Source organism: Rutidosis leptorrhynchoides, chromosome 8 (assembly GCF_046630445.1).
Source record: "Rutidosis leptorrhynchoides isolate AG116_Rl617_1_P2 chromosome 8, CSIRO_AGI_Rlap_v1, whole genome shotgun sequence".
In the NCBI taxonomy this organism is placed as follows: domain Eukaryota; kingdom Viridiplantae; phylum Streptophyta; class Magnoliopsida; order Asterales; family Asteraceae; genus Rutidosis; species Rutidosis leptorrhynchoides.
The window spans coordinates 362,422,895-362,494,983 of NC_092340.1; the positions used below are offsets into that span (position 1 = coordinate 362,422,895).

Genomic DNA, 72,089 nt, shown 5'->3' on the forward strand with positions numbered 1-72,089 from the left:
GTAAACTTTATATATTATTTAATAAATATTATATTTAATCTTTAGAATTAATTAAATATTATATTATATTTACGCTCATGGTAAAAATATAATTTTTACAAAAATGACACGGTCGTGGTCTCACGACTCATGTACCACTTTCGGTTTTTCGAGCACACTTTCGTACGTTTAGAAAACTAGCCTTTTACGTTTAATGACTCGTACCATTATAAAAATTTAGTTTTAGTTATTGAAAAATTACTTTATGACAAATGTATCTTATATAATTGAGTGTTGTGGTTATTTGCTTCTATAAATCAGTGGCTCGTTGTTTGTCCAAATATATTATTTTAAGTCAGGACATTTTATGACTAAGTTAAAATATATATATATTTTCATTTTAAAATATAATCTTGTACATATCATAAGTAATGGAAAAAATATTTATGTAATGATATAATATTTAATTTCTCAAAACTTAATTACATTTCAAAGTTCGTTTTACATTTTGTTTAGAAAATAATATAACACGTATTGTTTATACTTTAAAACTTAATCTAACGTAATCCATTTATACGTCTATGTTTATCAAACGTCCTAAATGATATATCTAACTATCAATTGAACCAAGTGTTTACTTAATTTGAAACTATATATATATATATATATATATATATATATATATATATATATATATATATATATATATATATATATATATATATATATATATATATCTTCAATATTCGTAAACACGTTTTAAATTGCAAGTTAATCATACATCTAACAACTAACATTCCAACATACGTTGTTTAAACATATACATTAATAATCTAGTTCTATTATGTTGAAAGAGTTTTTACTTAAGAAAGTAAAATAACATATAAATCATAACAGGTTTCAAGTTATAAACTTACAGTTTATTCATGAGTTGTAAGGTTAGGTCAAATGGATAAATGTTGTATGAAATCATTTTCACATGATAACTGATTTTATCTTGCCGACGAACATTAACTTAATTATTTACTTTTCATGATAAGATATCATTAAAGCCTAGTAGTTAACCTATCAATAGTCACGAGAAAATTATTGTAAGGCATGTATTGAAAATCAAACAGGAGTCTCCACTAAACCGACTAGCTCTCGCTATTTGACACTTTATCCTCACTTTATCATTTATTCCGAATATCATTAAAAAGAAACGATTTCTTAAATCAACGTGGGCCTCTAACAGAGACTCATAATCATAATTCAATGTATCTGATAATTCAATCATATGATATTATCTTTTTAATTCCATCAAAAACTATATTGAACAAATATCGAAACAAACACGTTTATGTAAAGTATTATGCATCTAATACTTTGTTTGGGTTTTCACTTAATAAGTATATATTATACACACATATCTATATACACATAAATGTTCGTGAATCGTCAGGCATGGTCAAAGGATAATTGATTACATGAATATAGATTTCAAAACTTTCGAGACTCAACATTATAGATTTTGCTTATCGTGTCGGAAACATATAAAGATTAAAGTTTAAATTTGATCGGAAATTTCCGGGTCATCACAGTACCTACCCGTTAAAGAAATTTCGTCCCGAAATTTGAGTGAGGTCGTCATGGCTTACAATAAATATGTTTTCTTGACGAATATGAGCTGATAAATAGAGTTTTATCATTATTGAATAATACAGATAAAATAATTAAATTATTCGAAGAGCACGAATGAAGCTATCACAAAAGAGTGAAATGAATAAATGAGGTTTCATTTTAACTTTTGACATTGTCTTGATTGAATTCCGAAATTCAAGGGATTTAAAGAAAATCTTCGAAATCTAAAGGATTTGATTCTTCAGCGAATAAGGGAATTAAGATCTCTGTAATTAAATACGGTGATCTGCCTCGATTACTCTGTATGATATTTTCATTATAAATTAGACTTTTTCCGTTCCATAATTTTCACCATTCCTATACTTTCTTTCATGGTTCTTACATCCACAAGATTGTGACAATGCTTCATCCAGTTCTGATCCTTGTCCTTATCCTGACTATTGTAACAATCATTCTCCTTTTCCAACTTCCACCAGAGGAATCTATTTTCTTTTACTTCGCCCTTGGGGTTATAGTGTTTTTAATTCTCCCGTGTCTTTATGTTGTGATAAACATTGATATACATGGTCTGTAATTTCTGTGTTGTTATTGGGCTTTATATCTCCCCTTATATTTTAATGTCCCTATTTCTGTTTTCCTATAATCATTGTTATCCACAGTTAATACTCCCTCCTATTTGCTGCGACTTATACTCCACTTTCTATTTTGGAGCTTTGTCCCTTCGTTTCTTATTCTTGCGATTGGGCATCTCTTGTAATGGTCCGGAATTCGCGGATATAAGTTTCAGAATGAACATTGTTAATGTTCTAAGAAGGGAATGGTAATGGCACGATCTTGATTTGTTAAATTACCAGAATACTCTGGAAAAGACCGAACCATCAAGGAATATTTTCTTGATATTTTAGAGGTTTAAATAGAATACAAGAGTCGTGTAACATGACACATGATGACGTTAGAGTCTGTGAATCATCACGTTTCATTAGAAACTCAGCATGACTTACTGTAATATAATCACGTTGATCAAGTGTCATTATATTATACTAACTCATGCATCAGTTACAAACATTATTTCAATAACATTCATATTTTAAGTTCGAAAGTTTACAGAATATAGAAACTAACAGTTTCTATATGATATAACACTGATATCATGAAGAGATTAATGATTTCAGATAAGAATAGTTTTGAAAATATCTTCAGAAATATGGAGGATATTTATAATGAAAGATACGATGATATCTTGGAATTTCTAATATCGATGGATGATGAAGATGATTTATCCGTAAGGGTTTAGATTCGGAAGCAAGGTATTCGTTAAAGATTTCATCAGATGCAGGATCATTTGGATTCTTTGAAGTCAAACTTATTCTTTGTGATTTGTCCACGGCTTCCTTCATAGTTTCGCATAGTTCGCTTTTCGGTACTAAATTTTCTATTGAGTGTTTCCAATACTTCATTCTTTATCATCAAACTTTCGACAGTTAAGGTCGTGTACAGTTTGTGCTGCTGTATTCAGCTTTTTCAGAATTTGTGGTATTGATTTGTAGACTGGGTGTTGTTCAAACTTTCAGAATTGAAGATCATAATTCTAAGAGATGAATGTTATACATATAACTGTTGGTGTAGATATGCTGTGAGTTTTCAAAGTACTGATTGCTGATTCCCGGTAGTTGGTATGTCAGTTCTTGTTACAAGATGCGGATGAGTACATGATGAGACTTCAATAGATAAATATAGTGATTTATCGGAGGGATTTAAGCCAAGGAGCAACGAGGTTGCTGGTACATTTGCTGGTAATATGGTGGAATATAATAAAAGGTTCCTCGGTAACAATAAAAGAGCATACATATAAATCAAGGTGATAATAAGGTTGTTTCGAACGAAAAGTTGAAGTTGATTTGCTGAAGCTGTGACAAAATTTGCTACTTTGAAAAGGGATCGCAAAGTTATTTTTTTTTTTTGCTAATAAATACCAAAGGATCTGACGCGGCTACGTGTTAAACTTTTACTCAGTTGCCGAGAGTTTCTCAGGTGCATAACTATATGCATAAATCTTTCCTTCCGTAGATGAAGTGCGGTTGGTTCATCCTATCGATTGAGGTGTTTTCAAGGATCATGAAAGGTTTGAACGCAGGTTGTAATCGTCAAGATACAAATGAGGTTTAAGATGAAATCAAGTGGCAAACTTGAAGATTTGTTTAGTTTCATATGTTATAATCAATATTTTAATTCATTTTAATTGTCCAATGTTGGTAGTCCTCGATTGATAGTCCACAGTTAACAATTCAACAATTCATATATAATTTAATATATAATATTCGAATTAATTAATATGTATTGTGACCCGTGTACATGTTTCAGACTCGATCACAACTCAAAGTATATATATTATTGTAGAATCATCCTCAACCCTGTATAGAGAACTCGATCATTACTGCATATAGAGTGTCTATGGTTATTCCAAATAATATATATATATATGTGTCGATATGATATGTCAAAACCTTGTATACGTGTCCCGATATTTAAAGTGTGTAAAATAAATACAGAAATTAAATGACGATAAATAAAATTGCGAGAATGTAAATTGCGATAATTAAATTACGATAAATAAAGTGTAATCAGTTAGATGGGAACAATTAGCTAGGAACAGTTAGCGTAGATTCTTAACAAAATTTCTCATAGTTAATTAGTCTGTTTCTAATCAATATTTATTGTGTCCATTATTTCTTCATTATGCCACTTGTTGGATTCTGATAGGTCAAAATCCAAATATGAAAATGAATTTGAATGAAAAATAGTTATTCTTTGGTGAACGAATACGTATATCGGTGGTTGTAAATAGAATAGTAAATGATCGTTGAATCAAATTCGAAGAATGTACAGTGTAACTTATTAATGTAAAATCTAAATATTCCTCGGGTATTACCTACCCGTTAAAATATTTTCATCATTAACAGTTTGTACAAAAATAATTTTAATTACAATCTCTATGAAAACATATATACATATATATTTTCTTCAGACGTACTCATAGATTTAATGAGTCAATGTGATATTAAACTCATCAGATTTATGGCTAGAACTAGAGTACATAATCTCTAAAATATTAAAGATTACATAATCGTCATGAAGGACGAAGATAGTTTATGTAGAACGATTCGTAGAACGATTCGTAGAACGATGATTATGCTTGAGGTATAGATTGCGAGGTTGAGACGTGTGATGATGTTGTTGTTGTTGGTACTGGTTATGCTGCTGGTGCTGCTGATGGTGGTACTATTTCTGTCGGTGTTACAAGTGTTCTTGGTGCTGAGGTTGATGATGATGTTGGTGTAGTAAGTATAGCTTGTAAATCACGCACCATTCTTGTCAGGGTTTCTATCCTACCCTCTATCATTTCTATCCACCCACTCATCTGATTTGATAGATCTTGATTATCAATTCGAAGTTCCCTAACTTCTTCTAATATTCTCCTTCGATTGGTATTCGAAAGTAGAGGTTGAATATTTTCTGAGATTGCAGTAACGCGACCTTCGAGGTGGAAAACTTTAGCAAGAAGGGTGAATACAGTGATGCGCATAGGTTCACCGGTGAGTACATCATTTTCTCCGATGTTAGGAGGTAAGTTTGGTTCGCGGTAGGGCTCGCCTTCTTCATTTCTCCATCGAGTGAGTAAGTCTCGGACCCACCCCCATCTCCTCCAGAAAGAAAAATAACTAAATGGTTGGGGCACTTCTAGTTCATTGACTTCGGAGTCTGCTTCAATATATATCTCGAAATCGCTTCCGGAACTAATGGAATCCAAGCTAGGTGTAGGATCTATCTCTCACGATCAGTTAAAGGGTTTTGATATGAAATGATTTTCGAATATCGAATGATATTCTAATTATATATAGAATATCTCTACATACTTCCAAAGATCCCGTGAATTATGGAGAAAATTAAGGAAATGTGTCAGATAAAGTCTACAGTGACAGATACGCTAAGATATGGATTAGTAGATATGCTAAGATATGAATTTTGTCTATACACTATTTATGCAATCATTACAGTAAGATGTGTCTAGACTAAGAATGATAAACAGGTAATATCTTAAGGATGATAAACTGATGATTTCCGACAAAAACGATAAGCAAAATTTTTGACATGCAGACACGGTCGAAGTCCAGACTCACTAATGCATCCTAACGACTTATCAGCTAGACACACTAATGCAGACCCGGTTCGCTAAGACCACCGCTTTGATACCAACTGAAAGGACCCGTCCTAATCCATCCGGACGAATACATTACATTTGGTTACATCACGAGGTACTTGACCTCTATATGATACATTTTACAAACATTGCATTCGTTTTTAAAAGACAAACTTTCATTTCATCAAAAGTTGACGGCATGCATACCATACCCTAACATATCCAACTATAATTGACTTAGTAATAATCTTGATGAACTCAACTACTCGAATGCAACGTCTTTTGAAATATGTCATGAATGACTCCAAGTAATATCTCTAAAATGAGCAAATGCACAGCGGAAGATTTCTTTCATACCTGAGAATAAACATGCTTTAAAGTGTCAACCAAAAGGTTGGTGAATTCATTAGTTTAACATAAATAATCATTTTCATCGTTTTAATAGACCACAAGATTTGCATTTCTCATAAATATACGTCCCATGCATAGAGACAAAAATAATCATTCATATGGATTGAACACCTGGTAACCGACATTCACAATATGCACTTAAGAATATCCCCATCATTCCGGGATCCTCCTTCGGACATGATATAAATTTCGAAGTACTAAAGCATCCGGTACTTTGGATGGGGCTTGTTGGGCCCGATAGATCTATCTTTAGAGTTCGCGTCAATTAGGGTGTCTGTTCCCTAATTCTTATATTACCAGACTTAATAAAAAAGGGCATATTCGATTTCGATAATTCAACCATATAACGTAATTTCGATTACTTGTGTCTATTTCGTAAAACAGTTATAAAAGTTGCGCATGTATTCTCAGCCCAAAAATATAAAGGGTAAAAAGGTAAATGAAACTCACCATACTGTATTTCGTAGTAAAAATACATATAACGTCATTGAACAAGTGCAAGGTTGGCCTCGGATTCACGAACCTAAATTAATTATATATATTTATGTGTTGGTCAATATTTGTCTAACAAATTAGGTCAAGTCATAGTGTACCACAATCCTAATGCTCGAGACTAATATGCAAAAGTCAACAAAAGTAAATTTGACTCAAAATAATTTTCAAAAATCTATACATGATTAATATATAGTTTAAATATCGTCGTTTTATATTTTTAAATATTTTTAAAAGATTTATTAGAGTAAATAATATAATTTATTTAATAATAAATAAAATTTTATATTAAAATTTATATAATAAATTATACTTGTATATATATAGGTAATAAAATTTATAAAGTTTATTTTAGTATAATAAAGATAATACGATAGGTATTATCAACGTAATTATATTACACGTAGTAAAATATCTTTGTATTACATATTTATTTGATAAAATAACATTGATAATAATAATAAGTAAAAGTCGTATTATTTTGTAATAATAATTATTATTATTTTTATTAATAACAATCAATATTTATATTTACTAAAAATGATAATTCTAATTATGATATCTTTAATATTTACGATACTTTTTAATATTCACTTTAAAATAACCATTTTTATTTAAAATGATAGTAATAATGATATTTTATAATAACAATGACATTTCTATTAAAATGATAATTTTGATAAAGTGATAGTTTTAATACTAACGATACTTTTAATAATACTAGTAATGATAAAAATAACAAGAACGATAATTTTATCTAAATCATTATCTTACAATATTTAAATTTCATCATGATACTCAAACTCATTATTTCCTAATTAATTTGTTAATAGTTTTTAAATTCGACTTTTATATCGCGTTCATTTTAATGATAATAATAGTAATTATAATAATTAAATGTTACTGTTACTAATTTTAATTATAATAATACTAATAATAATTATTATTATGATAATGATAATACTAATAATCTATTTTAATGATAATAATGATAATAATACTAATTATAACTTTTAACGATAATAATGATAGTAATAATAAAAATAATAATTTTTAAGGATAATACTTTTTATAGATAATAATGATAATAATAATAATAATAATAATAATAATAATAATAATAATAATAATAATAATAATAATAATAATAATAATAATAATAATAATAAAAATAAAAATTAGAACGACGATAATGATCACGATAATAATAATCATTTTTTCACAACTTCAAATGACTATAATTTCTAATCCGTTCATTGGAACGATCCGACATCTAAAGGAAAAGTTCTTAATTTTTTTCTAGCTTTCCAACGACATGCATATCTTATACCTTATCTCAGCTGCAGGTGTAACTAATTCAATATTTAACATAACCTATCTAAGGGCAATATCAAAAGTACAGGCATACATAATCCTATTTTCTCGAGCACTAGTCAGGGATACACTATAAATAAATAAAAATTAATTTACGAGTACTCACGTATCAATATTGAGGTTCAATATTGCAGGAAAGGTACGTAAATGCAACAGAGATGATAAACACTGGATTGACCTCACGAGCATACCCCCGAACATTACCCATAACCTCCATAGCTATAACCCATAATTTCCTTAGCCCTATCCTACTTGAAAACCAGTTTTTGAAATAACCCGCTCATGACCTCGTCGTAATATTTTTATGTATAATAATAATATTACGAATATTAATATAGTAATATTAATAATAATAATAATAATAATAATCTTTATTAACAATAATAATAATAAAATAAATAAATATATACGGAGCATATTAGTAATATAGAGAGATAAAGAAATTTTTAAGTGTGTGCACAAATGAAAACGTCGACCATTTATAGATCTTTAGCCACCAACCCACCTCACTATCGTCCCACAAATGTGGTTGTTGACACTTTATTTTTCAATTACACAACATGATAACGTAAACTTTATATATTATTTAATAAATATTATATTTAATCTTTAGAATTAATTAAATATTATATTATATTTACGCTCATGGTAAAAATATAATTTTTACAAAAATGACACGGTCGTGGTCTCACGACTCATGTACCACTTTCGGTTTTTCGAGCACACTTTCGTACGTTTAGAAAACTAGCCTTTTACGTTTAATGACTCGTACCATTATAAAAATGTAGTTTTAGTTATTGAAAAATTACTTTATGACAAATGTATCTTATATAATTGAGTGTTGTGGTTATTTGCTTCTATAAATCAGTGGCTCGTTGTTTGTCCAAATATATTATTTTAAGTCAGGATATTTTATGACTAAGTTAAAATATATATATATTTTCATTTTAAAATATAATCTTGTACATATCATAAGTAATGGAAAAAATATTTATGTAATGATATAATATTTAATTTTTCAAAACTTAATTACATTTCAAAGTTCGTTTTACATTTTGTTTAGAAAATAATATAACACGTATTGTTTATACTTTAAAACTTAATCTAACGTAATCCATTTATACGTCTATGTTTATCAAACGTCCTAAATGATATATCTAACTATCAATTGAACCAAGTGTTTACTTAATTTGAAACTATATATATATATATATATATATATATATATATATATATATATATATATATATATATATATATATATATATATATATATATATCTTCAATATTCGTAAACACGTTTTAAATTGCAAGTTAATCATACATCTAACAACTAACATTCCAACATACGTTGTTTAAACATATACATTAATAATCTAGTTCTATTATGTTGAAAGAGTTTTTACTTAAGAAAGTAAAATAACATATAAATCATAACAGGTTTCAAGTTATAAACTTACAGTTTATTCATGAGTTGTAAGGTTAGGTCAAATGGATAAATGTTGTATGAAATCATTTTCACATGATAACTGATTTTATCTTGCCGACGAACATTAACTTAATTATTTACTTTTCATGATAAGATATCATTAAAGCCTAGTAGTTAACCTATCAATAGTCACGAGAAAATTATTGTAAGGCATGTATTGAAAATCAAACAGGAGTCTCCACTAAACCGACTAGCTCTCGCTATTTGACACTTTATCCTCACTTTATCATTTATTCCGAGTATCATTAAAAAGAAACGATTTCTTAAATCAACGTGGGCCTCTAACAGAGACTCATAATCATAATTCAATGTATCTGATAATTCAATCATATGATATTATCTTTTTAATTCCATCAAAAACTATATTGAACAAATATCGAAACAAACACGTTTATGTAAAGTATTATGCATATAATACTTTGTTTGGGTTTTCACTTAATAAGTATATATTATACACACATATCTATATACACATAAATGTTCGTGAATCGTCAGGCATGGTCAAAGGATAATTGATTACATGAATATAGATTTCAAAACTTTCGAGACTCAACATTATAGATTTTGCTTATCGTGTCGGAAACATATAAAGATTAAAGTTTAAATTTGATCGGAAATTTCTGGGTCATCACATAGCGTACCTTTACCAAGGACAACGCTAAAAGCGACCAAGTCTCAACCTAAAGTCAACAATCCGAACGTTGAAGATCGAACCACATGAATCCTTACGGATTACACTTACCACCAAACATCCCTTGTAGTGTGTAACACGACCAATACGCAACTACCGTAACGTCATAACAATGACTAAAACCGATAGCGCCCGAAACGACTATGGCAACGTTAAACCCAAGGTGTGCAAAATCGACTATCGTCACACCTGTAGCAACATGTGAGCGAAACACGGCTATCACATCACTGATCCCATAACATGGTCCTCACGACCCCACCATTGGCGTATAAAACAATCGATAGATCACACCACACGGTCCTTACGACCCCACCATCGGTGTATAAAACAACCGATAGATCACACAACACAACATGGCCGAAACAACCCGAGCCTAAACACATATGGAGGATGGTCGAAACAACCCGAACCTTAGTGAATTCACACAACCCGAAATTCACCAACCCAATCCATATATCCCACAACGAAATGACCGCACAACCCGAGTCATCGTGAATACGCGCAAACCGATATTCACTACCTCCGCCACATAGTATAACTGAGGATGGCCGTACAACCCGAGCCTTAGTGAATCCGAACTACCCGACATTCACTACCTCAAACTATGAGTCCAACCAACAGGGACAATCGTACTACCCGAAATATTGTGAATACGAACAACCCGATATTCACATCCCACAACACAACTCATGAATGGTACTCCCATTCCGATAACGTTATACCATACCGATATAACACTGAACCCATGATGAAGTCAGCGGACCCCGAAGGTCATGCTCCACCAATCAACAATACCATGATATAGTCAGCGGACCCCGAAGGTCATACACCACCAATCAACAATACCATGATGAAGTCATCGGACCCCGAAGGTCATGCTCCACCAATCAACAATACCATGATGAAGTCAGCAGACCCCGAAGGTCATGCTTCACCAATCAACGCCCTTTTGGCCTCGAACAACGAGTAGCGTAACATTGCGCTCTGCTACGCCATAGTGAATCCTAACGGATACCACTAACCATTCACACAATCGAGCAAGAACCACCTATATCAAACATAGCTACGAAATAATAATTCTCTAAAAGAGAATCCACCACGCACATCCCCTAACTGAGGGATTTCACCTTGCTCGCCAAACACGTCCTTTATCTCTCAACGAGATTTACCGCATTACCACCTCGGTGATAATTTAAATCCAAGCCAATAGTACAATTTAACTGAAATTGTACTCCACCACAAATCGACCAAAACTAGGTCCCAACACAAGTTTCAGATCTACCATAAGCATTATCCGAATTCTCACCCTAAGGTCTCCTCGTGCGGGAGTGTAACTCCCCCACTTGGAACTACGTTCCATATCCACAACTCGTACTATGCTACCAGAGGTAGACTTTACCAACAATTGGGTTCACACGGTCCATCACCATATCTTGCTCTAACCTTGAGAACACGAAGGATTTCAATCAATCCTTAAACACTTCGAACGAAAAGTGTACCATGATTACACAAACCATACCCCCGCAATCATCCAATTGCTTTAGTTTGTCAAATTCCACCTAGTCACTCATGTACTTAAGGGTTTCTCTTCGGTACCCTAAGTACAATGTAACCGCAACACAATCGGAGTCGAACACCACACTAGTAGGTATGAAAGAGGCACCTAATGTCGCGTCATGTAGACTCCATTACCCACATACATCGAGATCCAAAACACTCGATCTTAAGGGTTCCAATCCATCCGACGAACCTCATGGTTCATCAACTTCAACACGAAAGCGAACACGCGCTTAGCAACCGAACACCAAAACTCATTCCCAGTAGAAACATTTCCAAATACTAAGGAATGCTCGGTTGCACCAAGTCTTACGCCCTTCGCCCGACAATCAAATGTGACCATAGGGTACTTCCATTAGGAACGTCACCCATAACAACAATATGCACAACACAAGGCATTTAACAACTCAAACTCATCGGCACAAAATAAATAATCAAAGGACGTATCTATTAAAACGAAACGTACCTTAACATCTCCTTGCGGCATTCGCCGCCGCCAACTCGGGACAATACGGCTTGCGATGTCCCTCTTTATGACAATAGTAGCACATTCCGTCATTACTTCTCAGCATTGTGCATTCCCATAACTTGTGGCCCCTAACACCACAATTGAAACATCTAGGCGCGTGAGAACTCGTCGAACCTTTCTCCACGTTACCCATACTCGCACTCGCGCCCTTAGTTTTCTTACTTGGAGCACCATAAGAAACAACCCTTCTCTCACTTGAAGGTTCACCAACCTTCGATCGCGAATAAGACTCGAAACCTCTAGCCAAGGCGAATAACTCCGCAAACGATTTCGCTTGATCCCGGCTAATCTTATTCTTCAAGTCATCATTCAAGGTCTGATAGAAATCCCCCATCAACAAACGATCATTCCCCAAATACTCCGGGCAAAAACGAGCCTTCGCCATAAAGGTCGTCTTGAGAGTATTCAAATACATAGATCCTTGTCGTAAATTTCGCAACTCATTACGCAACTCCCACAAATCGGCTGAAGTCCGAAACTCCTCGAAGAATTCCTCCTTAAATTCATCCCACGATAAGGTCATAAACGTTTCGCCACCGACAAGATCAATCTTACCATCCAACCAATCCCTTGCCCTACCCCACAACAAACTAGTAGCGAGTCTTGTCCTCTTCTCGGGAGGGCATTCAATAGTATGAAAACACCCTTCGACATCCAAAATCCAAGTTGTGCTTATCAAAGGATCCGGTTTCCCGTCATACATTGGGGGTTTAGTCCTCATGAAGCTCTTAAGACAACACTCCATTCCACTACTACCTTGAAGTTCGGAATACTTCCTATCCATTTCTTCTCGAAACGCACTCATTTGCTTCGAAACGACGGCCGCAACTCTAGCGTTAAACTCCACGTCGTTCGTCTCGATCCCGTTTCCCGTCGCCATTCTAAGGAATGCAAAAGCGATTAGATCATGAACGTATAAAGTTATACACACAACACCGCCCCATCTTGCTAAACACTCGTTGTACATCACTTGTTAGACACACCCGTAATAAGGTTTGCAAGTCCTTATTACGCACACACGCCGTATCGACTCGTTAGTACAACGACCGCCTCACTCGATGATATAAACAATCACAAACAAAATCCTACGCGATATAAGCACACGCAAGAATTATCATCACAACACAATAACATATTAATAATATCCGCATTACTAATATAAACGTTAGTCCACCTATAAACAAGGCACTAACTATAAGCACACACAAAAGTCTAAGTCTAGGCACCTATCTCAAGTCACCTAAATCCCTTAGACCATGCTCTGATACCACTTGTAACAACCCAAACCGATATACAAATGATCACGCGGAAATATCAAATAAAAAAAAAAAATTCTTTGTGAAGCATAGTGGTGCGGCGCGCCATTTGACCTGGAGCGGCGCTCCATTTCGGTCTGTCCAAAATCCTACTTAACGAAAACATTGACCACTTTCCGACGTATTTAGACAAAACGCTTTTCACAACATATTCATATATGAAAAACTAACACGTTCCATTAATAAAATAAGTTTTACGAGGCGGGGCCCACATCGACCCAAATTACCCTTTAAGTACAAAATACAAGTTTCGACCCCACAATTTTAAACACAAAATAAGAGCCGAGCATGGCGATTGGGGATACGCTACCCAATCCTAATTCAATCCAAAAGCAAGATCCTCTAAAGCGAACTACGCAAGTCCACTAGTCCCCATGCTTACCCGATCAATCGTCTCCATGCAATCTATAAAAAAGTAAACAACGAGAGGGTAAGCTAACGCTTAGTGAATGTAAAGATACTATACACATACATATGCATAAAATGGCTACGCATCACCAAGAATCAAAATAGCACATACCGTCTCCGCATGGTAAACAAACTATAAAGAGCACATTACACAAAGTAGCTACACGCTATGTAATCGCCAAGCTAACATCACACAATTAGCTACAACACAACAATAAGTATATACGCGTATATAATAAATATAATTAAACAATAACGATAAGGTTAACCCCTTAACCCAAACCACATGAAGGTCGGTCGAACTACCCGAGCCTTAGTGAACTCGCACTACCCGAGGTTCACTTCCTTCACCACTTCTACAACTGAGGTTGGCCGAACTACCCGAGCCTTAGTGAATTCGCACAACCCGAAATTCACCACCTCATCACCAAGATGACCGAAACAACCCGAGCCATCATGAATCCGCACTAACCGAGATTCATTTCCTCAACAACAAATGCTAGTAACCCATCGCCAAAAGGGTTATCCAAAACGCTAGCCAATTCACAATACCAAGGGTAAAAACCCACAACGCATAAGCGTATCACATGGACCTGAAGCACAAGGTCCATTCTCCCACACGAACATAGAGTAAACCAGAACAAGGATCACCCTACACACACGCACCCATCTTACACATACACATGTGCATAATAAATTTACACTCACCTTAAACGCCTCGATGAATGCAACCGAATAATATGCAACACGCCAATGGAACGTACCTATTCCATTAATAACAATTTCAACAACACAATTAGGGTGGATTTACAAATCAACCCAAATTGACAACTAGTGCAATTTTGACCCAAATGCACTTCCAAGTACAAACCGCGCCTAAAATTAACCAATAATCACTAACACAAGTGAGAATGGTTCTAATACGCCAATTAAACCCAATCATAGGTGTTAAACACCTATCTTGCCCAAAATGACACTTAAACCCTAATTTTGACCCAAAAGGAGTCAACATCGCGCCATTAGCAAGTTTTGACACCAAAACATATTTAACTCGGTTTTATACTTCAACTTAATCCATTTTAAGTTTATAAACCTTATTACCTCGACAATTGAGTCATAATCATCAACAAACCCTAATTTTGACTCTAGTCAAAGTTAGTCAACCACAAGAACCCTAATGGTCTCCAAAACATCAATAATCACTCATACTAGTGATTATACACCATTTACAAGTCTTAAACATGGTTAAATCATTAACCAACCCAAAACCCGCCAAATATCAAAATAGCAAGTTTCCATAAACCCTCTTCATCAACTAAATGGGTTTTACAACAAATCAAACTCAAACCCTAACTTGAATATCAAATCTAAGAGATGAAATTCGGAGTTTGAACTTACCAATACCGCCAAAATGATGCCGTTGACGAGATGAACAACTTTAATACTTGAGGTTTGACCCGAAACACTCTTCTTCTTCTCCAATTGGAGCGCTCTCTCTCTCTCTCTAAATCTCTCCTCTCTCTCTAGGGTTTGAAGATGAGAGTGTTGATGAGTGAAAAGAGGTGAAATATGATCCACAATGATCAATAGATCAGTTTTGATGACCTCAAACCGACCCCAAGTGAAAAGACCAAAGTACCCCTCATTTAAACCTTTTAAAAATGCTTAAAATTGCATCAGACGCGATCGGAGCGCCGCTCCATAAGGTGGAGCTCCGCTCCAACCTTCAGGTCAGTTTTCAGTAACTAGTTTTGGCAATAACTTTTTGACCGTAGCTCCGTTTTCAATGAATCAAATATCGTTAGAAACGTAATAAGATTTTATTTCCAATGGTAAGGCTTTGAAACATCAACACAAACTTTATTTAGGGTTGAAAAGATACGTACACACCTTGTCACTTCAGACAACGTCCAGTTTCCTTCGACGTTCGAGCAAGCAACACGTACACTTCATACACGCATCGTACACCATAAATACATTATGTACAATAAATATTTGGGTCTTACATATGATCTCTGGAAATAAGCCTTTTAAATATGCAAGAGGGTCAGCTTCAAATGCTCTTTAATGTTTGCCTTTTATAGTGGGATTCAAAAAGTAGCCGTTGACACACGGTTGCCATCACGGTTAACCGTGGTTCGACCGTGCGTGCTCCAGTCTAAATTTAGTATCCGTTGTATAGCCATTTGACTCAAATTTGAACACCACAGTTTGGCACCTTTACTCCTTCTAGCACCTGCAAAAGAAACCAAACATCCTATACAAGTACTATATGCATTAAGTGTGTGAAATTTAGTCTTATTGCATGAAAGTAACTTAACATTCCAAAAGTGGCAAACCCAACATTCTTGGAGAAGTGTCTTGATTGATATTTCGGGAAATCTCAGTTTGATCAAGACTTAGTTAGTCACATTAATGCTTTTGGTTCAATTCTAAAGACTAGTCACTATGTCATTAACTTCCTATTTTCAATTAATCACAAGTCATGTTCCATTTGGGTTTAGGTAGAGATTAATTGAGTGATGTCTATATAAGATAATCATGAAGTATGTAGAGACATTAAAGTTAAGTCATTCTTGAATAAGCAATCACACTTACTTACTTAGACTAGACCAAATAGACAATTGACTATAATTTCATTGTGAACCATTTTACACTTAATCTATTAGAGTAGGTTAGTTACTTGAATCGTAACTAGTGAGCACATAGCAAACATATTAATCAAGTTGACAAGTTTATGAGTATTAAGCATATTGTCAAGTAACAAGTAATACTCACATAGTAAGAGATAGTTATTCTAGGATCAATCATATAGATACTTGCACAACTTATAATTCAAGCTTTTAACAAGTTCAATTGCAATATAACATATTGCTTGATTAATGTGTAAGCAAACATTAATGTCCAACACATGCACAAGGAAAGAACAATCTCTAGTTGGGACTTGGTAACCATCCTAAATGTATCTAAGTGTATTTTAGGATTGCAAGTCATTACTAGTTAACCTTGAGAGCATTGTTCCTCATTTAGCCTTAATTAATCACTAAGTCATTTCTAATAGCAATTATTGTTCTAGTGATATTGGCTTAAGTGTGTTGGTACTTGATGATCATACTAAGGATGTCTAGATAAGATTTAAGATCACAAGTTATTATTTAACACTTATGTGTTAAGCCTAATCTTGGTTAATTTGTCATTAAGATGTAATTAGGCGTAATTAATCACAATTAGTGTTTTTATGACCAAAACTCAATTGAGTATGGAGAGGGCATCTATTCTAAGCATGTTGAGAAAGGTTTCATGAATTATAGATGTCGGGAACTAGTCAAACTTTATTTGGTCAAAATCGGTAACAGAGAAAACTGCGGTCGCACTGCGGTTGACCATGGTGGAAACCGTGCAACTTGTTTTCATAAAACTGCGTTGCAATTCAGTTTGAGATTTCACGGTTGGCTATGCGGTCGATCGTACCTCGACCGTGGTTTAGCTGAACTTTTAATTTCATTCTTTAACCTATGTTTGACTTGGTCGTTTGCAAGATAAAGTATGGATTAGTGACCTTGCGTGTTTTATGTTAAGATGTCAGTCATCACTTATGCATATGTATGTGTCATCATCAAAACATATTCTTTGGTTAATTATCATACTTAAGTTTGTCGTTTAGTTTATTAACCAACATTCAACCAACAAAAACGACTAATCAAACTTACATCATACATAATATCAGGTTGAGATGTTGACTAATACATGAGACTTTCAACAATTTGTTTGTAATTAGTCTCATCTACCACCAGACCACTTTCATCCTTGCCAATTTTCTGTCCAGCTGCAATTGGATTACTCACCCCATTGCTCTCATGCGTATCAGTATGCTCTCATGCGTATCAGTACGTTCCAAAATCTCCCTTGCATACTTCTTTTGGCAAATGAAAATACCATCATCTCTTTGCAACACCTCAATTCCAAAAAAGAAAAGAAAAATCTCATATCTCCTAAGTCAGTCATATTGTATTCTCGTTTCATAGCACTTTCAAAATCAGCTATCATCGAATCATTATTGCTAATGATTAACAAATCATCTACGTACACACTAACGACAATAATATTACCTCCATATTCTTTGATGAACAAAGTATGTTCACTTAGACTTGACTTGAACCCTTCCTTCATGAAATATGATTCGATTCTACTAAACTAAGCTCACGGAGCTTGTTTCAAACCGTAATTCAATTTGTATACTTTATCTTCACTGCCTTCCTTCATGTATCCCTTCGGTTGTTCTACAAAAACATCTTCTTTCAATCCTCTGTATAGGAAGGCAGATTTCACATGCAATTGATTTACTCTACATCCATTTAAAGCAGCATATGCAATGATCATGCGAACAAGATCTAACCTACAACTAGTGCAAAAACCTTGGTATAATCAACACCTTGCTGTTGCGAGTAACCATTAACCACCAATCAGACCTTGTACTTATTGATATTTCCCGAGTCATCCAACTTAGTTTTGAATATCCATTTCACTCCGATACATTTAGCACCACTAGGTAGATCATCAAGCATCCATGTTTGATTCTTTTCAATCGAACGTATTTCTTGATCCATTGCGGACCGCCATTTCTTTCTCTTGGCTGGTTCTTCATAACTTACAGGATCTGAGGAAACCATAAACATCAAACTTGACTCATCTTCTTCATCAAACAGGCCTTCTCGAAACACAGTCTTTTGACTAGACTAAAGCTCTCCTTTCCCTTTGATTTACACCCTCCCTCGCTCGTAAATTATCTAAGATGTGACTTTCTTCATTTTCATCATTCTAACTACTGTTTTGTGGTTGAACCTGACCTTGATTTACTTCTTCCTACTCAGTATCCTTGTCATCTTGATTACCCCGTTATAATTCATGGATCAGGTGATTTCATAACTAGAGTTTCAATCCCACGATTTATCTTCTTCGAACAACAGGTCCCTGCTAGTGATAATTTACTTAGTTATAGGCATAGGCGAACTATTGGGGAGGCTTGGGAGGGTGCATGTCCCCCCAAACTTTTGACTAATTACTATAAATTTAATATTATATGGGTTTAAATCATATAAATTGTACAAGTTTGCCCTTCCAGAAAATTAAAAGTAGCCCTTCCAAGTTCCAAATATTTAAGGAAAAAAAAACAATCACTCAAATAAAAAAACCCAACTTGCGTATCTCACAAGCCGCTCTTCATCGTCATCGATTTCCGATCAATTTCCTTCCGTAAGTTCTTTTTTTTTTCTTTTTCAAAACTCTTCTTTTATTGTTTGTTATAATAAGATTTGTTAACTATTTTACTTTTAATCTTAATCTTGATTGTCTGATTGATGATTCTTAGTTGTATTACAGTATATTAGATTATTTACTCGTATAGATTATCAATGACTAGTTACTCAATAGTCATCTACTGATGTATATTCTTTAGGTAATTACTAATTAGATTTATACAATAATTAATTTCAATATTTTTGTTAAACAATTAGGCTATGATTCACAGTAGGTATATATAGAACTTAAACTTTAGGTGAAGAGAGTTATTTTTATTGTATGTAGTTAAATTATATTATAAAAGTTCTTACTTTTATTTACACTTTTTGGTTTTGCTGTAAACAGGAGTGTCAAGTGTTATTGGCTTTTTGTAATGCAACAAAAAATTCTTTCGTTTTACAAGAGGAAACCTGACATAACAAACAACACAAATGAAGATAGTAAACGTGCTAAAGCTTCAACAAGTGATATCTAACAAAATCGAAACGAACCAGAGGTCCAAGTTACTGAAACACACGAGCCGGATGGTGAGACAACGGATCTTAATTCTTTAGAAAGAGATCCTGGAAAGAGAAAACGTATGTGGGAGTATTCAAAAAATGAGAGGGAAAAAATTAGAAGAGATTATTTAAAAATGAGCCCATATCAAATTCATTTGCAAGAATACCCTAGCAAAGGTTCAAAGAAACAAGCTCGTAGGTTTCAATATTCATGGTTTAAATTTTTTTCTAATTGGTTAGAGTATTCACCTACAAAAGATGCTGTGTATTGCTTTCTATGTTACTTATTCGAAGACAAACAGAATGTGCATAATGGAGGAGATGCGTTTACAGTCAAAGGATTTAATAGTTGGAAAAAGGTAAATGATGGAAAAAGATGTGCGTTCCATAAGCATATTCGTAGTTCACACCATAAAGATGCTATTGTTTATAGTGAGAATCTACTAAACCAAGCAGCACACATTGACAGTATCATAGAGAAACGAAGCAAAGAGAAAGTTTTACATAATCGTTTACGGTTAAAAGCTACAGTTGACATAGTTCGTTGGTTGACTTTTCAGGCATGTGCTTTTCGAGGACACGATGAAACTAGAAACTCAAAGAATAGAGGTAATTTTCTTGAATTGTTAAAACTTTTAGCGTCATATAATGATGAACTTGCCAATGTTGTGTTGGAGAACGCCCCATATAACTCACAGTGTATAGCAGCGTCGATCCAAAAAGAACTCTTAGGAATCATTGCAAATAAGGTTCGAAAACATATTCGCAGTGAAGTGGGTGATTCGTACTTTTGTGTCATGGTTGATGAATCACGAGATTAGTCCAAAAAGGAGAAAATGGCTATAGTTCTAAGGTTTGTTGATAATGATGGTGTGATTAGAGAACGATTTTTGGATCTTGTACATGTTAGCGATACTACATCAGTAACCCTTAAGACATGTTTATGGAAACAACTTTTGCTTTACGAGTTTGATACTAGTAAAATTCGTGGCCAAAGTTATGATGGTGCGAGTAACATGAGAGGGGAGTGGAATGGGTTACAAGCGCTTATTCGTAAAGAATGTCCTTTTGCATACTATGTTCATTGTTTTGCACATAGATTGCAACTTGCCTTAGTTGCTGCTTCACGAGAAGTTATACCGGTTCATCAATTTTTCTCAAATTTGACTTTCATTACTAATGTCATTTGTGCTTCTAGTAAGCGCCACGATGAGTTACAAAAAGCTAAGTCAATTGAGATTAAACATTTATTGGAATTAGGTGAAATCGAAACAAGTAAGGGAGGTCATCAAGTTGGGACTTTAAAACGAGCTGGTGATACACGTTGGGGTTCTCATTTTCATTCTGTTTGTAACTTGCTTAACATGTTTAATGCCACCCGTGAAGTTCTTAAGAGTATTATTGAAGATGGATTGTACTCATCTCAACGTGCTGAAGCTGATACGGCTTACAGGTATCTCATATCATTTGAGTTTGTATTTATTTTGCACTTAGTAAAGGAAATAATGGGAAGGACTGATATTCTGTCTCAAGCTCTTCAAAAGAAAACTCAAGATATTGTTAATGCCATCCGTCTTGTGTCAACAACAAAGAGAAGCCTTAATGAATTCAGAAATGATGGTTGGGATTCGCTATTTGAAAAGGTAACGTTGTTCTCAGAGAAACACCATATAGATATACCCGATATGAAAGCTCTTTATAAGTCTACCCGATATCGTCCTCGTCGACAAGATAATCTGGTTACTGTTGAACATTATTATCGTGTAGATTTATTTATTTGCACTGTGGACAAGCAATTGCAGGAGCTCGACAGTAGGTTCAATGAGCAAGCCATGGAATTGTTAACTCTTGGCTCTTTATTACTGCCTACAAAAGATATGGAATTGTTTGACATTGATAAGATTTGTCTTCTAGTTGAGAAATATTATCCAACAGATTTCACAGAACAAGAGATTAATATGTTGAGATATCACTTGGAGCTTTTTAGAATTGAATTGATTGAAAACCCAAAGTTTAAAGATGTTTCTACTATCGCTCAACTATGCACGAGTCTTGCAGAAACTAACAAGTGTGAGCCGTATTATTTAATTGACCGATTGATCAGACTCATTTTGACACTTCCTGTTTCAACTGCTACGATTGAGAGGGGATTTTCAGCGAGGAAAATATTTAAAAATCGACTTCGCAACAAGATGTCTGATGATTTTCTGGCATCTAACTTGGTGGTTTACATAGAAAAAGATATTGCTCAAAGATTTGATTCAGCGTCTGTCATAAGTGACTTTAAAGACCTAAAAGATCGTCGCGCCGAGTTGTAGTTTTTTTTTTGTTGCTTTAACGTCTACGTACTTTTTGTCTTACTTAATGGTACATGTATGAACACTATCTCTCTCTCTCTCTCTCTATATATATATATATATATATATATATATATATATATGTGTGTGTGTGTGTGTGTGTGTGTGTGTGTGTGCGCGCACGCGCGCGCGCATGTGTGTATGTGTGTGTGTATTTTTATGCGATTTCGCCCTCTCGGTACTATAGTTTAAGATCCGCCACTGGTTATAGGATTATACATCCTCTATATATATATCCCTTAGATTCTTCACAAGCCTAGTAAAGCACACTTGATACACTTATCTTCAAGCTTTGTTTTTCTACATCGAAGACATAGATTATTTAATTTAATTATACGTAGTAACTTGTTAATGACTATCTTATTAACCTCCGTATCACTAACTTATTAGCAACTCTATTTTAGCTATTTTTAATCATAACCTACGATTAAATTAATATCGGAGCTTTTTTTACGATCTACACGGTCAAATTCGTCAAGGGACCGGAACTTTTTTTTTTTTTTTTTTTTTTTTTTTTTTCAAAATCCGAATTACAAGGAACAAACTTACAATATTACTCCTATTTTATTACTCCGTATTTATTTACTCCGTATTATTTATTTATTATTAAAAATATACAAAATACAAATACAAAACACTATCATTTTCACAAATTCACGTCTTCTTCTTCATCAACCTCATAAACGCTTTCTCCAACTGTTCAACTCTTCCATTTAACGAATCAATCGTACGTGTCTGCATGTCATTCGCTTCCGTCATCTTCTTCATCAGTTCCATCGTGTTCTCATTATCATCCATCAGTTTCTTCACAACTTCTCTGTTCTCAATTTCCCCAATCAAACCTTCTTCTTTTTCTTTTTCCTTCACATCACTAACATCATTCTCATCCACTTCCTTCACAATATCAGCTTTAACATCATCTATTGAAGAATCTTTAACATGCTTTGGTGAATGTAGGGTTTGTTGGCCAATTGAATCCACCTTTTCCTGTAACGCAATTACTTTATTCGTAACCGATTTTCTCAAAACCCTAACGCCGAAATCAACGCCGTGAACTGAATCCAATTTAAACAGTAACGACATTAACATTTCGTTCACTCTCAATCTCTCCTTTGGATCCTTACGTATTAAATTGAAAAATTCGACATCGTTGTTGATTTTTCGTTCTATTTCAATAACCTCATTTCTGATTGAAATGATCTTCTGCACGCTTTTTCTCACCCGAAAACCTCTGAATGTTTTTTGGATCTTGAGCGCCCACGACGTCGTTTTGGTCGGATGAGATGAAGTGAAACGGTTAGGTAACGACTTTTTGCGACTGCTTTTTCGGTTGTTTTTGGTGGACCGGTACGGTTCGGGCAGACCGTGACGGTTGTGTGTAACGTATCTTCTAGATAACGGACCGTTCATTATGTGATTGACTCGTATATTTTGGTTCTTAAAATTTGAAAGGATTTTGTTGAATTTGTTTTGTAGATTTTGTCTTGTTATACTGATAGAGATAGAGTATAGATAAATAAGGATAAAGATAAAGATGGTAATAAACAATAAATAAACAACCGAAATGGAAAAGTATGTTCTAGAGCTATTCTTTTGGCGGCGTTTAGTCAAGATGAATGTGGAAACTTAAGTTATTTAAAATAGGAAAATTGGTAACTGGTGTTTAGGACTTTCGTTAATATCCATAACTAATTTGTACACGACGTTTATATATATATATTTTTTTTTTAAACAGCTGAATAAAATTAAAAAACTAGCAAGATGCTAGAAAGAATTACAAAGAAGTCAAGGGATGTTGAAGCCAAACATTCCAGTTAATATTAGCTAACTTAACTCTAGAACATAACCAATCAAAGATAGAGCTAACAATGAAATCAAAGATGTGGCTCCTCTTGAACGATCCCGAGTTAAAGATGACGTCGTTTCTATACTTCCAAATCGGCCAAAGGATAGCGATGCAAATGCATTGTAGAACGAGCAAAGACTTCGGATTCGGGGAAGCAGAAGCTAGCCAATCTCTAAGCTCTAAACCATCAGACCATCGAGGTAACGCAATACCACCCAAGAAGCAATTGAGGACCAAACCTGGATAGAATTCGGGCAGGAAAAGAAGATATGAGCAGCATCTTCAAGCGCATAACCACAGTCCGAACATGAGTAACTCGAACAATTCACATTACGAACCTGTAAATTCTTCTTATCTGGGAGTCGGTTGAGTAAAAGACGCCAATAGAAAATAAAAACTTTAGAGGGAATAATCTTGTTCCAAAAAGTATGACGAGAAACGTCCATCGAGCTGTCAAGAACTTCTCTAACGGATTTAACAGAGAAAGCGTGATCAGAGGTAAGAGACCAATACCACACATCATCCTTATCCGAACATGAAACCTGCGACAATAAGTTGGTGAGCGAAATGAGCTGTTCGGACTCAGCACCCCCTCTAATTGGACGACGCCAATGCCAATGCCAAGAGAGATTACGCCATCTATCGGAAACCGTACAAAGCTTGTTCGCATCTAAACAGAATAGTCTCGGGAATAACTCACGAAGGATGAAACCTTGACACCATCTATCATTCCAAAATTTAGTAAGTTGACCGTTACCAATTCTTATAGTCATGATAGAATGATGTAAAAGCTGCGAATCATGCAAAGAAATAAGGCACTTATTAATTTTACCCCAACAGCTAGCATAAGTGCGAGTGATAGTAGGAAGAATGCCATCCGATTGAACACCATGAATAGCTTGAATGATTTTCACCCAAACTTGATCTTTATTGTGCACATACCTCCATCTCCATTTATACATAAGGGCTTTATTAAGGGAATCCAAACTAACCACGCCAAGACCTCCTTTATCCTTAGGATTCAAAACATCTCCCCATTTAACCCAATGGATCTTTCTATCTCCCAAGTTACCGCCCCAAAAGAAATTAGCCCGAATAGATTCGAGACGATTTATAACACTTTTGGGAGCTTTGAAAATCGAGAAGAAATAGCTACCAAGAGCGCCAAGAACGGACTTCACCAAAGTAAGCCTACCACCAAAAGAAAAAAGATTAGCCTTCCATGAAGAAAGTCTTTTTTCAACCTTTTTGATGATATGACGCCAATTCACAATTCGACTCATATTAGCCCCAACTGGAAGACCAAGATATTTAAACGGGAGAGAGCCATGAGAACAACCAATAAGAGAAGCAACTCGCACAACTTCATTTTGAGGAATGCCAATCCCAACAAGATTCGACTTGAGAATATTAATACGTAAGCCAGAGACCGTGTAAAAGCAAGCAAGCAAGATAATTAGGTTGCTAATGTTGGAATCCTTCCATTCCCCCTACAAAAAGAGCATCGTCAACAAAGAAACAATGAGAAAGACGACAACCTTTAATCCACATTATCCATCTGTTGCCAAACCCCAAGAAAGCAAGCATAGAATAGATGTAATCCCAACTGATAGAGTCAAAGGCTTTTTCAAAGTCCACTTTTAGAATCATGGCCTTCTTCTTACGATGCTTACACCATTCAATAACTTCGTTAATGATTAGGGGGCTATCAAGAATTTGATGACCATTTAGAAACCCTGATTGCTCTGGACAAATAATAGAGTCAATGACCCTCGATAAACGATTAGCCAAAAGCTTCGCTAGGATTTTGTATTGAATCCCAAGTAGACTAATGGGACGGTAATCCTTCACAAACAGCGGACAGTCCACCTTTGGAATCATGGTAGAAAAAGAAGAATTACAACCTTTTGGGATAAAACCCGAAGCATGGAAATTACTGATGAAATCATATATGTCCGAGTCCAGAAGAGACCAAAAATGTTTAATGAAACGGAAAGAAAACCCATCCGGACCAGGAGCTTTATCGTCACCACAATCCCAGACAGCATTTTTAATTTCCAAAAAATCAAAAGGATGCTCAATAGCAGCAGCCATATCCGGATTTAATTTCAATAAATGATGGCTAGGACAAGAGATTTTAACACATTCCATGCGACTAAATTTGTCCTTGAAAGAAGCCTGGAAGGCGCCTTTAACAACATCGGAATCGACTTCCCAAACACCATTAACCATAACACCTGGGACAACAAGTTTTTTCCGTTTCCGCTTTAAAGAAGAATGGAAAAAGACCGTATTCTCATCTCCAAAATGGATCCAATGTTTTTTGTTCTTTTGGGCTGAATCCATAACATCAAGTTTGGAGTTTTTTGCTAATTTATGGATGGCTTCAATGCGACGAGGAGCCAACAGAGAAGGATCCCCACCATTGTCCAAATCATTATCAATAGAATCAACCAACTGCATAGGAGTAGCATTTTCATCTTTTAACAGACTCCTTTTGGACGAGTGCCATGCTTCAATCTAAGTTTCAGGAATTTCAACTTGTCTTTGAAATAGATAAAAGGATTCAAGTCACAACAGAGATGTGTTGCATCAAATTCGTCGCAGACGTCGGTAACAACTTTATCAAACCCATCGATGAGAAACCAAGAATTAAATAGCTTAAAAGGAGTGGGACCGTAATCAGATTTGTCAAGAGTAAGGATGATCGGGCAGTGATCCGACCACAGGTTGGGCAAGATTCTGCCAACCATATTAGGCCAAGCATTCAAGCAATCACTCGACATTAAGAAACGATCCAGCCTAGCACGATTATTACAAAACTTATTAGAACGAGTAAACTTACGCCCACTAAGAGGAATATCCACCAAACTAGCGTTGGAAATAAAATCATTGAGATCTCTAGATGTTAGGTGACAGAAAGATGATCCATCCCGTTCTTGAGGAGTTCTAACCGCATTAAAATCACCGAACAAAAGAAATTCACCACAATTATTAGAGAAAAGAGAGTATAAATAGGACCAAAGCAGGAGTTTTTTGGACCGTTGTTGCGGGGCGTAAATATTAACCAGGAAACAAGAAGATTGGCATCCTTTTCTATGACCTTCAACAATTAGAGCATTGTCGAAGGAAATAATGCATTTCTTTACAAAGCAAGAAGGGTCCCAAATAGTTAGGATACCCCCTGACCGACCTCGGGCACTAGAAGTTGCTACATCAAATTGAGAGTTACCCCAAAGGGATTTGACAACAAAGAGATCAAGCTGGGTAAGCTTAGTCTCGTGAATTCCCAAGACGACAATAGAATGTTCAACACAAAGACTTCCAACCCATTTCTGTTTTTCAAAAGACTTCACCCCTCCTCCCAAATTTATAGAAAGTGTATTCATTAAACAGTATTTGTGACACCCATACTTGAAAGCAATTTTTTTAGATCATTTTGGCAACCTTTCGTATCATATCCTAATGAAATCCCAAAAGATATATTGGTGTCTAGTTTTTCCCGAAGGATTTCCTCTGATTTAGCTGATGGAGAGTTTTGACCAGTCGATTCAGTAGAATAAACAGGTTGGTTAGTGCAGTGATTCGGTACACTAAATCCATGTGGCTTGTATAAACTGCTATCAACCTTATCTTTGTGTATACTACCGTCAGACGAGGGGGCGTTGTTGTTAGCATTCTTTTCAGGGATGGGTGGATTTTCAACATAATGTTTAGGAACGTTGTTGATAGTCTGATCATCTTTAGGCTGTTCAAACACCTCAAATGAGTCGTTGACGTATTCTCCTTCTTCAATATCTTCACTATTAGAATCATCAGAGATAATATTAAAAGGAAGAGGTTCCTCATCATCGGATTTACCATCACTCGATTCCGCTTATGCCTTTAAAATAACAGGATTCCAATCACCAACTTCTTTGACAAGGACAGTGTATTCTTTACTTGCTACCGATACCAACGTATTTTCATGAACAAATTTCATGTCTGTAGTTAAAATGCAGACCTTGCCGGAGCCTTTTTTTTATCATCGATGTCCGTATCTTGGAATAGAACCCTGCCAAAACGAAATGCAATTTTCTTATATGCCTGTGAAGTCCAAGCACCAGTAGGGAGACCCGCAATCTCTATCCATATTGCTCGATCCTTGATAGAGAAGGAGTCAGAAAATGGGAGGATTTCAGCGAGAGTGTTATGTATTGCTAGGCACTTCTTAAAGTTCCAAACTGTTTCAATGTTTGGAAATTCAATCCAAAGCCAATCGCCTCCGATATATCGAACAGAAAGTGTATCAAAGCCTTCATCAAGCCATATACGTAAAAGGTAAGGGATATGAGTTGGGTTTTTTGCCCTACCTAAAAGAATAAGATCTGAATTCTCAAGGTTAAGGCATTCTTCATCCAGAATAGCAATACGCTTTAATGGAGCTTTTCGTGTATCATCGTTACGAGATCCATAAGCAGCAGAAGCATAAGAGTTAACGAGTGGTGTGTGTTTCACGTGGGTGGAATTAGGGTTAGCATTCAAGTGATGGGAAGAAGAATGTTTACGATTAGGGTTATTAAAATTGGATTTGTCAAATCGCGCACGAGACACAAAAATATGAAAATTACCTACCCAAATTGTTCCAGATTCCTTATCCAATTCACGATCTGAAGCAAGCGAGTGGAACCGAATAAAAGCAAATCGTTTTTGTAATTTCGAGAGCTTTCTGGCGATGTAAACATCAGATATTGTACCAAAGCTTGAGAACAATTCCCTGAGATCCGATACAGCGAAGTGATGGGGGAAATTGGTGATGTAGAAGGTTGAGAGAGGTTTAATCATGTTTAACTTTAATGTGATGATTATTGAATCGTACAAGCATTTTATATACCTAAACGACAATTCTTAAGATCATTGTAAGATCGTTGTTAATATTTTCCATTTCTTAGTGATAAATATAAGGTTGTCATTAGATCATACCTAACGGTAGATGTCCTGGGTCGCACTCAAACTTGCCCTCCAAGAACGCCGATGCCGTTGGTGCCGACCTCACTCACCTCCACCCACTTCGCCCTCGGACGTATCATTCTCACGTAAAATTGAGGGCAATTTTTGTTCATTTAATTGATTTCCAACGAGAATATAGCAATTTAAATATACAAGGCTCAATTTTGTGTGTTTATTCCTAAACCAGTTGATACTTCTATTTAAACAATCTAAACCAACTAAAATTCAAACACTACTCATTTCAACACTCCAGACACTCCCAACACTTTCAACACTTGTACACTTAAAATTGCCTAAAAAATCATTCAAGAAAAATCAAAACAAACCAACCGATCAATTCGATACACAACGGAGTAATTACTTGAAACGCAAATGTATAACTCACCTTCAGGGTCGACTTCGAACCCGAATCAAGGCATGGGGTTCGCGTCGTACGCATCACAAACACCCGCTTTTACTCCTCAACAACAATTCGTTAACCACCCGTATCAACAACAATTCGCTCATCCTCAACAACAATACGTTCACCTCCAACAACAAACAATCCGACAACCTATTTTTCAACAAACACCAATCGAATTCCTACACAAATTACATCTGAAACCGAATTTGAATCCGAAGATGAAGAAGTCGAACTTGTTCAAGAAACTAAAGCTGATGAATTTGAAGAACTTGTTGAAAGCGACTTGAAAGGAAAAAAAATGAAATGCAAAAAAAATCTGTGGTCAGATGAGGAAAGTCGACTTTTGGATGTTAGTGTCCGAAAATTTGGGAACCGGTCAAACAAAATAATCATTATGGGGTTTTATCCGACAAAGATACAATTCGAAAGTTCGAGAAAAACGTCGAGTCGATCAAATCATGGGAAAATGAAGCCAAATGGCGAAAGATGTCAAGATTTTTAATGCACATTACACAAAGCTTGAAAAATAGTGGGAAAATGGGCGAAACGATGCGAATATCATCTCACATACACGACATGCACTTAAAGAAAAAACGGGTCGTAACTTCATTTATGAGGAAGGTGGAAAGTTCTCAAAGATTTCCCGAAATTTTTAATATTCGAAGGAGTCATGAACAAGAGAAAGAATCCGATCGAGGTACCCCTAATAGACCAGATGAAACTGTGAACCAAGGTCAAGGTGTAGATTCGTGTCAATTTCAGAGTTTATATTGAGAGGAACCTCCACGTCGTCCAACGGGTCGTGTAAGTGCCAAGAGTCAAAGTAGTTCATGTTCATCCGATGCGGCCTCGCGTTTGTCATCGAAGGAAGACCACAATTCGTTGATCAAAACCGCTAATGCTACAAGGCGGACCACGGAGACGATATATGAGACAACCGATACACGTACAATGTTGGATAGTTTAACATTTCTCACCCAACCATGTGCACCCGACTTGACTCCCGAACAACACGATATGGTGTTGAAAGCTCGATCAAAAGTCCAAAGGAAATACCAATATGTGTTTGACGTATGACGTATCCGACGAAGACGAATAATGGTTTTAATTACATAGTTAATATACTTGTATTTTAACTTATGTCTTTTTAAAAAAAATGTAACTGTATCTTCGTTAGTTATTGTTAAAAAAAAATAAAAATTTTTTACATGTATAATAATATTAAAAATAATATTATCAAAACCTACGAAAGATAATTAATCAACTGTCTATCATGAACATTAGTATATATTTTAAAGACTAATTGATTCTTCCAGCATCCAATTCTTATCAACCAAGTATACTTCGAAACAAGAAAAGCAAAATGCACCAACTACAATTTAATTCTTATTTATAAATTGAACCAATCTCATCTCCCTAAACTAACCACATTAACCAAACCATTACGATACATTAATATCATTGGTTTATTCAACACTTGCATACATAATATATTATAGTCGAAATCAGAAAAAAATAAAAGATAATTTTTCTATCTAAAAAACTACAAAAATTCAAACTTTAATCAGACCTTCAACTAAACCCATCTCCCAAATTAGCCACATTACAGAAACCATATTTCAATTCTTCAAAATTCATTTAAATCAATGCTTAATTTAGTAAACCCATCACCAAAGACTCAAAACTACAAAAAATTCAAACACAATTTCCTAGCTTAGATACACTCTGAGTAATAAGTTGACTATCATCATCAATAACAGAAACTAAACAATCTCTCGGTGTGTCAAAAGAAGTCGGAAAATTGCTTATGAACAACACCCACATCAAAATAAATCAACATGGTACTCGGTATATCAACTCTAATTTCTTTAACTGTGAACTACATAAACAGATATTATGCATGGCAACGTTAGAAAAATAATAGCAAACGAATTTCATCAATCAACCTATACAAAAGATTTACCTCGTCACCGCCAACGCTAAGGATTAGTTCTAATCGCAACATTTTTAAGCCATAGTTCATGGATATATCACATCGCACATCGTAAAATGTCACGACCCGGAAAATTTCGACTTATTTTAAATCAAATTCTCGATTGATTTAATATTTCCGACACGATAAGCAAAGACCGTTAAGTTGAATCTCGAAAATTTTGAACCGTTTTCATGAATTCATTTAACATTCGACCATTCTCGAAGATTCACGAACAACTATTTGTAAATAGATAGATATGTATTTAAATATATAAATATATATATTAGTTTGAAATATCATTTGAAATACTATATGATTTAATTATTAGAATTTATTATGTACAATAAAATAAAATAAAATATTATAATAATTATTATTTAAAATATATCAATATATATAGTTGAAGTATATTAAATACACATATGTGATTTCGAACTTATTTTGTAATCGACCGTAACGCTCAATTGTCAATTGATCGATATTAAACAAGTTAAAAATGAACTTATGTGATTTTAAAAATATACGTTGATCCGAAAATGAGTTATATAAATTATAGGCTTATTAAAAATGTATTTAGGAGCTATTTGTGAAATTTTAACACTTTTTATATTTTACCCGGGATCGAGCGCGAACAGATGATTTAATTTTTATTTAAATAATTGTTAAACAGTTAATAACCAAATTTTATACCATAATGACTGAAATAAATAAAGATAATTAATGTAAAAATTTGGGATTTTTTTGAAGACTTTTATCCGCCACTGAATTAATCACGGAGCACGATATAGCACTCCGTGAAAACTGTCGGTAGAAGAATCCAATTCATCCGTCTGCTAAACTATTTAATTGTTGAAGTAATTGGATGTTACTGTATGCTTTTTGTTTTCTTCACCAAATGAGTCTTATATTCTATATCCACTTACACGTGCATATATATATATATATATATATATATATATATATATATATATACATACACTCATAGATTAACACAACACTACACATATATTTATCTTTCTTCTACTTTCTGCAAACCTAACTATTACTACTCGATCACCTGTATCCTTCTCCTCCTTCCATCGCCTGCCATGAACCGCCACCACCTCAAGCCTCCATCACCTTCAACGATCACCTTGAACCACCAAACCACCACCATTGCACCACCTTTCTTTATTTTTTTATTTCACGATGCAACCACCACACACGACTATAGTGAGCTGCTGTTTTCATCACCACTTAATACCTACCATCGCCATCCACCAGCTCCGTGAACTACAACATCCTAACCACTCTCATCACCTCTCTCTCCTTTTCTACTTCTGTCGCGAGAAATCACCACCACACTCATCGAAACCCATTTGATGTGTCCTCCTGTCTGTCGCGATGCTGCTGCTGCGGTTAGTGATGGTAGCGATGATGTTGCATGATGATGTGATGATGAACGAGAGGTAAGAGAGGAAAGAAGATGAGGTTAAAACATGATAATGGTGATGAAACTGTGAGGTTATCACGAAGAAGACGATGAATAGTGTCATGTTGTTGATTAATTGAACGATGATGATTCTGTTAGGATGGATGATGTTTGATAGAGTAGATGATGATGTTGTGTTATAGTGATTATATGTCAATTTGATGATGATGTTAATTGGGTTTGTAAGAAGAAGAAGGGAAACAGAAAAACGGGTTATATAGTTTTGGTTCATGAATTAAATCAGAAAAACAAGTAAGCTCAGCTGGTTTAAGGGTGTATCGGGTTAACAAGATGTCGAGGGTTTAAGCCTGGGCAATGGCATTATTTTTTTTAAAGCTTGTTACTTTGAGGTAGTTTTATTATTATTATTATTATTATTATTATTATTATTATTATTATTATTATTATTATTATTATTATTGATATTATTATTAATTATTGTTATTATTATGTTAACTATTATTATTACTAACATTAATAATATAATTATTATTATCATTAAATAATTTATATTATTATCATTATTATTATTACAAGTCTTATACTATTAGTATTACTAGCATATTAAGTATATTTATTATTGTTATTATTATTATTATTATTATTATTATTATTATTATTATTATTATTATTATTATTATTATTATTATTATTATTATTCTTATATTTAGTATTATCATTAACGTTAATATTATTAGTACCATTATGATTAAAATCATTATTTTAATATTATTATCATTATTATTAAAATTATTTTTGTTATCAAAATTAACATTATTATTAAGAATTAGTATTATTATTAAAAGTATCATTATTATTAAAAATTATCATTCTCATTTTTATAAAAATTTTATCAATTTTAAAAGTATCAATTTTATTAAAATTAACATTTTTACCAAAATTATCATTAATTTTATCATTATTATTTTTAGTATCATTATCATTATTCTTAAGAATATTACTATTATTATTAGTTTTATGAATATTATTATTATTATTATTATTATTATTATTATTATTATTATTATTATTATTATTATTATTATTATTATTATTATTATTATTATTATTATTATTATTATTATTATTATTATTATTATTATTACAAAATAATACAACTCTTTAATTATTATCATTATTAATATTATTTTATCAAATAAATACTTATATATAGAATATATATAAAAGTATATATATAGAAATATATAGCAACTGAAATAATATATATAAACTTGTTCTATTACAAGTATATATGTTTTAATATATATAAAAATGATATAGGTTCGTGAATCCGAGGCCAACCCTGCATTGTTCAGTTTCATCGTATGCATATTTTTACCACAAAATATCGTATCGTGAGTTTCATTTGCTTCCTTTTTAAATGCTTTTGCAATATATATTTTTGGGCTGAGAATACATGCGCTGCTTTTATAAATGTTTGACGAAATAGACACAAGTACTTAAAAACCTTCCTCGAATGAGTTGTTATACCGAATATCACCCCTGTTTATTTTAGCTTGGTAACCTAAGAATTAGTTGGACGTTATAATTGAAATGTCCCATTCATATTGATTATAAACATTCCATATTAATTGATTTCGTTGCGAGGTTTTGACCTCTATATGAGACGTTTTTCAAAGACTGCATTCATTTTTAAAACAACTATAACCTTTATTTTATCAATAAAGGTTTTAAAAGCATTACGTAGATTATCAAATAATGATAATCTAAAATATACTGTTTACACATGACCATTATATAATGGTTTACAATAGAAATATATTACATTAACATATGTTTCTTGAATGCAGTTTTTACACAATATCATACAAACATGGACTCCAAATCTTGTCCTTATTTTAGTATGCAACAGCGGAAGCTCTTAGTATTCACCTGAGAATAAACATTCTTTAAACGTCAACAAAAATGTTGGTGAGTTATAGGTTTAACCTATATATATCAAATCGTAACAATAGACCACAAGATTTCATATTTCAATACACATCCCATACATAGAGATAAAAATCATTCATATGGTGAACACCTGGTAACCGACATTAACAAGATGCATATATAAGAATATCCCCATCATTCTAGGACACCCTTCAGATATGATATAAATTTCGAAGTACTAAAGCATCCGGTACTTTGGATGGGGTTTGTTAGGCCCAATAGATCTATCTTTAGGATTCGCGTCAATTAGGGTGTCTTTTCCCTAATTCTTAGATTACTAGACTTAATAAAAAGGGGCATATTCGATTTCGATAATTCAATCATAGAATGTAGTTTCACGTACTTGTGTCTATTTTGTAAATCATTTATAAAACATGCATGTATTCTCATCCCATAAATATTAGATTTTAAAAGTGGGACTATAACTCACTTTCACAGATATTTCCTTCCTCGAAAATAAGACTTGGCCACGGATCGATTCACGAACCTATACAAATATGTACATATATATCAAAGTATGATCAAAATATAATTACAACCATTTTTATTATGTTTTAAAGATTTGAGTGTATTAAGTCAGCTGTCCTCGTTAATAACCTACAACTAGTTGTCCACAGTTAGATGTACAGAAATAAATCGATATATATTATCTTGAATCAATCCACGACCCAGTGTATACACGTCTCAATCTAGATCATAACTCAAATTATATATATTTTTGGAATCAACCTCAACCCTGTATAGCTAACTCAAACATTACTGCATATAGAGTGTCTATGGTTGTTCCAAATAATATATATACATTGGTCGATATGATATGTCAAAACATTTGCATACGCGTCTATGGTATCCCAAGATTACATAATATATTAGAATACATGTATAATACAATATAAGTTAGCTAGGATATGATTTGTATAGTTTTGTTAAACATTTCCCGTAGCTAAAAAGATCAAAAATATCCAATCTTGTTTTACCCATAACTTCTTCATTTTAAATCCGTTTTAAGTGAATCAAATTGCTATGGTTTCATATTGAACTATAATTTAAGAATCCAAACAGAAAAAGTATAGGTTTATAGTTGGAAATTTAAGTTACATGTCAATTACTAAAGAGGTAGTCATTTCCGTCGAAAGAACGACATCTTGATGACCATTTTAAAAAACATAATTTCACTTTGAGTTTAACCAAGATTTTTGGATATAGTTTCATGTTCATATGAAAAATCATTTTCCCAGAAGAACAACTTTTAAATCAAAGTTTATCATAGTTTTTAATTATCCAAACCAAAACAGCCCCCGGTTTCACTACGACGACGTATATCCGATTTTATGGTGTTCATCGTGTTTTCAGGTTTTAAATCATTAAGTTAGCATATAATATAGATATAGAACATGTGTTTAGTTGATTTTAAAAGTCAAGTTAGAAGGATTAACTTTTGTTTGCGAACAAGTTTAGAATTAACTAAACTATGTTCTAGTGATTACAAGTTTAAACCTTCGAATAAGATAACTTTATATGTATGAATTGAATGATGTTATGAACATCATTACTACCTCAAGTTTTCTGGATAAAACTATTGGAAATGAGAAAAATGGATCTAGATTCAAAGGATCCTTGGATGGCTTGAAAGTTCTTGAAGCAGAATCATGACACGAAAACAGTTCAAGTAAGATTTTCACTCGAAATAAGATTGTTATAGTTGTAGAAATTGAATCAAAGTTTGAATATGAATATTACCTTGAATTAGAAAGATAACCTACTTTAAATAACAAAGGTTCCTTGATCTTAGATGATTACTTGGAATGGATTAGAAAGCTTGGAAGTAGACTTGCAAACTTGGAAGTATTCTTGATTTTTATGAAACTATACTTATGGAATTTATGAAGAACACTTAGAACTTGAAGATGGAACTTGAGAGAGATCAATTAGATGAAGAAAATTGAAGAATGAAAGTATTTGTAGGTGTTTTTGGTCGTTGGTATATGGATTAGATATAAAGGATATGTAATTTTGTTTTCATGTAAATAAGTCATGAATGATTACTAATATTCTTGTAATTTTATGAGATATTTCATGCTAGTTGCCAAATGATGGTTCCCATATGTGTTAGGTGACTCACATGGGCTGCTAAGAGCTGATCATTGGAGTGTATATACCAATAGTACATACATCTAAAAGCTGTGTATTGTATGAGTACGAATACGGGTGCATACGAGTAGAATTGTTGATGAAACTGAACGAGGATGTAATTGTAAGCATTTTTGTTAAGTAGAAGTACTTTGATATGTGTCTTGAAGTCTTTCAAAAGTGTAAGAATACATATCAAAACACAACATGTATATACATTCTAATGGAGTCGTTAAGTCTTCGTTAGTCGTTACATGTAAGTGTTGTTTTGAAACCTTTAAGTTAACGATCTCAATTAATGTTGTTAACCCAATGTTTATTATATCAAATGAGATGTTAAATTATTATGTTATCATGATATTATGATGTATGAATATCTCTTAATATGATATATATATTAAAATATCGTTACAACGATAATCGTTACATATAAGTCTCGTTTCGTAATTCTTGAGTTAGTAGTCTTGTTTTTACATATGTAGTTCATTGTTAACACACTTAATGATATATTTAAATATCATTTTATCATGTTAAATATAGTGTATCAATATCTTAATATGATACATATGTATTTAGTAGACGTTATCATAACGATAATCGTTATATATATCATTTCGAGTTTCTTAACTTAGTAATCTCATTTCTTATGTATATCACACATTGTTAATATACTTAGTGAGATACTTACTCATTATAATCTCATGTCAACCATATATATATGTCTATATATACCACAACATGTAGTTTTTACAAATTTGTAACGTTCGTGAATCGCCGGTCAACTTGGGTGATCAATTGTCTATATGAAACTTATTTCATTTAATCAAGTCTTAACAAGTTTGATTGTTTAACACGTTGGAAACATTTAGTCATGTAAATATCAATCTCAATTAATATATATAAACATGGAAAAGTTCTGGTCACTACAGTACCTACCCGTTAAATAAATTTCGTCCCGAAATTTTAAGCTGTTGAAGGTGTTGATGAATCTTCTAGAAATAGACGCGGATATTTCTTCTTCATCTGATCTTCACACTCCCAGGTGAAATCCGGTCCTCTATGAATATTCCATTGAACCTTAATAATCGGTATCTTTTTTTGCTTAAGTCTCTTAACCTCACGATCCATTATTTCGACGGGTTCTTCAATGAATTGAAGTTTTTCATTGATTTGGATTTCGTCCAACGGAATAGTGAGATCTTCTTTAGCAAAACATTTCTTCAAATTCGAGACGTGGAAAGTGTTATGTACAGCCGTGAGTTGTTGAGGTAGCTCCAGTTGGTAAGCTACTGGTCCGACACGATCTATAATCTTGAATGGTCCATTGTACCTTGGATTTAGTTTCCCCCGTTTACCAAATCGAACAACGCCTTTTCAAGGTGAAACCTTAAGCATGACCATTTCTCCAATTTCAAACTCTATATCTTTTCTTTTACTGTCCGCGTAGCTCTTTTGTCGACTCTGGGCGGTTTTCAATCGTTGTTGAATTTGGATGATTTTCTCGGTAGTTTCTTGTATTATCTCCGGACCCGTAATTTGTCTATCCCCCACTTCATTCCAACAAATCGGAGACCTGCACTTTCTACCATAAAGTGCCTCAAACGGCGCCATCTTAATACTAGAATGATAACTGTTATTGTAGGAAAATTCTGCTAACAGTAGGTGTCGATCTCAACTGTTTCCGAAATCAATAACACATGCTCGTAGCATGTCTTCAAGCGTTTGTATCGTCCTTTCGCTCTGCCCATCAGTTTGTGGATGATAGGCAGTACTCATGTCTAGACGAGTCCCCAATGCTTGTTGCAACGTCTGCCAGAACCTTGAAATAAATCTACCATCCCTATCAGAGATAATAGAGACGGGTATTCCATGTCTGGAGACAACCTCCGTCAAATACAATCGCGCCAACTTCTCCATTTTGTCATCTTCTCTCATTGGCAGGAAGTGTGCTGACTTGGTGAGACGATTAACTATTACCCAAATAGTATCATAACCACTTGCAGTCCTTGGCAATTTAGTAATGAAATCCATGGTAATGTTTTCCCATTTCCATTCCAGGATTTCAGGTTGTTGTAGTGGACCTGATGGTCTCTGATGTTCAGCTTTGACCTTAGAACACGTCAAACATTCTCCTACATATTTAGCAATATCGGATTTCATACCCGGCCACTAAAAGTGTTTCTTGAGATCTTTATACATCTTCCCCGCTCCGGGATGTATTGAATATCTGGTTTTATGTGCTTCCTTAAGTACCATTTCTCTCACATCTCCAAACCTTGGTACCCAAATTCTATCAGCCCTATATCGGGTTCCGTCTTCCCGAATATTAAGATGTTTCTCTGATCCTTTGGGTATCTCATTCTTCAACTTTCCTTCTTTTACAACCCCCTGTTGCGCCTCCTTTATTTGAGTAGTAAGGTTAGTACGAATAATTATATTCATAGCTTTTACCCGTATAGGTTCTCTGTCCTTTTTACTCAAAGCGTCAGCTACCACATTCACCTTCCCCGGGTGGTATCGAATCTCAAAATCATAATCATTTAACAGTTCAATCCACCTGCATTGTCTCATATTCAGTTGCTTCTGATTAAATATATGTTGGAGACTTTTGTGGTCGGTATATATAATACTTTTGACCCCATATAAATAATGCCTCCAAGTCTTTAATGCAAAAACAACAGCACCCAATTCCAAATCGTGAGTCGTATAATTTTGCTCGTGAATCTTCAATTGTCTAGACGCATAAGCAATCACCTTCGTTCGTTGCATTAATACACAACCGAGACCTTGCTTTGATGCGTCACAATAAATCACAAAATCATCATTCCCTTCAGGCAATGACAATATAGGTGCCGTAGTTAGCTTTTTCTTCAATAACTGAAACGCCTTCTCTTGTTCATCCTTCCATTAAAATTTCTTCCCTTTATGCGTTAATGCAGTCAAGGGTTTTGCTATTTTGGAGAAATCTTGGATGATTCTTCTGTAGTAACCAGCCAATCCTAAAAATTGACGTATATGCTTCGGAGTTTTTGGGGTTTCCCACTTTTCAACGGTTTCGATCTTTGCCGGGTCCACCTGGATACCTTCTTTGTTCACTATGTGACCGAGGAATTGAACTTCTTCCAACCAAAATGCACACTTTGAAAACTTAGAGTACAATTTTTCTTTCCTCAATACTTCTAGCACTTTTCTCAAATGTTCTTCGTGCTCTTGATCATTTTTTGAGTAAATAAGTATGTCATCGATGAAAAAATGACAAACTTGTCAAGATATGGCGCACACACTCGGTTCATAAGGTCCATGAACACAGCTGGTGCGTTAGTCAATCCAAACGGCATAACCATAAACTCGTAATGACCATAACGCGTCCTAAAAGCAGTTTTTGGAATATCATCCTCCTTTACTCGCATTTGATGATATCCAAAACGTAAATCGATTTTCGAATAAATCGACGAGCCTTGTAGTTGATCAAATAAGTCGTCAATTCTCGGCAGTGGATAACGGTTTTTGATGGTAAGTTTATTTAACTCTCTGTAGTCAATACACAACCTAAATGTACCATCCTTCTTCTTGACAAACAAAATAGAAGCTCCCCATGGTGATGTGCTTGGTCGAATGAAACCACGTTCTAATAGTTCTTGTAGTTGGCTTTGCAGTTCTTTCATCTCGTTGGGTGCGAGTCTGTAAGGAGCACGAGCTATTGGTGCAGCTCCTGGTACAAGATCTATTTGAAATTCAACAGATCAATGTGGAGGTAGTCCCGGTAATTCTTTCGGAAATACATCAGGAAATTCTTTTGCGACGGGAACATCATTGATGCTCTTTTCTTCAGTTTGTACTTTCTCGACATGTGCTAGAACAGCATAGCAACCTTTTCTTATTAGTTTTTGTGCCTTCAAATTACTAATAAGATGTAGCTTCGTGTTGCCCTTTTCTAAGGGTTCTCCTTCTTCTCGTACAACGCGAATTGCATTTTTGTAACATACGATCTCTGCTTTCATCTCCTTCAGCCAGTCCATGCCAACTATTACATCAAAACTCCCTAACTCTACTGGTATCAAATCAATCTTAAATATTTCGCTACCCAGTTTAATTTCTCGATTCTGGCATATATAATCTGCTGAAATTAATTTACCGTTTGCTAATTCGAGTAAAAATTTACTATCCAATGGCATCAATGGACAACTTAATTTAGCACAAAAATCTCTACTCATATAGCTTCTTTTCGCACCCGAATCAAATAAAACGTAAGCAGATTTATTGTCAATAAGAAATGTACCCGTAACAAGCTCCGGGTCTTCCTGTGCCTCTGCCGCATTAATATTGAAAACTCTTCCGCGGCCTTATCCATTTGTGTTCTCCTGGTTCGGGCAATTTCTAATAATGTGGCCCGATTTTCCACATTTATAAAAAACTACATTGGCATAACTTGCTCCGACACTACTTGCTCCATCATTACTCGTTCCGACACCATTTGTTCCTTTCGTTCTGTTAATCCCTGGTCCGTAGACCTCACACTTCGCCGCGCTATGACCATTTCTTTTACACTTGTTGCAAAATTTGGTGCAGAACCCTGAGTGATACTTTTCACACCTTTGGCATAGCTGCTACTGATTGTTGTTGTTGTTGTTGTTATTGCGGTTGTTATTGTTGTTGGGATGATTGTTGTAGTTGTTGTTGTTGTTGTTGTTATGCCGTTTGTTGTAGTTGCGATTGATGTTGCGATTGTTGGGATAGTTGTTGTTGTTTTAGTGACTCTTATCACCGTTTTCCTCCCACTTTCTTTTGACTAGCTTCATGTTGGCCTCTTCGGCCGCCTGTTCTTTAATTCTTCCCTCAATCTGGTTCACTAGTTTGTGAGCCATTCTACATGCCTTTTGTATGGAGGCAGGCTCGTGTGAACTTATATCTTCTTGGATTCTCTCCGGTAACCCTTTCACAAACGCGTCGATCTTCTCTTCCTCATCTTCGAACGCTCTCGGACACAATAGGCACAATTCTGTGAATCGTCTTTCGTACGAAGTAATATTGAATCCCTGTGTTCGTAACCCTCTAAGTTCTGACTTGAGCTTATTGACCTCGGTTCTGGGACGGTACTTCTCGTTCATCAAGTGCTTGAATGCTGACCACGGTAGCGCGTAAGAAGCATCTTGTCCCACTTGCTCTAGATAGGTATTCCACCATGTTAACGCAATACTTATGAAGGTATGCGTAGCGTACTTCACTTTGTCTCCTTCAGCACACTTACTTATGGCAAACACCGATTCAACTTTCTCGGTCCACCGTTTCAATCCGATTGGTCCTTCGGTCCCATTAAATTCTAAAGGTTTGCAGGCAGTGAATTCCTTGTAGGAGCATCCTACACGATTTCTTGCACCGTTAGCTGTATTGCTAGATTCATAGTTATTGTTGGTATGTAGCGCGACCTGTACTGCGGCTATGTTTGAAGCAAGAAAGGCACGAAATTCCTCTTCGCTCATATTCAAGGTGTGTCGAGTAGTCGGTGCCATTTCCTTCAAAATAGTCAAATGAAACAAGTTAATCATACAGAATATTAAGAGTAGTCAATAGTATCTCGTAGCATAATATGAACTCATTTATAAAAGCTTTTTCTTCATATTAGCGTTTTATAAGTTTAAATTCGGGTACTACCTACCCGTTAAGTTCATACTTAGTAGCTAATATACAATTCAACTACTACAATTCCATATGAAAAACTGATTATAATAATATATCACATACAAATATTCTTCAAACTTACAACTTCGCTATATTACATATAACATGAAATATAGTACACTATGATACAGGACAGTTTTGAAGATAAATCTAGTTAATACGCAAGTTGTTCAGCAAAGGAAATAAAGACACGTAATTCATAAGTCCAGAAACAAGTCATGCATTCTGGTTTTACTAAGACGACTTCCCATCCTTGGTCTTGTGGAAAATAACCATTATGACCATTGGCTAGGCAGCATGTTGTAATGTCGTCAAAAGGACGAGGGTTTCGTAATGTCCAACAGCCCCGTAATAATCTAAAAACCTTGTTTCTCACCCCAACTACTGAATCAGTCACTTGTGGGAAAGTTTTATTTAAAAGCTGCAATCCGATTTTCTTTTTCTCACTTTGGTAAGAAGCGAACATCACTAACCCGTAATCATAACATGCTTCTTTATGTTGCATGTTAGAAGCTCTTTCTAATTCACGAAATCCTATGTTGGGATATGTTGAGTCAAAATAGATTCTTAACCCGTAGCGTAAAATTGCATTTGGGTTCCCCGCATTTAACGCTTTAAAGAAAACACGGCGTAACTTAAAGTCTCCCCAATGTGATATACCCCACCTATCAAAGGAAAGCCTTTTATAAACTAAGGCATTTCTGGAAAGTCTTTCAAATGTTTGACAAATTAATTTCGCCATAACTAAATGTGCTGATGAATTCTGACCGACTCTAGACAAGATTTCCTCAATCATATCCTCTGGTAGGTCTTCTAAAATATTCGGTTGTCTACCCTTAACGTCCATTTTGTTTTTATACTGTAAAATAGACAAGGATTAGATTCGTAATAACAAACAATACAAGCAATTTTTACCTAGAACATAAAAGTACAAGCACACTACAATATATTTATTACACAACATGCTCACACCCCTCTAATCTGAATCACTGTTTCTTCTTCTTCGGACTTGGTTCTTTTTCCTAATCTTCTAGGGATATATGATGTTCCTCTAATACGAGTCGTCATTTTCCACATTGGTTTAGAAAAACCTGGTGGTTTAGAGGTTCCCGGGTTATTGTCACGATATTGAAAATACGGGTGTTGACGGTACATATAAAGTTCATCGGGGTCGGAATCAGATTTCTCTATTTTGATGCCTTTTCCCTTATTATTTTCTTTTGCCTCATTAAATTGGGTCGGGGTAATTTCTATAACATCATCGGAATCCTCATCAGGATCCGATTCATCAGAAAATTGGTAATTTTCCCAATATTTTGCTTCCATAGCGGAAACACCATTGACCATTATTAACTTTGGTCCATTGGTTGAGGATTTTCTTTTATTTGACCGGTTTTCTGTGGTTCCTACTATTCCCCCCTCCGGAACCTCTTCTTCTTCCTGTTCCTATTCTTCTGGTTCCTCTTCTTCCAATTCCTCTTCTTCCGGTTCCGTTTCCTCTTCTTCCGGTTCTTCGGGAACTTGTGAATCTTGTCAATATATATTTGACTCTTCATTATTATTAGGTGAGTCAATGAGATTTGTGCTAGAGGTAGACATCTATCACACAATATCAAACATGTTAAGAGATTAATATATCACATAATATTTACATGTTAATAATATATAGTTTCCAACAAAAATGTTAAGCAATCATTTTTAAAGAAAACACGGTCGAAGTCCAGACTCACTAATGCATCCTAACAAACTCGATAAGACACACTAATGCAAATTTTCTGGTTCTCTAAGACCAACGCTCCGATACCAACTGAAATGTCCCATTCATATTGATTATAAACCTTCCATATTAATTGATTTCGTTGCGAGGTTTTGACCTCTATATGAGACGTTTTTCAAAGACTGCATTCATTTTTAAAACAACCATAACCTTTATTTTATCAATAAAGGTTTTAAAAGCATTACATAGATTATCAAATAATGATAATCTAAAATATTCTGTTTACACATGACCATTACATAATGGTTTACAATAGAAATATATTAAATCGACATATGTTTCTTGAATGCAGTTTTTACACAATATCATACAAACATGGACTCCAAATCTTGTCCTTATTTTAGTATGCAATAGCAGAAGCTCTTAGTATTCACCTGAGAATAAACATGCTTTAAACGTCAACAAAAATGTTGGTGAGTTATAGGTTTAACCTATATATATCAAATCGTAACAATAGACCACAAGATTTCATATTTCAATACACATCTCATACATAGAGATAAAAATCATTCATATGGTGAACACCTGGTAACCGACATTAACAAGATGCATATATAAGAATATCCCCATCATTCCAGGACACCCTTCGGATATGATATAAATTTTGAAGTACTAAAGCATCTGGTACTTTGGATGGGGTTTGTTAGGCCCAATAGATCTATCTTTAGGATTCGCGTCAATTAGGGTGTCTGTTCCCTAATTCTTAGATTACCAGACTTAATAAAAAGGGGCATATTCGATTTCGATAATTCAACCATAGAATGTAGTTTCACGTACATGTGTCTATTTTGTAAATCATTTATAAAACCTGCATGTATTCTCATCCCAAAAATATTAGATTTTAAAAGTGGGACTATAACTCACTTTCACAGATATTTCCTTCCTCGGAAATAAAACTTGGCCACGGATCGATTCACGAACCTATACAAATATGTACATATATATCAAAGTATGATCAAAATATAATTACAACCATTTTTATTATGTTTTAAAGATTTGAGTGTATTAAGTCAGCAGTCCTCGTTAATAACCTACAAATAGTTGTCCACAGTTAGATGTACAGAAATAAATCGATATATATTATCTTGAATCAATCCACGACCCAGTGTATACACGTCTCAGGCTAGATCACAACTTAAAGTATATATATTTTTGGAATCAACCTGAACCCTGTATAGCTAACTCCAACATTACTGCATATAGAGTGTCTATGGTTGTTCCAAATAATATATATACATTGGTCGATATGATATTTCAAAACATTTGCATACGTGTCTATGGTATCCTAAGATTACATAATATATTAGAATACATATATAATACAATATAAGTTAGCTAGGATATGATTTGTATAGATTTGTTAAACATTTCCCGTAGCTAAAAAGATCAAAAATATCCAATCTTGTTTTACCCATAACTTCTTCATTTTAAATCCGTTTTAAGTGAATCAAATTGCTATGGTTTCATATTGAACTCTAATTTAAGAATCCAAACAGAAAAAGTATAGGTTTATAGTCGGAAATTTAAGTTACATGTCAATTACTAAAGAGGTAGTCATTTCCGTCGAAAGAACGACATCTTGATGAACATTTTGAAAAACATACTTTCACTTTGAGTTTAACCAAGATTTTTGGATATAGTTTCATGTTCATATGAAAAATCATTTTCCCAGAAGAACAACTTTTAAATCAAAGTTATCATAGTTTTTAATTATCCAAACCAAAACAGCCCCCGGTTTCACTACGACGGCGTATATCTGATTTTATGGTGTTCATCGTGTTTCCAGGTTTTAAATCATTAAGTTAGCATATCATATAGATATAGAATATGTGTTTAGTTGATTTTAAAGGTCAAGTTAGAAGAATTAACTTTTGTTTGCGAACAAGTTTAGAATTAACTAAACTATGTTCTAGTGATTACAAGTTTAAACCTTTGAATAAGATAGCTTTATATGTATGAATCGAATGATGTTATGAACATAATTACTACCTCAAGTTTTCTGGATAAAACTACTAGAAATGAGAAAAATGGATCTAGCTTCAAAGGATCATTGGATGGCTTGAAAGTTCTTGAAGCAGAATCATGACACGAAAATAGTTCAAGTAAGATTTTCACTCAAAATAAGATTGTTATAGTTGTAGAAATTGAATCAAAGTTTAAATATGAATATTACCTTGAATTAGAAAGATAACCTACTGTAAATAACAAAGGTTCCTTGATCTTAGATGATTACTTGGAATGGATTAGAAAGCTTGGAAGTAGACTTGCAAACTTGGAAGTATTCTTGATTTTTATGAAACTATACTTATGGAATTTATGAAGAACACTTAGAACTTGAAGATGGAACTTGAGAGAGATCAATTAGATGAATAAAATTGAAGAATGAAAGTATTTGTAGGTGTTTTTGGTCGTTGGTACATGGATTAGATATAAAGGATATGTAATTTTGTTTTCATGTAAATAAGTCATGAATGATTACTAATATTTTTGTAATTTTATGAGATATTTCATGCTAGTTGCCAAATGATAGTTCCCAAATGTGTTAGGTGACTCACATGGGCTGCTAAGAGCTGATCATTGGAGTTTATATACCAATAGTACATACATCTAAAAGCTGTGTATTGTATGAGTACGAATACGGGTGCATATGAGTAGAATTATTGATGAAACTGAACGAGGATGTAATTGTAAGAATTTTTGTTAAGTAGAAGTACTTTGATATGTGTCTTGAAGTCTTTCAAAAGTGTAAGAATACATATCAAAACACAACATGTATATACATTCTAATGGAGTCGTTAAGTCTTCGTTAGTCGTTACATGTAAGTGTTGTTTTGAAACGTTTAAGTTAACGATCTCAATTAATGTTGTTAACCCAATGTTTATTATATCAAATGAGATGTTAAATTATTATGTTATCATGATATTATGATGTATGAATATCTCTTAATATGATATATACATTAAAATATCGTTACAACGATAATCGTTACATATAAGTCTCGTTTCGTAATTCTTGAGTTAGTAGTCTTGTTTTTACATATGTAGTTCATTGTTAACACACTTAATGATATATTTAAATATCATTTTATCATGTTAAATATAGTGTATCAATATCTTAATATGATACATATGTATTTAGTAGACGTTATCATAACGATAATCGTTATATATATCATTTCGAGTTTCTTAACTTAGTAATCTCATTTCTTATGTATATCACACATTGTTAATATACTTAGTGAGATACATACTCATCATAATCTCATGTCAATCATATATATATGTCTATATATACCACAACATGTAGTTTTTACAAATTTGTAACATTCGTGAATAGCCGGTCAACTTGGGTGATCAATTGTCTATATGAAACTTATTTCATTTAATCAAGTCTTAACAAGTTTGATTGCTTAACATGTTGGAAACATTTAGTCATGTAAATATCAATCTCAATTAATATATATAAACATGGAAAAGTTCGGGTCACTACAATAATTGCCACTAATTGACGCGAATCCTAAAGGTAGATCTATAGGCATTAACACGCCCAGTCAGAGAATTTGAACTGCTTTAGTACTTTGAGGTTTATGTTATACAGACGAGAGGTTCTGTACATTTGGGGATATTCTGTATGCATCTTTTTAAGGTCGGTTACCAGGCAATGTTATTGTGAGAAGGATTTTTGCAGATGAGTGTTCCTGCAGGATGTTTATGAAAATGAAATCTTGTGGTGTATTAAAATTATTGAAATCATTGTTATTATAAACCTATGAACTCACCAACCTTTTGGTTGACACTTTTAAGCAATGTTTATTCTCAGGTTTTAAAGAAATCTCCCGCTATGCATTTGCTCAATTTAAAGATATTACTTGGAGTCGTTCATGGCATATTTCAAAAGACGTTGCATTCAAGTCGTTTGAGTTCAAAAAGACTGTTATTAAGTCAATGACAGACTAGTCATTCATACTATGGGAATCATATATTAATTGTATAGAAAGGTTATATTTTGAAATGATTTCGTCTTTTAAAATGAATGCAATGTTTGTAAAACGTATCATATAGATGTCAGTACCTCGCAATGGGACCAGATGTTGATGTATTTGTCCAGGTAGATTTGGACGGGTCGTCACAGTTGGTATCAGAGCGGTGGTCTTAGCGAACCAGGTCTTAAATTAGTGTAACATCCTGTGACCGGGCCTAGTTGAAATAGACTATTTTGCCCTTAAGTGTTATTAAAAGTGATTTTAATAATTATATGTTAATAATTATTTATTGTTTTAGTTAAGACCAATTGTGACAAGGGTCACAGAAATGGTTCGTTTGTTTAAATCGGACTCCATTAGGATGACCTAAGAATGTACGAAAGATATCAGATAACTGATAAATACCTGTGTGTTTTGGAGTATGGGTTTTAAACCCTTTTAAGTGTATGTATCTGTTTCATGAGTTCATTTCTAGAACTCTCCTAAAACTTGCTACCGTACCTAATCTTTGCATCACTCACAAACCCTAAGTGAATCTAGTGAAGAATTGAAGTTAATCAAGCCTAGAACCTGATTTTGTGCATCATCTAGAGTTGATAATCAGGTTAGTGTGCTTGAATTTGGTTGTGATTTCTTGTTTAATTGGGGTTTTGTGTTCTTGAGCAAAAGTGTTCATTTTTATCTTTAATATTCATGAAATGTGTTTTTTTAGTGCTAATTGATGTTAGATATATGTTATATACTTGTTATATGATGTTTGTAAGTAAGTTTCATGATCAGATTGAGCAAAAATCATGTTTTGGGGTCAAAAAATGCGAAAACAGCGACCTGGAGCTGTTCTACAGCTCCCACACTTTTGGCAGCTCAACCACGAGATTGAGCACACTTTTGAGGGCTCAACCACATGGTTGATGGCTCAACCATACAGTTGAGGGCTCAACCACGTGGTTGAGCAGTGGTCAGCTTTTGGTAAAATTGAAAAGGGCATAACTTTCAAACCGTAACTCCATTTTCGATGAATCAAATATCGTTGGAATTGTATTGAAGAGTACTTTTCAATGGTAAACTTTTAAGAAGCTAGATCAAAACTTATTTTGGTCATAAAAAGGGGTTTTAGCATTTATGTCTTGTTTTGCACGCATTTGAATGTCGTTATTAATTAAAGTTATGATGTAGACTTATCATATAGTAATTACATGATTGTATGTGTTGATTTAGTGTATTAATTGATGTTTGATGTTGTTCATATTGGGTCAAAACCCGTCTAAATAGTTGTTGCTACTGTTCTTCATCACTCGCACGAGTGAGCATTCACTCGTACGGTTGAGGTAGTCAACCGTGTGGTGAACCGTGCGAGTGAATGGTGATGGGAACTTATGTTGATTGTAATGATATGTATGGTTGAGACGTGACTCGTACAAGTCACTGGTCACTCGTGTGATGAACCGTGCAGATCGGGTGATTCACTGTAGGATGTTTGGTCATAGACCAAACATACGAGTAAGTTATCAACCGCATTGTTGAGTGTTCTCAAACGTGCGTGTGATGGTGTTACTCGTACGGTTGGTAGACCAGTTGTAAAGTGATTAAGTGTTAGTTTTGGTGTTGTTGTGTTGTTATCTGGTTGTCGGGTTGTTATCAAGACATAATTACTGACTGTGTTATGTCTATTCTCAGGTGATAAGGATGAAGAGAAGGCTCAGTAAGATTAGAATTCTGAGTGCCTTCTGTTGCTGGTAATCGGTGAGTGTGATTATCACTTGGTGTAGTATAGAGTAACAAGTTGCGCTACTATATTTATATTGTTGTTAGTTGCCATGTTTAGTAGTTATGTTGTACAGTTGATCGCAATTAGGTTTGTCATGCTTTTAGTAGTATTAGTTGCCTGTTGTAGTAGTAGTTGTGATGCCCCGTACAAAACCATCGTGTACGAATCATCAACAACAGGATCATTACAAGGTTAAGTACTACATGCTGTAATAAAAGAAGTTGCATTCACGATAAAAGATAACGTCATAACCGACGTCAATTGTTTTACACCAACAGTATGCTTCTACGAATAGCAAGCATGAATAAATGTATGTGACCCTTAGGTCGTTACAAAACATAGTTCAAAAGTATTAAAGTTATGAATGCAGGATAAACAGTTCATGCGGTGATAACACTAGAGCAGCGGGTGTCTACGGCAAGACTAGCACGACAGCGGAAATAAATAACCTTAAGCACCTGAGAAAAACATGCTTAAAAACGTCAACACAAAGGTTGGTGAGCTATAGTTTAAGTGTAACAGTATGTAAGGTAGGCCACGAGATTTCAGTGCTACAAAGAGCGTTTCAAAACAGTATGATAAAGTATATGTTAACCGTGGGCACTTGGTAACTAACTTAACGTTTATACCCCCTGAAAGTACACTTGGCAAGTGCGTATGTTTACGAAGTATTAAACACTCGTTAAATGCTAGCGCTACTAGCCCGAGTGGGGATGTCAAACCCTATGGATCCATATCTAATATTCGCGTTCACCGGTTCAAAAACCAATGACTAAACGTTACCGAGCTAAAGGGAATGTTTCTGCCGTTATATAACCCACACATATATAAAGTTTAAGTACTCGTGCCTAGTATGTAAAACATAAAATCCGCATGTATTCTCAGTTCCCAAAATAAGTTAAAGTAAAAAGGGAATGCTATAACTCACAATGATAAAGTAGCAGTAAAGTATGACTCGGAAAGTAAGCAAGTAATGACGGTTGTCCAAACGGGTCCTCAACCTAAGTCAAATAGTACTAAGTCAGTAAATAGTACGAATAGGTTTAAAAGTATGTAAATAAGGTCTTAAGGGTCATCATCATTCATCATCAAACAAAAGGCGTAAAGTAAGTTTTGTTTATGAAAGTAGTTTAAAACAAAGGCTGATTTCAGTCAGTCACTACGGCCTCTACTCTTACTGAATTAAGGTGAGACCAGTGGCCATGGCTCCGTCTATGAGTCCTTTAGTTGTGGTAAAATTTACAGAAGCAAACTTATCTTTGTTTGACCGTGGCGACAGTCTAAGTGCGAGTAGGTCAGAAATTTCTGCACAACATTAAAAGGATATAGTGACGATCGGAGGGCCATAAATCCTAAACCGTAACTCTTATTAAGACGAGTCCTATATGAAAAGTTATCTAATAGAACAGATCTATTTGAAAATCAAGGTTACAGTAGCCCAGGTGTATTGTTCTGTTACAGAAACCAGAAAACAGTAGGTAGAAGGCAGAAAGCAGAAAAATAATGGGTTCCAGTGAGTTTGGTGCTTGATGTTCATCATGGTTCTCATCCTTGATGCCTATAGCTTCAAGTGTACAACTCATTGATGTGTTTACATCATCTTTACCATGGTTTGACCATCATAACCCAAGTGTAAGTCTAAGACATGAAGCACAACTCACTTAAGAGTTGTATGAAGTTTGATGAACCAAAGTTACATCAAAGTCTTAGATCTAACACATACATGAACTTTAAAACTAATAATAAGTTACAAACTTGAAAGTAAACTCATGAAATCAAGATTATAAGTTGTAGAACATAGTTCTTAGTTTGATCTTGAAGATCCAAGACTCAAAAGTCTAGATCTAACATAATTGTACCAAGTTATAATTAAAGAAAGCTTACTTGTGTGTTCTTGAACTTTCAAAGTTAACTTTTAGTTCAAGAGAAATGAGATCAAGACTAACTTGTAGTACTTGACCAACAACAACCAAAATCATAAAATTAAAGTGCAAGTAATGAAGTAGTAAACTAAATAAGTGAGTAATTTGTTCATGGTTGTTCATACTTTAAAGATTCAAACCAAAGTTTGATCTTTAAGAAAGTAAACTTTAAAGTTTACTTCATGAATCACAAGTATGATTTTAATCAACACATGAACTTGCAATCCTTTAAGAAAGTATATGTAGAACATAACTAGTAAGTTTATGTTCTTGTTATAACAAGATAAAATGAAGAATCAAACTAGAAAGTTTGGTTCTTGGAAACTAATAAGTAAAGTAACTAACAAATACATGTAACTAAATAATAATTAAGAACAAGTAGCAAACAACAAATGATGATGATGATTTTGTGGTGTAAGGCCACGGTTTTGGCCAAAGAAAAAGAAGAGAAGAAAGTTCTTGCTACTTACAATTTAGAGAGAAAAAGAAGAGAAAAGTTGAGAGGAATTTGTGTGTGTGTTTTGAATGAGAGAAAAGTGAGTAAGATGTGATGAGAAAATGCAAACAAAAACTCCTCCTCCTATGCAATATGGCCGACGGTTTTTGGCTCCATGGGGGGGAGGGATTAGTTCGTTGGTCACTTGCATGTAGAGCTTCAAAAGGGTGGTTAATAGATGGGGTTTCATGGGGATTATGAGCTAACAAGATTCCAAGTGTATAAAACTAACTAGTTACAAGTCTAAGTAATACTTACACAAATAAATGGTCTAACCAATCCTTGTAAGATGTAGGGTGGGCTTATAAGCCCACATTCATGAGTCCATTACACTAATCATGCCCAAGTTCAAGTATTAACAATTTAAGTCCAACAAAAGCCCAAGTAATTAACTAACAACCATAGTTAATTAAAATGATTAATAAAACTAATCATGAATGCAAATAATATCTAAAAATATTATTCGTGAAAGTTTCGGGTGTCACAAAGACGTTTCGAGCAATTAAAGTCAAGTACGGTTAATCATGGCAACATGTAAATGTAATAACATACATTCGTTTAATCACAAGTATTAATAATAACAATTATTAATAAATAAACGTTGGAAATTCCAGGGTCGTTACATTACCCACCTGTTAAAGAAAATTTAGTCCCGAAATTTTAAGCTGAGGTAGATGGAGGAGTCGGGAAAAGGTGAGGATACTTCCGCATCATTTTATCCTCTCGCTCCCAAGTAAACTCAGGTCCTCGTTTGGCATTCCATCGTACTCGGACGATCGGAATCTTGTTGCGTTTCAATGTTTTGATCTCACGATCCATAATCTCAACTGGTTCTTCCATAAAGTGGAGTTTGTCGTCAATTGTAAGTTCTTCCAATGGTATGATAAGTTCAGGTGCAGCAAGACACTTCTTCAAGTTTGACACGTGGAAGGTAGGATGAACTGAGCTCAATTGTGCTGGTAGATCCAAACAGTAAGCATCGGGTCCAACACGTTCCAAGATTTCAAAAGGACCAATGTATCGTGGGTTTAACTTTCCACGTTTTCCAAAGCGAATCACACCCTTCCAAGGTGCAACCTTCAACATTACACGATCACCAACGTTGAATTCAAAGTCTTTACGTTTAAGATCGGCATAACTCTTTTGGCGATCACGGGCAGTCTTAAGTCTAGCTTGAATCTGAGCAATCTTCTCCGTTGTTTCATGGACTACCTCGGGTCCGGTGATTTACTTTTCGCCTACTTCGGCCCAACAAATAGGAGACCGTCACTTGCGGCCATACATTGCTTCAAAAGGTGCGGCATTAATGCTCGAGTGATAACTGTTGTTGTACGAGAATTCGGCAAATGGCAAATGCCTTTCCCAGTCCTTTCCAAAATCAATGACACATGCACGCAACATGTCTTCCAATGTCTGAATCGTTCGTTCACTTTGCCCATCAGTCTGAGGGTGATAAGCAGTACTCATGTCAAGACGAGTTCCCATGGCTTCTTGCAAAGAACGCCAAAATCTAGAAGCAAAACGGGGATCGCGATCGAAGATGATCGATAAAGGTACACCATGACGAGATACAACCTCCTTGATGTATAGATGAGCAAGTCTTTCCATTGTATCAGTTTCCTTCATCGCTAGGAAGTGTGCAGATTTGGTAAGGCGGTCAACAATAACCCAAATAGTATCGTATCCGCCCACCGTCTTTGGTAGCTTGGTGATGAAATCCATTGTTATCCTTTCCCACTTCCATTGTGGGATTTCTAGTTGTTGAAGTAACCCAGAAGGTCTATGATGCTCGGCTTTAACCTTCAAGCAAGTCAAACACTTACCAACATAAGTCGCAACGTCCTTCTTAAGATTCGGCCACCAATACTGTTCTTTAAGGTCGTGGTACATTTTGCCCGCTCTAGGATGAATCGAATATCTCGATTTGTGTGCTTCATCAGGTATAAGGTTCCGTAAATCCCCATAAAGAGGTACCCAAATTCTTCCGACATAACATCGAAGTCCAGACTCCCTAACCTCGAATTGAGAGACAAGTATGTTCAAATGTTCGTGAGATATATTCTTCTCCTTGAGAGCCTCATCTTGGGCTACTCTGATCTGGCTGTTGAGGTTTGAATGGATGGTGATGTTCAGAGCCCTAACACGAAGAGGTGCCGTCCTCTCCTTTCGGCTCAAAGCGTCAGCTACAACATTGGCCTTGCCAGGGTGATAATGGAGTTTACAATCGTAGTCGTTGAGCGTCTCAATCCATCGACGCTGTCTCATATTCAGTTGCTTCTAATCAAAGATGTGCTGGAGACTCTTGTGATCGGTGAAGATAGTACTCTTAGTTCCATACAAATAGTGTCTCCACAATTTGAGCGCAAAGACAACGGCTCCAAGTTCATGATCGTTAGTAGTGTAGTTCCGCTCGTGAATCTTCAATTGGCGGGAGGCATAGGAAATAACTTTTGATCGTTGCATCAGTACATAACCAAAACCACTCTTCGATGCATCACAATAAACAATAAAGTCGTCACTGCCTTCGGGAAGTGATAGGATAGGTGCGGTGGTTAACTTCTTCTTCAAAGTTTGGAATACTGATTCGTGTGCGGGTTCCCAAATGAACTTCTTGCCCTTGTGAGTCAGTGCGGTCAAAGGACGCGCAATCAGAGAAAATCCTTCGATAAACCTTCGGTAGTAACCGGCGAGACCTAGGAATTGGCGGATATGATTTGGAGTAGTGGGGGTCTCCCACTTACTGATAGCTTCAATCTTGGTGGGATCAACTTTGATACCCTGGTCGCTCACAACATGACCCAGAAATTGTACTTCCTTCAACCAAAATTCACACTTGGAGAATTTGGCGTAAAGTTGCTCTTGTCTCAAGAGTTCAAGTACTAGTCGGAGGTGTTGCTCATGCTCTTCTTCGCTCTTAGAGTAGATGAGGATATCATCTATGAAGACGATAACAAACTTATCCAAGTACGGCTTGCAGACACGATTCATGAGATCCATGAACACGGCAGGTGCGTTTGTTAATCCGAATGGCATCACGAGAAACTCATAATGACCATAACGAGTTCTAAATGCAGTCTTCATTACATCGCTTTCCTTCACCCTCAACTGGTGATAACCTGATCGTAAATCGATCTTTGAGTAAACGCTAGATCCTTGTAGTTGGTCAAAAAGATCATCAATTCGTGGAAGAGGATACCGATTCTTGATAGTCAATTTGTTGAGCTCACGGTAGTCGATACACATACGGAAGGATCCATCCTTCTTCTTCACAAATAGAATAGGTGCGCCCCAAGGCGAGAAGCTTGGTTGGATAAATCCTCGATCAAGTAGTTCTTGTAGTTGGCTTTGTAATTCTTGCATCTCGGAAGGTGCGAGTCTATAAGGTGCGCGAGCTACAGGTGCTGCTCCTGGCACTAAATCAATCTGAAACTCTACTGCTCTTTGCGGCGGCAATCCAGGCAGTTCCTCTGGGAAGACATCGGAAAATTTGTTCATAATTCGAATGTCGTTCACGCTTTTCACCTCAGTTTCTACCGCTTTCACATGTGCTAGGACAGCAAAACGTCCCTTCTTTATAATATTTTGCGCTTTTACGCAACTAATGAGGTTCAACTTCGAGGTACATCTCTCTCCATAGATAACCAGTGGTTCGCCATCTCCTTGTGGTATGCGAAGTGCTTTATCTCCACAGATAATATCGGCCCTTATCTTACTCAACCAATCCATACCAACGATCACGTCAAAACTTTCCAGTTTGATAGGTATCAAATCAATTTTGAAATCTGCACCAGCTATGTTGATAATAGCTCCTCGACTAATGTGGTCAACTTTTTCAAGTTTACTGTTGGCGACCTCGACAAGCATACTCTCTTTTAACGGGACTAATGACCAATTAATCTTATCGCAAAAATGTCTACATACATAACTTCTATCCGCACCAGTATCAAACAAGACAGAAGCTAAAAGATTGTTGATTTTGAATATACCTGTCACCAAGTCGGGGTTTTCTCGGGCGTCCCTTGCATTAACATTGAAAGCTCTAGTGCGGGGTAGTCTGCCATCTTTTCGCTTATTTGGACACGCATTTCTGAAGTGGCCCGTCTGTCCGCATTCGTAACACTTCCTTGGCCCTGTGGGGTTCGGCTTCCCATTCAAAGTGGTGACCTTGCAGTCTTTTCCAACATGCCCAGACCGTTGGCACTTCTCGCAGACAACATTGCAATACCCAGTGTGGTGTTTGTAACACCTCTTGCATTGAGGTAGGGTTCCCTTGTAGTTCGGGTTGGAGTTGGTGTTGTTGTTGGGGTTTCCACCGTTGTTGTTTCCTCTGAAACCCTCATGTCGTTTCGCCGGGTTTTGATCATAGTTCCTTCCCCTGTTGTTGTTGTTGTTGTTGTGGTTATCCCATTTGCGCTTCTCACTAGTACCCGCTTCGGACTTAGTTTTCTCTGGTTCATTGATGGTTATCTGATTCATTAAAGTATGCGCCATGCGCATTGCCTCGGGAACATTCGGTGGCTTGGATGAGGTGACGTTTCCCTTAATGCTCTTAGGGAGTCCCCAGAAGTACCTTTCCATTCGTTTGAATTCCGGGGTGACCATTGTCGGACACATCAGGGCTAGTTCCAAAAATCTCCTATTGTAACTATCAAGGTCGTTTCCAATGGCCTTTAACTGCATGAATTCCATTTCCATCTTTTGGATTTCGGTTCTCGGACAATACTCCTCAATGATGCCACACTTAAATTCCTCCCATGGCGTAGCATACGCCTCATCAATGCCTTGTGCCTGTGCCATTGTATTCCACCATGTGAGCACGCCGTCAGATAGCGTGCAAGAAGCAAATTTGGTTTTGTTGTCCTCCGAACAGTTGCTAACTCGGAATACTGATTCAAGTTTCTCGAACCATCTGGTGAGACCAACTGGTCCCTCTGTGCCGCTGAAGTTATGTGGTTTACAGCTCTAGAATTCCTTGTAGGTACACCCATTTTGAACGGGTTGAATAACTGGTGGTGGTGGCGGTGGCGGTGGAGCTTGGGGTTGCATTTCCGCAATGGCTGCGGCTACACGTTCTTGGATCATCTCTTCAATTTGAGCAGCAGCAGGTGTGGATCGACCGTTAGCCATGGTGTTCTATACAAACATTTTGACTCAAGTCAAAATCCAGCATTCAATATATAATAATATAGTATATAACAACCAACATGTAAACAGCACAACACATGTTAATTAAGTAACGCAAGTTGATACAAGTACCGCAAAACACCATACAGTAACGTAAATGGAACACTTGTGCAAAAAGTAACATCACAAAGTTTCCATTCATTAATAATAAGTTTCATACATCATGATAGATTCGTACAATACATAAGTGAAATATGAAACTACAACTAGATTACATCATGAAATCTAATACAAAAGGTCCTACGGTGAAGGTGGGTGTAGGATATCAAAAATCTGAGCCAACTGCTCCTCGAGCTCAGTAACTCGAGCTCGGAGGATTCCCACCCCCTTGTCAATTCCTTGACTGTGGGAGATGGTGGGGCAGGCGGTGCTGGTGGTGCGGGTGGTGCGGGTGGTGCCGGTAGTGCGGGTGGTGTGGACAGCACGAAACGGGGTGCAGACATTTCGGCTCCAGAAATAGTCAGTACGTAACGGGGAACCTTACGTATCTGTGGGTCGGCAGGGTACGGCACAAGCCGTTTACGGGCGGTAACCCTACGACTCCGACCAAATGCGTCAGTGAAAGCATAGCCTCCGTTGATCCCCGAAATGATGGTACCGTCGAAACGATACCGCTTCTTCGGCGGGGTGGAGGGTGGCTGAATAGGTATATCGGCAGGGTCCTCATCATCACTGGAGTCGTCTGAGGAAGAGCCATCTGATGAATAATCGGTGGATGATGAGTCATCCGAATCATGTGGTGGTGGCACGGGTGGCTGAGCTGGCAGTCCGAAGGTGGCCAACATCTCTCTGTGTCTGCCTGGCGGAATCGGCACTAAACGTCCATTAGGAGCGCGTCGGCACGGCATGCACATATGGTTACGGAATGGCCCTTCCCCGAACTCCGCGGGAATCACAACACCACCAATGCGGGGCTGTGGCTCCGAGAATCCGGGAGCAGATGGAGCTAGAATCTCCGTAGGGTCCACGTGTCTGTCAATAGTAGCCACTGGTGCAGGCGGCTGGCTGCTAGTCCCGGAAGATGAAGCGCCGGGGTCACTGGTGCGTATCGGGATCGGTGTGTCGGCAGCAGCAGCAGGTGGGGTGGCTGACGAGTCTAAACTGCCCAAAATGATAGCAGGTGGAACATCCGACATCTGAACAAGGAAAAATAAATTTTCCATGTCAGTAAGTCATAAAGCAAGCACGTATTAGGCCAACAGCTTATATCATGTATAATAACAAGTAGCATGGCAATAATAACGAATCGTACAGAAGTAGCATGCAATCGAAAGCAAGTAATATCATACAGTAGTGAAATCATGTAGTAGCATGCGACACTAGCAGTAAAAGTAAGCAGTAGCATACAGTAAGTTCAGCGGAAACAAGTAAACTAGCAAGTTGTAGATTAGTCCTATTAGTGAATCCTACTCGGGTCGGTCTTAGACTCACTAATGCAACCTAATTCCCTACAACCAATGCTCTGATACCAAATGTGATGCCCCGTACAAAACCATCGTGTACGAATCATCAACAACAAGATCATTACAAGGTTAAGTACTACATGCTGTAATAAAAGAAGTTGCATTCACGATAAAAGATGACGTCATAACCGACGTCAATTTTTTTTACACCAACAGTATGCTTCTACGAATAGCAAGCATGAATAAATGTATGTGACCCTTAGGTCGTTACAAAACATAGTTCAAAAGTATTAAAGTTATGAATGCAGGATAAACAGTTCATGCGGTGATAACACTAGAGCAGCGGGTGTCTACGGAAAGACTAGCACGACAGCAGAAATAAATAACCTTAAGCACCTGAGAAAAACATGCTTAAAAACGCCAACACAAAGGTTGGTGAGCTATAGTTTAAGTATAACAGTATGTAAGGTAGGCCACGAGATTTCAGTGCTACAAAGAGCATTTCAAAACAGTATGATAAAGTATATGTTAACCGTGGGCACTTGGTAACTAACTTAACGTTTATACCCCCTGAAAGTACACTTGGCAAGTGCGTATGTTTACGAAGTATTAAACACTCATTAAATGCTAGCGCTACTAGCCCGAGTGGGGATGTCAAACCCTATGGATCCATATCTAAGATTCGCGTTCACCGGTTCAAAAACCAATGACTAAACGTTACCGAGCTAAAGGGAATGTTTCTGCCGTTATATAACCCACACATATATAAAGTTTAAGTACTCGTGCCTAGTATATAAAACATAAAATCCGCATGTATTCTCAGTTCCCAAAATAAGTTAAAGTAAAAAGGGAATGCTATAACTCACAATGATAAAGTAGCGGTAAAGTATGACTCGGAAAGTAAGCAAGTAATGACGGTTGTCCAAACGGGTCCTCAACCTAAGTCAAATAGTACTAAGTCAGTAAATCGTCCGAATAGGTTTAAAAGTATGTAAATAAGGTCTTAAGGGTCATCATCATTCATCATCAAACAAAAGGCGTAAAGTAAGTTTTGTTTATGAAAGTAGTTTAAAACAAAGGCTGATTTCAGTCAGTCACCACAGCCTCTAACCTTACTGAATTAAGGTGAGACTCTTGGCCATGGCTCCGTCTATGAGTCCTTTAGTTTTGGTAAAATTTACAGAAGCAAACTCGTCTTTGTTTGACCGTGGCGATGGTCTAAGTGCGAGTAGGTCAGAAATTTCTGCACAATGTTAAAAGGACATAGTGACGATCGGAGGGCCATAAATCCTAAACCGTAACTCGGATTAAGACGAGGCCTATATGAAAAGTTATATACTCGAACAGAGCTATTTTAAAATCATGGTTACAGTAGCCCAGGTGTATTGGTCTGTTAGAGAAACCAGAAAACAGTAGGTAGAAGGCAGAAAGTAGAAAAATAATGGGTTCCGGTGAGTTTGGTGCTTGATGTTCATCATGGTTCTCATCCTTGATGCCTATAGCTTCAAGTGTACAACTCATTGATGTGTTTACATCATCTTTACCATGGTTTGACCATCATAACCCAAGTGTAAGTCTAAGACATGAAGTACAACTTACTTAAGAGTTGTATGAAGTTTGATGAACCAAAGTTACATCAAAGTCTTAGATCTAACACATACATGAACTTTAAAACTAATAATAAGTTACAAACTTGAAAGTAAACTCATGAAATCAAGATCTTAAGTTGTAGAACATAATTCTTAGTTTGATCTTGAAGATCCAAGACTCAAAAGTCTAGATCTAACATAAGTGTACCAAGTTATAATTAAAGAAAGCTTACTTGTGTGTTCTTGAACTTTCAAAGTTACCTTTTAGTTCAAGAGAAATAAGATCAAGACTAACTTGCAGTACTTGACCAACAACAACCAAAATCATAAAATTAAAGTGCAAGTAATGAAGTAGTAAACTAAATAAGTGAGTAATTTGTTCATGGTTGTTCATACTTTAAAGATTCAAACCAAAGTTTGATCTTTAAGAAAGTAAACTTTAAAGTTTACTTCATGAATCACAAGTATGATTTTAATCAACGCATGAACTTGCAATCCTTTAAGAAAGTATATGTAGAACATAACTAGTAAGTTTATGTTCTTGTTGTTCTTGTTATAACAAGATAAAATGAAGAATCAAACTAGAAAGTTTGGCTCTTGGAAACTAGTAAGTAAAGTAACTAACAAATACATGTAACTAAATAATAATCAAGAACAAGTAGCAAACAACAAATGATGATGATGATTTTGTGGTGTAAGGCCACGGTTTTGGCCAAAGAAAAAGAAGAGAAGAAAGTTCTTGCTACTTACAATTTAGAGAGAAAAAGAAGAGAAAAGTTGAGAGGAATTTGTGTGTGTGTTTTGAATGAGAGAAAAGTGAGTAAGATGTGATGAGAAAATGCAAACAAAAACTCCTCCTCCTATGCAATATGGCCGACGGTTTTTGGCTCCATGGGGGGGAGGGATTAGTTCATTGGTCACTTGCATGTAGAGCTTCAAAAGGGTGGTTAATAGATGGGGTTTCATGGGGATTATGAGCTAACAAGATTCCAAGTGTATAAAACTAACTAGTTACAAGTCTAAGTAATACTTACACAAATAAATGGGCTAACCAATCCTTGTAAGATGTAGGGTGGGCTTATAAGCCCACATTCATGAGTCCATTACACTAATCATGCCCAAGTTCAAGTATTAACAATTTAAGTCCAACAAAAGCCCAAGTAATTAACTAACAACCATAGTTAATTAATAAAACTAATCATGAATGCGAATAATATCTAAAAATATTATTCGTGAAAGTTTCAGGTGTCACAAAGACGTTTCGGGCAATTAAAGTCAAGTACGGTTAATCATGGCAACATGTAAATTTAATAACATACATTCGTTTAATCACAAGTATTAATAATAACAATTATTAATAAATAAACGTTGGAAATTTCAGGGTCGTTACAGTAGTAGTTGAATGATTGTATTTACACAAGTTGTTGTTGTTGTTGTTGTTGTTGTAGTTGGATCCTTGATCTGTTAGGTTCAGCTCAGAGAGGTGAACCTAGTTGTGGTTGGGTCCAGTTGGCTACTGTTTGTTGAGTATAGTGCTGAACGATGCATCACCTACATGTGGATGACTATACTGGGGATTTAGTAGTAAGGACTATCGGTAGACTCTAGCCTGATCAGTTAGTGGTCGTGTGCCCGTACAAGCCGCCGATCCTCTAGTTGGAGCATAGTTGCCAGTTGTTGTACATTGCTTGTTGTTGTATATTGTTGCTGTAGGAGTACAAGTTGGTACTGTATGCTAGACCTTTTGATAGTTCCATTCACTTAGCCTCGTGCTAACCCCTCACCTCCTCCCTTGTAAGTTTTGAATCTTAGTACTGGTAGGGACGGGAGTCGGGCTGACGATATGTTTGACAAGACGACTCTGATGTCTTAACTTTTGTAAATATGTAACTAGTCGTTTAACGTAACACCGGTGGTTTGTAATTAAGTAATTAACTAATGATATGTGATAATTATGTTTGTAATTAACTAAAGTTAATTTTGTAAATTAGGTCTTCCGTTGTGATTTAAAAAACAAAAACAGGGTGTTACAACTTGGTATCAGAGCATAGGTTTGACCGCATGTACATTGTGTTGAATGTCATGTTCCTAAACCTTGTGTTGTGTCAAACATATCTGAGGGGACAGGTTAAGTGAATGTAAGGATTACATGCGTTAGTCGATAGGCACTAACATGCTTTCCTCTAAGAGTTTGTGTGAGTTGTTGTGGTAGTGCATATATGGCAGATAATACAGAGACCGTGAAATGCCCCGTTCATATTAATTATAAACGTTTCATATTAATTGGTTTCTTTGCGAGGTTTTGACCTCTATATGAGACGTTTTTCAAATCTTGCATTCGTTTTTAAAAACAACCATAACCTTTATTATTGAATAAAGGTCTTAATGACATAATTTATATTGTCTATCAAAGACAATCTCCTCAAATAAATAAGTTTTTACACAACCCATTACAATATAATCAAATATATTACAACAAACACTCCGAATGCAAGTTTAAACAATATAAACAATTATGCTGACTCCAAATATTGACCTTGGGTTGGCATACAACAGCGGAAGCGTTTTTAATATTCACCTGAGAATAAACATGCTTAAAACGTCAATAAAAATGTTGGTGAGTCATAGGTTTAATTTCTATATAATAATCATAATATTTAATAAGCCACAAGATTTCATTTAATTAAATGCGCAGGATCATTACAATTGCAAAAATCATTCACATGATGAGTCGCCTGGTAACCGACCTTAACATGGAGCGCTTAAGATATCTGGCATCATACATTCCACTATTCAAATGTATGACAAGAACCCTTCGAATTACTAATGTAGTGACCCGAACTTTTCCATGTTTATATATATTAAATGAAATTGTTATTTACATGATTAAGTGTTTCCAACATGTTAAGCAATCAAACTTGTTAAGACTTGATTAATTGAAATAGGTTTCATATAGACAATTGACCACCCAAGTTGACCGGTGATTCACGAACGTTAAAACTTGTAAAAACTATATGATGACATATATATGATTATATATATAGTTAACGTGATATTATGATAAGTAAGTATCTCATTAGGTATTTTAACAATGAGTTATATACATAAAATTGAGTTTATTGAATTAAGAAACTCGAAACGATATATATAACGATTATCGTTATAGCAACGTCTTACTAATTACATATGAATCATATTAAGATATTGTTACACTATTTTTAATCATGATAAATGATAAGTAAACATGTCATTATGTATATTAACAATGAACTACATATGTAAAAACAAGACTACTAACTTAAGGATTTCGAAACGAGACATATATGTAACGATTATCGTTGTAACAACATTTAACTGTATATATATCATACTAAGATATATTAATATATCATAATATCATGATAATGTAATAATTTAACATCTCATTAGATATAATAAACATTGGGTTAACAACATTTAACATGATCGTTAACTTAAAGGTTTCAAATCAACATTTACATGTAACGACTAACGATGACTTAACGACTCAGTTAAAATGTATATACATGTAGTGTTATAATATGTATTCATACACTTTTGAAAGACTTCAAGACACTTACAAAATACTTCTACTTAACAAAAATTCTTACAATTACATCCTCGTTCAGTTTCATCAATAATTCTACTCGTATGCACCCGTATTCGTACTCGTACAATACACAGCTTTTAGATGTATGTACTATTGATATATACACTCCAATGATCAGCTCTTAGCAGCCCATGTGAGTCACCTAACACATGTGGGAACCATGTGTTAGTGCTGTCAACATCATTAGAATCATCAGTACCTCTAACATCACAAGCTCCGCCAGTTCAAGAAAGCACCGTGGATATTATTACAAGTCAACAACGCGTATATTTGTATCAACGAGTTATGAAAGATTAACTCATTCCCTCTGAAGAATTTATATGTATATCTTATATATATTTTAAAACCATTATAAATCTTTTCGTACTAAGCTATTAAGTATGAATTGAAAAAGGGTAAATACTACTCGGTTAAATTCATATTACTAATATGCTATGATGTACATCCTTCGTTAACAACTTAACCTTCGTTAACTACAATCTCTGTTTCAATCCAAAGAATTCCATTTCATAATAAACCAAGTGTATTAATCAATTACATAATTGATTTTACATTTTCAATTTCAATATACTCGAAACTTTTCAGAAAACATCATCTGTGCCTTGTAAGCTTCACAAAAATTCCACGAGCACCAACATCCTTCACCGAGGAATATCAATAAGAATAAATAATGAAGTATCGATTACATTAGCAAAATACTCCACAAAGATTATGTAATCTTTAATGTTTTAGAGATTAATCATTTCTAAGTCAAGTCGAAAATTAAATGAGCTTAATATGATATTAACTCATTAAATCTGTGTTACATCTGAAGAAAAAATACATACATATATTTTCATAAAGACGGTAATAAAAATTCTTTTGTACAAAGTATTAATCTTTAACGGGTAGGTAATACCCAGGAAATATATAAGTTCGCAATTAATATGTTACACTGTACATTCTTCAACTTTGATTCAAAAATTATTAACTATGCTTACAGCGATATACAATCGTTTCCATACAAATTCAATTACATATTCTGATATTGACAGAGCAGAATCCAAGTCGAGATTTAACAAGTGACATCATTCTTAGATCTCTACATCTTTCAAAGCTATACTTTGACTTCAAAACTGTGCAAGATCCTTTAATGTTGTTAATACCGAAAATAATCTTGCAATTCTTTTCAAGATATCAATTTTCATCACACTTCCAACCAGTCAACTTCGACTTTTTAGATTAACTTTATTGTAACCTTGACATATACGTTCTTGTTACAAGGGAACCTTTCATGTCCCACCACATTAGCAGTAAATTTACCAGCAACTTCATTAATCTGTGACCTAAGTTTCTTCAAAAAAAAATCACGATAATTATTCATTGAAACTCTATCAAGTACTCATATACAACTAGTAACAACAATTGCCATACCAACCACCGGGAATTAGCAATCAGTATGTTGAATCTCGCAGCATTTTCTATGACAATAGTTATATATAGATAACATCTATCTTCTAGACTTACATATTTCGAATGTGTAGTATCTGAAAAACACCTTAAACTACGAACTAGTTCTCGAAATCTTGAAAAATGCTGATGAAGCAGCAAAAACTATAAACGACCTTAACAGTAAAAAGTTTGATGATAAAGGATAGTGTGCTGGCAAAGTTCAGAAAAAGATAAAGTTTGGAAATGGAAAACGGATTGAGCAAAGTATGAAAGAGGCTGTGGATAAATGACAAGGACGAAATCTGTCTTCAAAGAATCCAAATGATTCAGTATCTGCTGAAGCCATTAACGAATACCTTGCTTCCGAATCTAAACCCTTGCGGACAATATTCTTCATCATCCTCTGATATTAGAAATTCTAAGATATCATCGTATCTTTCATTATAAATATCCTCCATATTTCTGGAGATAATTCCATAATCATTCTTATCGAAAATCAATTTTCTCCTTACGATATCTGTGTTACACCATAAAAGAAACTATTTTAGTTTCTAAATTCTGAAACTTTCAAGTTTAAAATATGAATGTTTTGAAGTAATGTTGGGAATTGAAGCATGGGTTAGTATAATATAATGACACTTGATCAACGTGATTATATTACAGTAAGTCATGCTGAGTTTCTAATAGAACTTGATAAAGGTTCACAGATCCCACCCTCATCATGAACCATGTCATATATCAAGAAAATATATTTCTTGATGATTCGGTCTTTTCCAGATATTCTAGTAATTTGACAAATCAAGATCGTGCCATTACAATTTCTTTCTTAGAACATTAACTATGTTCATTCCGAAATCCATACCTACGAATTCTGGACCATTATTCGCTTGACTTAAAGTCGGGAAGAGAAATCGAAAGCATGAAGCTTCGAAATATAACGGAGAATATAAAGCCCGATAAAAACACATAAATTACAAACCGTGTATATCAATGCGTATAGCAATATAAAGACACGGGAGAATGAAAAATACTATAACCCCAAGGTAATGGTAGAAGAAAATAACTTCCTCCGGTGGTAGATGAAAAAGAAGAATGACAGATATGAAAGTTAGGAGTATATCGAGAATCAGAACTGGATGAAGCATTTTCACAATCTTTTGAAAGTATGAATTAAGGAAGAAGATGTAGGAGTGATGAAAATAATGAAACGGAAGTGGTTAATTTATAGCAAAATATCAGACATAGCAATCGAGGCAGATTACGCATTTAATCAAAGAAAATCCTAATTTCCGCAAATTCCGAAGAATCAAATCTTATTTAGATTATGAAGATTTTCTATTCCTTAAATTCCGGAAATCAATCATAACTACGTCAAAAGCTAAGACGAATCTCTATTCTTTCATTTCACCCTTTTACGATAACTTCTCTCATACACTTCGAGAAATCGGATTGTTTTATCCATATAATTCAACGGTGATAAAATTCTATTTATCAACTCATATTCGTCATGAAAACATTTCTATTGTTAGCCATGATGACCTCACTTAAATTTCGGGACGAAATTTCTTTAACGGGTAGGTACTGTGATGACCCGGAAATTTCTGACCAAATTTAAACTTTATCGTTAAATGATTTAATGTTTCTGACACGATAAGCAAAGTCTATGAAGTTGAATCTCAAAATTTTAGAACTGTTTCATGTATTAAATTACATTTGACTGCTCTCGACGATTCATGAACAATTATATGTATGTATATATATATATATATATGTACAAGTAAAAACGACTTTCCTACCGTAAAACACTATTTGCTATAGTAAAATGACTTTGCTACAGTAAACACTATTTGCTACAGTAAACACTATTTGCTACAGTAAACACTATTTGCTACAGTACACTATTTGATGTCGACGAACTAGCAAACAAAAACAGGATAAGGCGGCCATGCGATCGCATGGCAAAAACACTGAAAACTCATGCGATCGCATGAGGTACTGTAGCAAGTCACATACTATAAAAGCTCGATTCATTCCTCTGTATTATTATATTTTTTATATTATTATTATTATTATTATTATTATTATTATTATTATTATTATTAATTATTATTAAGATTAATATTATTATTATTATTAATCTTATTATAATATTATTATTATTAGTATATATACCTAAAATACTACGACGAGGTTATGGGCGTGTCACTTTCAAAATGGGTTTTCGAGCGGGATAGAGATAAGAAAACTACGGGTTATAGCTATGGAGGTTATGGGTAATGTTCAAGGGTATTGTTCTCAAGTCAAACCTAGTGTTTATCATCTTCGTTGCTTCTACGTACTTTTCTGAAATATTGAATCACAATATTGATACGTAAGCATTTATATTTTATCTTTTATAAATTAATAGTGTATCAATGTCTAGTGCTCGAGTATATATGTTTATACATGCTTGTATGCTAAATTTCGTCGTTAAATAGTTTATAATAAATCACGAATTAAATACATATATTACGGGTAAAAGGTATATGATATACATGTTTTCGGAAAGCTGGTGAAAAATCAATAACTTTTCATTTAGATATCGAATAGTTTCGAGGAACGAATCAAAAGATATGGTCAACTGAATTATAATTGAAATTAATTGGAATTGCTTTTTAAATCTGCAATTAATACTTAAACAACTTGTTTACGAGATTGATAAATTGGATTTTTGAATATTAGCAACCGAGTAAAAGAATCCTTATATAAGGTACGTCTCGTTTTGTTAAACTAATATCAAAATTGACTTTTTGAAACAACTTTGAATAACTTTTGTATGTCAATTTCGAGCATTAGGATTGTGATACACTATGACCTGACCTAGCTTGATAGACATTTATTGACCAACATATGTTCTCTAGGTTGAGATCTACGGTTAATTGGTAATCCGAGTTTCGGTCACATTACGATGAACAACTTTATGTGATGCTAAGGTGAGTTTCATTGCTCCCTTTTTAATTGCTTTTGCAATATATATTTTTGGGCTGAGAATACATGCACTTTATTTTAAACGCAATGGATACAAGTACATACTAAATTCTACACTGAGTTTGAACCGAAAATCCCTTAGCTTTGGTAACTGTTAACTGCCAGTTATAAGAACTGGTGGGCGCGAGTAGTAGTATATAGATCCATAGGGCTTGATATCCCCGTCCGAGCTAGAGCACTAGCCTTTTAACGGACGTATAATATTTGAGAAGCATACACGTTAGTTTGTGTGTATTATTAAGATGATTATACAAAGGGTACAAATTATATATACGTTAAGTTTAGTTACCAGGGTGCTCAATTTCGTAGAATATTTTGATAAACGTTTCTGGATTGAACAACTAAAATCTTGTGATCCATCTTTATATACAGATTATGCGAAACATACAAACTATGAACTCACCAACTTTTGTGTTGACACTTGTTAGCATGTTTATTCTCAGGTTCCCTAGAAGGCTTCCGCTGTTTGCTTATATGATAGACAAGCTATGTACATGGAGTCTTATATGGCATATTTTCCAAGAAAATGTTGCATTTACCAATTCATCATCATGTACCTTATTTTGACTGCATTGTCAACGGAAGTACTATTGTAAACTATTATATACGGTGATTGTCTATATGTAGAAATCATCAGATGTCGAAAACCTTTGATTTAAATATTCATTTATGGTGTGCCTTTTCAAAAGAATGCAATGTTTACAAAACGTATCATATAGAGGTCAAATACCTCGCAATGAAATCAATGAATGACGTGTTCGTCCATATGAATTTAGAGCGATCGTCACATGTTCTTCATAAATTCTATAAGTTCTAGTTTCATAAAATCAAGAATACTTCTAAGTTTACTAGCTTACTTCCAATCTTGTAAAGTGATCATCCAACCTCAAGAAATCTTTCTTATTTACAGTAAGATATCTTTATAATACAAGGTAATACTCATATTCAAACTTTGATTCAATTTCTATAACTATAACAATCTTATTTCGAGTGGAAATCTTACTTGAACTTGTTTTCGTGTCATGATTCTGCTTCAAGAACTTTCAAGCCATCTAAGGATCCTTTGAAGCTAGATCTATTTTTCTCATTTCTAGTAGGTTTATCCACAAAGCCTGAGGTAGTAATGATTGATAATGCTAAAAACGAACATATATTTCATAGAATTATTCCTCAAGAAAGACAAGCTTTTAGTTGCAATTGTTCTATTTAAAAGTGATATTCGTTTAAATAATAAAAGGTGAAGACAAAAGACAGATTCGACGAATTGAAGACGCAAATGACCAAAAAGCTCAAAAGTACAAAAGACAATCAAAGAGGTTCCAATTATTGATAAGAAACGTCTCGAAATTACAAGAGTACAAGATTCAAAACGTAAAGTACAAGATATTAAATTGTACGCAAGGACGTTCGAAAATCCGGAATCGGGACCAGAGTCAACTCTCAATGCTCGACGCAACGGACTAAAAATTACAAGTTAATTATATATATAAATATAATATAATATATAATTAATTATATTAATTATATATATATTATATTTATAAAATAAATCGTCGGCAAACAAAGAGCCAAAAGCTGGTGAGCTGTATTTACAAACTCCGCGACTCGCGGAGTTTGAAGGCAAAATGGGCCGCGAGTCGCGGAGACCCAAAGTTTGAAACTCCCTATAAAGCCAACCGAATTCTGATCATTTTTCATCATCAATATATCCATCTCTCTATCTATATCGTATATATTTATATTTATATTTTAATTTTAATTTTAATTCTAATAATAAGGGTATGTTAGCGAATGTTGTAAGGGTGTAAGTCGAAATTCTGTCCGTGTAACGCTACGCTATTTTTAATCATTGTAAGTTATGTTCAACCTTTTTAATTTAATGTCTCGTAGCTAAGTTATTATTATGCTTATTTAAAACGAAGTAATCATGATGTTGGGCTAATTACTAAAATTGGGTAATTGGGCTTTGTACCATAATTGGGGTTTGGACAAAAGAACGACACTTGTGGAAATTAGACTATGGGCTATTAATGGGCTTTATATTTGTTTAACTAAATGATAGTTTGTTAATGTTAATATAAAGATTTACAATTGGGCGTCCCTATATATTACCATATACACTCGATCGGACACGATGGGCGGGGTATTTATATGTACGAATAATCGTTCATTTAACCAGACACGGGAATGGATTAATAGCCACTAGAATAATTAAAACAGGGGTGAAATTATGTACAAGGACACTTGGTATAATTGATAACAAAATATTAAAACCTTGGATTACACTCAGTCGACATCCTGGTGTAATTATTAAACAAAGTATTAAAATCTTGTTACAGTTTAAGTCCCCAATTAGTTGGAATATTTAACTTCGGGTATAAGGATAATTTGACGAGGATACTCGCACTTTATATTTATGACTGATGGACTGTTATGGACAAAAACCAGACGGACATATTAAATAATCCAGGACAAAGGACAATTAACCCATGGGCATAAAACTAAAATCAACACGTCAAACATCATGATTACGGAAGTTTAAATAAACATAATTCTTTTATTTCATATTTAATTTCCTTTATTTTATATTTAATTGCACTTCTAATTATCACATTTTTATTGTTATTTTATTTAATTGCACTTTTAATTATCGTACTTTTTAATTATCGCAAGTTTATTTTATCGCACTTTTATTATTCGCAATTTCATTATCGTTATTTACTTTAAGCTTTAATTTAAGTCTTGTATTTATTTTTAGTATTTTACATTTGGTTTTAACTGTGACTAAAGTTTTAAAATCGACAAACCGGTCATTAAACGGTAAAAAAAAAACCCCCTTTATAATAATAATATTACTTATATATATATTTGTATTTTTATAAAAGTAAACTAATATAGCGTTAAGCTTTGTTTAAAAAGATTCCCTGTGGAACGAACCGGACTTACTAAAAACTACACTACTGTACGATTAGGTACACTGCCTATAAGTGTTGTAGCAAGGTTTAAGTATATCCATTCAATAAATAAATAAATATCTTGTGTAAAATTGTATCGTATTTAATAGTATTTCCTGCTAAAATTAATAGCTATTTTATATACTACTCTACTAAAACATCAATGATGTTCATAACATCATTCAATTCATATATATAAAACTACTTATTCGAAGGTTTAAACTTGAAATCACTAGAACATAGTTTAGTTAATACTAAACTT

General features: G+C 34.7%; 3 protein-coding genes across 3 annotated transcripts; 2 read left to right on the plus strand and 1 right to left on the minus strand.

Annotated features, from left to right (window-relative positions):
• The first annotated feature begins 19,996 nt into the window (after positions 1–19,996).
• On the plus strand, positions 19,997–20,683 carry LOC139864680 (uncharacterized). Its single transcript, XM_071853252.1, has one exon. It carries the CDS (start codon positions 19,997–19,999, stop codon positions 20,681–20,683), a length of 687 nt encoding a protein of 228 aa, XP_071709353.1.
• A 15-nt stretch (positions 20,684–20,698) lies between these two features.
• On the plus strand, positions 20,699–22,180 carry LOC139864681 (uncharacterized). Its single transcript, XM_071853253.1, has one exon. It carries the CDS (start codon positions 20,699–20,701, stop codon positions 22,178–22,180), a length of 1,482 nt encoding a protein of 493 aa, XP_071709354.1.
• A 693-nt stretch (positions 22,181–22,873) lies between these two features.
• On the minus strand, positions 22,874–23,629 carry LOC139864682 (uncharacterized). The gene has a single exon (XM_071853254.1). It carries the CDS (start codon positions 23,627–23,629, stop codon positions 22,874–22,876), a length of 756 nt encoding a protein of 251 aa, XP_071709355.1.
• Between the last annotated feature and the right edge of the window lie 48,460 nt (positions 23,630–72,089).

What these genes read in the sequence shown, in the direction of transcription:
- LOC139864680 (XM_071853252.1), top strand. Translation starts at nt 19,997, where the DNA reads ATGAGCCCATATCAAATTCATTTGCAAGAATACCCTAGCAAAGGTTCA.
- LOC139864681 (XM_071853253.1), top strand. Translation starts at nt 20,699, where the DNA reads ATGGCTATAGTTCTAAGGTTTGTTGATAATGATGGTGTGATTAGAGAA.
- LOC139864682 (XM_071853254.1), bottom strand. Translation starts at nt 23,629, where the DNA reads ATGAACGGTCCGTTATCTAGAAGATACGTTACACACAACCGTCACGGT.